General features: G+C 39.1%; 2 protein-coding genes across 2 annotated transcripts; one reads left to right on the forward strand and one right to left on the reverse strand.

Moving 5' to 3' along the window:
• Positions 1 to 18,519: 18,519 nt before the first annotated feature.
• On the forward strand, positions 18,520 to 32,658 carry hs3st3l (heparan sulfate (glucosamine) 3-O-sulfotransferase 3-like). The gene is made up of 2 exons (XM_084135235.1): positions 18,520 to 19,157; positions 29,939 to 32,658. The coding sequence occupies exons 1-2, from the start codon at positions 18,805 to 18,807 to the stop codon at positions 30,555 to 30,557; spliced, it is 972 nt and encodes a 323-aa protein (XP_083991361.1). The 5' UTR covers positions 18,520 to 18,804; the 3' UTR covers positions 30,558 to 32,658.
• A 4,431-nt stretch (positions 32,659 to 37,089) lies between these two features.
• On the reverse strand, positions 37,090 to 54,199 carry gsg1l2b (gsg1-like 2b). The gene is made up of 5 exons (XM_084135873.1): positions 53,834 to 54,199; positions 50,883 to 50,930; positions 49,191 to 49,343; positions 42,083 to 42,194; positions 37,090 to 37,473 (listed from the first exon to the last, which is right to left on the reverse strand). The coding sequence occupies exons 1-5, from the start codon at positions 54,132 to 54,134 to the stop codon at positions 37,170 to 37,172; spliced, it is 918 nt and encodes a 305-aa protein (XP_083991999.1). The 5' UTR covers positions 54,135 to 54,199; the 3' UTR covers positions 37,090 to 37,169.
• Positions 54,200 to 68,501: the final 14,302 nt, after the last annotated feature.

The following is a 68,501-nucleotide window of genomic DNA, read 5'->3' on the forward strand; positions in this document are numbered from 1 at the left end:
AACATGAACTAATAATGAACAATACTTCATCATTTATTAATCTAAGTCGATATTAATTTCAACATTTACTAATACATTATTAAAATCAAAGGTTGTATTTGTTAACATTAGTTAATGCACTGTGAACTAACATGAACACACAATGAACAGCTGGATTATTATTAACTAACATTAACAAAGATTAATAAACACTGTAACAAATGTATTGCTCATTGTTAGTAAACAATACATTAACCAATGTTAACTAATGAACCTTATTGTAAAGTGTTACTGATTAATTACATTTATGAAATTATAATAATTATTATTTTGTCTCAAGAAAACCAAACCCACACTTTTTGGCTAAATGACTGAAGCATTAGCTTGTACTAAATACTTGAAACGCATCCAGTGTTAGTTTTGTCCCAGAACACCACAAACATCAGTTTCTCCAGATGTGTGTGTGAGAGGACACAAACAGGCCTGTATCACATGACATCCGGAGATCCTCTGTAAATCCACCGAGAGTGTGTTAAGAGAGATTTGCTTTTGTGTTTCACTCCATTAATCCATCACTGCACTGGATCCGGCTGTGATTATGACAGACAGGTCAAGAGACGAGGCTGTGGAAACGGAGGGATTTTTGTTTTATGTTGTCTGACAGCGACTGAATGAACAGAATGATACCAGATTAAAATCTGCAGTGATGCACAAGGGAAAGCCAGTGTTTCGCAGTTTACCACATGCCATTGTGCTGTCTTTAAAGCCATAGTTCACCCAAAAAAAAAAAAAGATCATTCTGTCATTATTTACTCCGCAAAAGAAAATATTCTGAAAAATGTCCAGTGTTGTTTTGGACCCTATACTGACTTATGGACAAAAACTGTTGTAATATTGTATCTAAAATATCCTCTTTTACAGAAAAAAGGAGACGCTATTGAATAAAAACAAAACTTGGATGAGTGAATGATTCAATGACTCACTCTTAAAGGAATAGCTCTCTTATGTTTTAAACCTTATAAATAAATTTTTTGCTGAACATAAAGGAAGATATTTTAAGAATATCAGTAACTAGACAGTTCATGGACCCCATTGACTTCGATTGTAGTAAAAAAAAAAAATACTATACAAGTCAATTAGGTCCATCAGCTGTCTGGTTACTGACAGTCTTCATAATATCTTCTTTTGTGTTCAGCAAAAAATTCATTTATACAGGTTTAAAACATAAGAGAACTAACTATTCCTTTAAGAGTGAGTCACTGAATCTCACCCGACTTGTAGAAAGAAGAAAGAAACTCATACGGGTTTGAAACAACTTGAGGGAGAGTAAATGACAGATTTTTCATTTTTAAGTGAACTAATGCTTTAAAGACACTTGTCGCCACCTACTGGCATAACTATGTAAACATTAAAAATGTACTGTATAAAGCCCTTTATAAATAAATGTGTCTTGACTTTAAAGCACATTAGCGGTGGTGTCACATCAGTTTATGAAAATTGCAGTTTTATGAGGTATTCTGCATGAAAAGTGAGATTTCCTGTAAACACAAAGCTTTATAATAATGAAGAAATCCCAAATGACAGTCGTGTGGAGACTCCAGCCTCAGTTGTGTGTGTCCCGTTCAGGTGAGTGTTTGTCAGATGATCCTCATCGGCAGGACGTCACAGTAATATTGATCTCATGTCTAATTGGAGACGTTAATAAAGTCACAGTCTTCTCCTATCGACCGCTTCACTCCTCATCACTCAGGTCTGGGTCAGGCTGTCGTTCTCAAGTGACGGTGGATATTGAACGTTAGGGTTATTTTTTTTGTATCATATCATAAAGCATTTATTTCAGAACATGCACAAACTTAAAAATACAACAACAAAGACGAGCCATTATAGAAGTGTAAAGCCCTCATCGGCTCGTAGTTTATAGACCTGAACTCCGCCTGTGAGCGATTCTCAGCTTCTTGCGATTGGAATAAGATTAGAAAGCAACAATATTGACTCTTTGTAATTAGACGGGGTCATTAGGTCTGTGCCGTTTAGGGCCATAAAAACAGATTTGGCTGGAGGAATGTTGCGGCGCTGGCAGAGCTGAAATTAAACCGCGGCGGTAATGTGTGTGAAGGGACGAGCAGACCATAAAACACGGGCTCGCATGTGTGCCGAGAGATGCGAAGGTTTGATGGAATAATCAAGGGAAAACAGTGAATATAATCCAAAGCACAATGTTAAAAAAAATAATAAAAAAAAATTAAAAAAAATATATATATATACATACATATATATATATATATATATATATATATATATATATATATATATATACGGAACAATCAACAATGTAAGACACTTCCATTGAGACTAACACAAAGTTTGAATTTAAAAAGGGAAAAGAAAGAAAGAAAGAAAGAAAGAAAGAAAGAAAGGAAGAAAGAAAGAAAGAAAGAAAGAATTTAAATAGGGAAAAGAAAGAAAGAAAGAAAGAAAGAAAGAAAAGAAGAAAGAAAGAAAAGAAGAAAGAAAGAAAGAAAGAAAGAAAGAAAGAAAGAAAGAAAGAAAAGAAGAAAGAAAGAAAGAAAGAATGAAAAGAAGAAAGAAAGAAAGAAAGAAAGAAAGAAAGAAAGAAAGAAAGAAAGAAAGGAAGGAAGGAAGGAAGGAAGAAATGAAGAAAGAAAGAAAAGAAGAAAGAAAGAAAGAAAGAAAGAAAAAAAAAAAAAAATTGAAATAGGGAAAAGAAAGAAAGAAAGAAAGAAAGAAAAGAAGAAAGAAAGAAAGAAAGAATGAAAAGAAGAAAGAAAGAAAGAAAGAAAGAAAGAAAGGAAGGAAGGAAGGAAGGAAGAAATGAAGAAAGAAAGAAAAGAAGAAAGAAAGAAAGAAAGAAAGAAAGAAAGAAAGAAAGAAAAAAAAAAAAAATTGAAATAGGGAAAAGAAAGAAAGAAAAAGAAAGAAAGAAAGAAAGAAAGAAAGAAAAGAAGAAAAGGAAGAAAGAAAGAAAGAAAGAAAGAAGGAAAGAAAGGAAGAAAGAAATAATTTAAATAGGGAAAAGAAAGAAAGAAAAGAAGAAAAGGAAGAAAGAAAGAAAGAAAGAAAGAAGGAAAGAAAGAAAGAAAGAAAGAAAAGAAGAAAAGAAAGAAAGAAAGAAAGAAAGAAAGAGGAGCAAGGATGAAGACGAACAGGTAGCCGATACAGACATCAAAGAAAAATATAATAAAATAGTAAATATTTTTACTATATTTTTTACTATAGTAAAAAAGTAGTTTTACTATAATAGTAAATAGTATATAGTATATAGTAGTTTTACTATAATATATTTTTACTATTTTTACTATATTTTTATGAGAGAAACGTTTCAAAGTTTCAGACTTTCTATAATGTTTTTTTAAACATTTGAAATTCTGAAATATTTGAACAAACTCACATAGAAATATATTAAAGGAGGGCTTCGATTTTTTCCATTTACAAGTATGGATATGATATTTACCCATCAATAAACGTGTAAATATCATTTAAATTTGATATTTATTTAAAAATGTTGATGTTTTTTACAACCTCAGAGACGATGCACAGTTTTTGCTGTTGCTTTATGTTTGGTTATTGCATCCAGGAGCGATGACATCACTTCATCACACACTGGGTCGAAATACAATCTCCATGATAGTTTGATCATGCACTCCTCATATGATTTAGGGAATGATCGAGAGCTTTATTTCAGCGCCCGCGGGACACGGTGCGTGCTGGACGGTGTGATGGACTTCATAAAGAGTGATTGTGTGTGTGACCCCTGGATGACCCCTTCAGACCTGTGCATGTACTGAGCCAGAGCCAAAGACTGGGAAACCTCTTCATGACGCACAGGTCAAAGGTCACCGGATACTCATCCTACAGCTTCTTTAGTGAGAAAAAAGAACGGGTTATCGCTTCTTGAAGTGGTTACAAGACACACACCTTCTCTAATTTGATTGTTTTCCAGACACAAATGAAAAATGATAGCGTAGTGTTGATCTAATACATAAAGAAATCCTTTTATCAGAAAGTGTATTTCATGGCTTCCTCAGGGAGCCTTTGTTGGAAAACCAGATGTAAGACGCGTGTCGTCTACAATAAACCCCTGCGTGCTTTAAATTTGTGTGGCCACAACAAAACAACAAGTTACAATATTGCTATATATTATTATATAATATTATTATCTCTTTGTCTGTATTTGCTCTGCTCACAAAAATAACTCATTGTGAAAATAACTAATAATAACTAAATAATAAAAACAACCATTGTGTGTACGACAAAGACGGTGTACTCGTATTACCAGTACAATAAATGGGAGAAATGCAACGCGCAATATGGCGGAATAAGTCCCGCCTTCTAAATAAAATAGCCAATCGCTGATTGATAAAATCATTGCATGAATACACATGAATCTTTGAATGAATCGGTTGAGTAAATGATTCAATGACTCACTCTTAAAGTCACTTGTCGCCACCTATTGGCCTAACTATGTAAAAATGACTGTCTGGCTGTGTATTTATGTGAAAAAACAGACAAACATTTTAATAAAAACAGTGAAACGGTTCAGTGCTAAACATCAGCAATGCCGTTCAGCCAATCAAATTCAAGGAACAGAACTGCTGTGTTATCATAAATAAGTAAAGGCACTTCTTATTAACCAAAAAATATATTTCCTCTAGTTTTTCCATAAACTTCTTTTCTAGCTGTTTTAGTAATCATGAAATTTGGTATAATTTTTTTGACTCTAAATTGCTTTTATTTATATGACCTTTTATAAGCTTTAAATAATGATTAAATGCGAATGTACAGTATATGGCAAACTAGAATCATAACCCTAATGCCTTTTACTGACATTAAACATCCCGTCTTTCCCCTGAAGAGTCGTGATCCATATGGAGAGAGTCATTACAACCCCAGATTCCCCTGGTAAAGATAAAACGTGCCATTAAGCGATGGACCGAAGCAGTCACAGACCAGGCGATGAAGTCATCACATGTTTTCAAGCCCAAAACATTACATTTTAGAAGGAGAACTAGACATAAATCCTCAATATGGCTCTCTCTGACATCTAGATGATCAAAACACGTGATGGGATTTGGGACTATGTTCATATCAGCTGTTATATTGGCCCAGAAGCAGCAACTATGGGGTGCATATATGAAACTATATGGATAATCACGTTGTATAGTGTCTCCTAGGAGCAAACCTGGACAAGATGATCCAGAAATGGTTGCCATATATGAAACTTATCGAGTTTACCCATAACTCATAACAGATTCACTCAATATGCAACCAGGGTCTTAAACTCTGGTTCAGGTTTAAAAACACATACGAATCAGGAAACCACTTGAACACACTGCAAACAATGCTGTTCTTACTTAGTATTTTTGTCTTGTTTCCAGTCCAAATATCTAAACATTCTTAAATCAAGAAGTATTTACTAGATACGTATAATGACATAAGAAATTATACCTTTTTTTATTAAAAAATAAAAATAAAAATAAAAATTCTAAATGAAGTGAGTTTTTGCTTAAAACACCCAAAATGATCTGCAATGGGGTAAGAAAAATAATGTTGTTTTCCATTTGAATTAAGATTTTCTTTCCCCTTACCAAATTAACAGATCATTTTGCTTGTTTTAAGCAAAAAGTCACTTAATTTAGTTTTTCTTTTTTTCAGCAAACAAGATATAATTTATAAAATATATATGTAATTTTACTTATCCAGTAAATGGTTCTTGATTTAAGATTTTTTACATATTTGGGCTGGAAACAAGACAAAAATATTAACTAAGAACAGCATTTGTTGCAGTGTATCTCATGCCAACATCAGTAAAGTTTCAGACGTGTGTAAAAGAGAGTCTTCGGCTTGGATGCTTTTTAAACAGGACTGAAGAACTATGGCACTGGTGGTGAACATATCCATGAAGAGTGCTGAATTTAAGACTCCATATAAAAAGCCTCTATTTCTGTTGTTGGTTCACATCATGCGGACTGGAAAGAAAAATGTAAATTCCCACTTCACACCAGTCACCTTTGGGCAACAGTTCCCATTCAGTTCAGAGAACAAAACATTCATTCAGATGTTAAAATAAATTGTATAACAGTGCGTATCAAACAGCGCCTGCTCACAGTGCAAACATGTCCTGCGCTCTTTTCAGGATCACTGATCCGAGACCTGTTAGTGCTTTCTGCATAAAGAGGGAGATTTGAGCATAGGGAGAGAGAACAAAAACCCGTAGAATTGTGCCACGTCTTTTCCCAAAGGTTTGACTGAGGCACAAGCTGTCATCTCTCACACAGAAACACGGTGAATGGACTCTCACACTGAAAGACGTTAAAAGGTTTGCATGTTGTTTGCAGTTGATAATATAAAATCATATTTTGCATAAATAAAATGAAGCCTATTTTAAGAACATCATGATTTTTTTTTTGATTTTTTGTGTGCTTTCATAACAATTAAGCAACCATTATGCACACCTTGTATTACAGTATAAAAAAATACTAATAAAGGATAAAAAAAATAGCCTACTGTTCGCTGGGACTGTACAACAAATACTACTGTGGGGTAATGAGAATGTGGAGGTTAAATGTGCTTCACTTTCATGAAAAATGTCACAATGTAAAAAAACATTAATGGTTGTCTATTATCAAACCACAATATGAAGTTATCACCACTTGTTCTAAGTGCACCTGACCCTCTTTCAAAATTGAAATCTGAAAACACGTCTTAACCCAGGGTTAAAAATGGCCTTATTCCAGGGTTTACAGAGCTGACAACCCAGGGTTAAAAGTGGCCTTATTCCAGGGTTTACAGATACGATATCCCAGTGTCAAAAATGGCCTTCTACCAGGGTTTACAGAGGTGACAACCCAGGGTTAAAAGTGACCTTATTCCAGGGTGTACAATAACCCAGGGTTAAAAGTAGCATTATTCCAGGGTTAACAGAGATGATAACTCAGGGCTAAAAGTGGCATTATTCCAGCCTTTACAGATATAATAACCCAGGGTTAAATGTGGCCTTATTCCAGAGTTTACAGAGATGATAACCCAGGGTTAAAAGTGGCCTTCTTCCAGGGTTTACAGAGATGACAACCTAAGGTTAAAATGGCCTTATTCCAGGGTTTACAGATACGATTACCCAGGGTAAAAAGTGGCCTTATTGCAGGGTTTACAGATATGATAACCGAGGGTTAAAAGTGGCCTTATTCCAGGGTTTACAGAGGTGACAACCCAGGGTTAAAAGTGGCCTTCTTCCAGGGTTTACAGATACGATTACCCAGGGTAAAAAGTGGCCTTATTCCAGGGTTTACAAAGATGAAAAACCAGGTTTAAAATTGGCCTTATTCCAGGGTTTACAGAGGTGACACCCCAGGGTTAAAAGTGACCTTCCTCCAGGGTTTACAGAGATGACAACCCAGGGTTATAATTGGCCTTATTCCAGGGTTTACAGATATGATAACCCAGGGTTAAAATTGGCCTCAATCCAGGGTTTACAGAGGTGACAACCCAGGGTTAAAAGTGACCTTCCTCCAGGGTTTACAGAGATGACAACCCAGGGTTATAATTGGCCTTATTCCAGGGTTTACAGATATAATAACCCAAGGTTAAAAGTGGCCTTATTCCAGGGTTTACAGAGATGATAACCCAGGGTTAAAAATGGCCTTCTTCCAGGGTTTACAGAGATGACAACCCAGGGTTAAAATGGCCTTATTCCAGGACTTACAGAAATAATAACCCAGGGTTAAAAGTGGCCTTATTCAAGGGTTTACAGATATGATAACCCAGGGTTAAAATTGGCCTAATTTCAGGGTTTACAGAGGTGACAACCCAGGGTTAAAAGTGGCCTTCTTCCGGGGTTTACAGAGATGACAGCCCAGGGTTAAAATTGGCCTTATTCCAGGGTTTACAGATAGAATAACCCAAGGTTTAAAATAGCATTATTCCAGGGTTAACAGAGATGACAACCCAGGGTTAAAATTGGCCTTATTCCAGGGTTTACAGATATAATAACTCAGGGTTAAAAGTTGCATTATTCCAGCCTTTACAGATATAATAACCCAGGATTAAAAGTGGCCTTATTCCAGGGTTTACAGAGGTGACAACCCAGGGTTAAAAGTGGCCTTATTCCAGGGTTAACAGAGATGATAACTCAGGGCTAAAAGTTGCATTATTCCAGCCTTTACAGAGATGACAACTCAGGGTTAAGTGCATCGATGATAAGCTTGTGATCTCATTTAAAAATGACTTTATTGGTTAAAATCTTTGTTTCTCCGGCAATCAAAACACAGCCCACTGTGGGAGGATCAGATGACCGCTGGCCGTTCATCAATAGTGTTTGTGTAATGGGCAGTAATCTAATGTCCATTAGGGTTGTGGAGCATATGTGCGGGCTGTGATCTCACATCTGCTCTCCACAGGGACTCCGAGCACAATCATCTTCTTGGCTGTCTGTTGAACAATGTTTTGATTTCTAATTTATGTAAAAACACAGACGAGCAAAGAGTTTTTACCTACAGAAAGCGCTGAAAGAGTAACATGAGGGTAAAATCCCATTTGCTGAATTTGACTGTAGCGTGCCAAAAAATGTAGAGTGACATTATCACAAAAACAACTATTGATGTAGTAATGGCAGCGCTTTCAATATTACTGTAAACCAGCTCACAGTTACTGTAGCCTATAGCAGTGTAACATGGATAGACAATAGAAGTGAGCTGTTCATAGATTGATTTGGTTGGAGCCACAGTGACATATGGCGCAGTAATGCTTCAGTCTTTGCTCGAGGTCCTTTCTCAGTCTTGTTCCCCTCTTCCATTGCTTCCTCTCCTTTCTATCAAACAATGTGTAACTTTAAAAGTTTGGGGCTGGACTGCCTAGCTGAAAATGAGGGGATTTTGCTTAGAAAACACATTGTTTGGAAAAGGCATGAGTGTTTGAGATGGGTCTCAACTCAAAAACAAGTTCATAGGTTCATTGAGAGAGTGGGGGGGGGGGGGGGAGAGAGAGAGAGAGAGAGAGAGAGAGAGACAGAGACAGAGAGAGAGAGAGAGAGAGAGAGAGAGAGAGAGAGAGAGACAGAGAGAGAGAGAGAGAGAGAGAGAGAGATAGAGAGAGAGAGAGAAAGAGAGAGAGAGAGAGAGAGAGAGAGGGAGAGAGAGAGAGAGAGAGAGAGATTACTACCTGCTGAATGTCTGACCTGATTCCCTGTGATCCAGAACACATCTGGTATGGTTGTTTAATAAGTGTGTTGTAAATAGTGAGGATTACAGATCACTTTAGGGTGGGGCTGAAACATCATGACAACAGATCTGTTATCCCTCATTAATCTGCCGGTATTTGTCCTGAAAACTCTGTGGGATTAATGAGCACTGAGATGTGCGCTGGTAATCCGGCCCGTTGTTGGCGTCACCTTTCCGGATGTCTCTTAATTCCAGAGCGTTCGTGCGGAGACCCATTTGTGTTACTCTGGATTAACAATTTAAGTGTGTCACTTTCAGAAACATTGTTTTGTTTGATTGAAATGTTCTGCCCACGTTCAGTCACATCTGTTTCATTTAGAAAACCATCAAAAATAAAGTCAGACGTGGAATTTGAAGTCCAGAAGAACAACTACACTAGGGTTTTTGACTCGATTTTAAAGAACCCTTTATGCCAAAAAGCTTTTATATGAGGAGAAATGTCTTAAATGATGATTAATGGGGTATTTAGATTAAGTTTTTAGTGATATTGTATGTTTATGAGTTGTTTAATTAGAAAAATGTATACAATTTTAAAAATGAACGAATTAAAACTAAATCCATAAAATGATCCTGTGATGGGAAATGCATGACAGAAGGTTCAATATAGAATAGCTTTGAAAAGAAAATGAAAAATTTGTCAACATTTATGTTTTAATAAGAGTTGGCCATATTTACTTTAACCGTGCATTGATTAAAAAAATAGATCTGATGTCCTTCATTGTCATCCTGTTGGGCATCACTGGACATGATGTGTTATAATAATGAATAAATGATTTAATCTACAGCGATGTTTGGCTAAAGGCTGCAATCAAGGATTTGGTAATAAAGAGAATAAAATAAAATGACCAACAAAACATTAGAATCAAAAATAAAAAGTAGTATTATTCTCTGAGAAATATGCTTTCATTTATTTATGGACCAAGTCAAATTGAAACTTTGTCTGTGGATTAATAGGACATTTACTTTTACATTTATGCATTTGGCAGAGACTTGTTTTCTGAAGCAGCTTTTGTTGCATTCAAGATCTACATTTATTCAGTTCATCAAACCCGTGACCTTGGCGTTGCTAGTCTCATTCTCTTTTAAGCATTTCATTCTATTTTTCAATTAATGCATGATGTGTAAATTAAAATAGGCAGATAGTGGTATCCGGATCAGGCCTATTTTAAAGAGGGAAGATCAAACTCTCGAAGTGAACAGCGTTTCAGAAATAAGACTTCCTTTTATCAGGTATTGCATTTGGAGATATATTTAGACATGATCCAATACTACTTTCTGTCACAGTTTATAGAATTTATTTTTGTTGTTTAAAATGTTGTTGAATATTCATGATCCACGTATAGTTTAATAAGCAAACTCAAAACTTCACAAATACAGGGAACAGGAGCAAGGCTCAGGACAGAACAACCAAACACACACCGATAACTGACCCAGAACAACCAAACACACACCGATAACTGACCCAGAACAACCAAACACACACCGATAACTGACCCAGAACAACCAAACACACACCGATAACTGACCCAGAACAACCAAACACACACCGATAACTGACCCAGAACAAGACGAGACACACCTGAGCTGAACTAACAATGAAGGGGGCGGAGGAAGACTAAACTGAGACTAATTAACAGATTAACTAAACGAAGACAAGAAGAGAAAACGAACTGATAACAGTCTCCAATTGATCCTTAGATCTCGCTCTCTAAATTACTCTCACTCTATAAATTAAATGTGCTTTGAATTTAGTATCATGACAATATAAAAGACAATTATTTAATTTTGGAAACAAAATATTGTCTTTATATTATCACATTTCATTTCTTACACAGTTCTTTAAGCATGAAAATAAATAGATGCCTTTATTTATTTATTTTTCTTGCCAGATCATCATATTTGGGGGACTTTGGCATCAAGCGTTTGAAAACCTCACGTCTATGGCATCTACAACTAGTTTAATGATGACAATGATTTTATGAGAGATGTTAAGAAGCATTATCATTTAGAACTGTAAAAGATTATTGATATTAATGTTGTAGCTCGTCTATTAATGATCCAAATAATGACCATCATTGGAGATTTGATTTCCCCAAATATTTTTATTTTTATTTATTTTTCCTTCATTTCTGTGGGATAATATATCAAATTTAATTTACTTTCAATACGTGAAATTAGTGCACTTATTATGTACAATAAACCATAGAAGATTTTACATGCATGTCCTTCTGCTAACATACACCTGTTGAGAAACATATTTTCTCTTCTATTTTCGAGTCGAACTGCTTTGAGTTGTGGCGTATCTCTCAGAGTCTCAGAAACGATCAACAGAGCAATCACTGGCCCGGCTCACAGACTCGCAGAACTCCAGGTCATCACTCACTCGAGTGTTCGCTCCCCTGACCCGGGACAGTGTCTGAGACTGGTGACCCTCTTCATTCGGCCCGTCCCGCAGGACGTCCGGCTCATTGTTCTTAACAGGATCTGATCAACACGCAGATCACTCACCTCCAGCCTTTGAGCTCTTTTCCTTTTCTGAGAACACTGTAAAATAACAGCGTTTGCATCGGAAAATTTCAAGAAGACTTTTGTTCAAAGTGTTGTGCATTCACATGCTAAAGTACATTATGTGAATATGCACAGAAGTTTGAATTGGCCACTCACAAAAGAAAGCTAAATTGAATATATATATATATATATATATATATATATATTCAATTCAGCTTTCTTTAATGGTATATTTCAATTCAGTTTTCATATGTATGTGTATGAGAATGACAGTGTGTGTGTGTGTGTGTGTGTATAAGCACACATTTCTCTATATGGTATTTTAAGCATTGATTATAAATATCATATGTTTGATAATATGGTTATAGGTATTTCAAACTGCAAAATTATTATATTATCAAAACCGCCCTGACAACATGTATATTCATTTCTTAGAATTATATAATTATTTTTCTATAAAGGTTAAGTGTGTAGTTTCTCCATCAAACTGCAACAATAATCTCTGTTCTCTGCAAAGAAAAATATGTCCTAAGAAAATGTAGCCAACGTTCCCATTAAACTGTGCACATGTTTTTTCTGAATGTTCTCAAAACGTCCAGTTTTTCTAAATGTTTTTTCCTTGCCTGACAATAATTGGCTTCTAATGAGCGTTCAGCTTGCGACTGAAGTGATCATTCAATCTGTCAATCAATCAATTGTGCATAATAATTTTATTATGTTGTATTTTTAAGGCTGTCAGTTAATCGCAAAACTGTTCTGTAATTATGTTTATTGTGAAAGTGCTTTACACATAAATTTAAATACATCTAACATTAATAGTGTGTAGAAAAAAACATAACGCAAAGTCAGTATCTTGCAGATAATTATTTACATTCGCAACACAACAAATCAAATATTTAAATTTGCAGATATATTGTTTTTAGACTATTTCCAAAACAGGAATGAATGACCACAATTTAATTTAGTTTAGAAATAAAACACACACAATTATTTAGTTTAAATGACATTTTCAACATCACATAGATTTTTTTCATCCATAAAATAACTTCTTTTTATGCAATATTTTAGTTTGTTTGACTATTTCAAGTGCTTATATGACTTTGGTATGGAAGCTTGTTTCCACCACAGAATAAAAACGCAGTAATTGTGACTTTTTATCTCACAATTATAACTTTTTTCTTGCCACTGCAAGTTTATATCACATTTCTGACTTTTTTTTCAGATATAAACTCAAATTTGCGAGTTATAAAGTATTTTAATAATAGTAACTACTATTATTTAACACTTATTTGACAATGTCATTATTAAAACTAGAACAATCAGTGGCAGGTTAAATCGGTCCGGTGTGTAATATTGTTTTAATAAACGGTGAACGTGTGTTTGATAACTGAGTCTAAGGTCTGCGTGTCAGGAAAGGTGTTAATCTTCACGAACTAAAGCGTCTTCAGCTCTGAAGTAAAGTGTGCTAATCCTGCCTTCGTCTTAAGAGGGCTTTGAGCTTGAGGACGGATGAGATGTGATTAACTCGGACTCCAGGACAGGTGAAGCACAGAAGCCTGTCCAGCAACAGCACTGGGACTGATAAACCGGGTTAAACCGCTAAACCACAGTCTGTCCTCGAGACCAGTTCACCCAGTCCTCAGGAAGGGCAAGGCCAGGAATAAATACATGCAATAAAAGCATCATGTATATCATTCTTTTTCTGCCTGCTTGATTTCAGAACGCGAATGCATGCCAGACAGAAGATATTACTCAGTCTCAGCAGAGAAAAGAAGCATTCAGAGACTCACACACACACACACACACACACAAGCACTCGATCTGCACACACTCACACACACAAGCATTATAATCCGCCTCACACACCTCTCACACTCTCAGCAAAGGTATTCGCAACCTGGCATGTTCTTTAAACGGATAAATCACGAGAAAATGACATTTTATATTTACAAACACTATTTTTGTGGAACACAAAAGTAATTTTTTGAAGAATATCCTGGTTGAAACGCCACTTTGTCACTAAAGAACCGAATGTGAGAGATCATTAACGTTGTCTCAGACTGAAAGAGTAGTGTGGAAGCTTTATTCTTTATTCGCAACCTGGCATGTTCTTTAAACGGATAAATCATTTTTTGAAGAATATCCTGGTGTAATGCATATACAGTAGCCATTGAGCTTCAAGCACCTTTAATGTGAAAACGCTCTCGAATTTCAAGTATGTAACGAAAATGTAACAAGTTTTCGATGACTGTCACTTTGTCACTAAAGAACCGAATGTGAGAGATCATTAATGTTGTCTCAGACTGAAAGAGTCCAGTGTTCTTACTCTCGGAAGCTTGTGTGTTAGATGTGTGTTTGATGGGGTTGGGAGTTCACACAGATTCATCACGATCCGTCAGCAGAAACACACTGTAAGTGTGTGTAGACAGCGCTGGGGTTTCTGCAATCCGAAAGGCTTCTAAGCAGCAATCATGTGAATGAATACGGCCTTCAAACTTGGTAGCATTTATGTATTTGTTGTCATTTTGCTTCTATTGGTCAATTTTCTTTGTGTGAGCCTAAAAAATGTATGTTACTTTTCATCCGGTAAACTGTTCTGGGATTATTATTATTGTCACTGAATAAAATAAGCTTTGAGCGCCACATTTCCCTGAAGCTGCGGTGAGTGTATGAAGCGCCACACAAATAAATGCGACTTGACATTGCACGTCTTTTGACGTCTTTTGTGTTCCTCAAACTCATGCTTGCTTGGAATGACATGTTTTAGTTTGAAAACGAAGACAGAATTTAAATTTTTAAGCGAATTATGCCTTAAAGGTCTTTTCTTGCGGCAGCGAGGACAACAGAGCGAGGCGAGGGTGTTTTCAGTAATGTATGACATGAGAGCTTGACATCTGAAATATTAATATCAGAGCACAGGCTCATCATTAAACACACACAGGCTGTCGGCTTGGTTTTAGCTGCTTCTTCTCTATATTGCATGTTGCCCAGTTAGAGACGCCAATGCACTGGTTAATTCATGCAGCACTTGTCTTTACTGCAGAGATTCTCCCTCAAATGACTCCGAGAAAGTTTTGAAACGGCTTGTTTATTGTGAGCAATGTTTCATTTATGCGTGACTCACAAATATGCATCACTTTAAGTTTAAGTAACCATCTGTGACAACTACCAACCACCTAGTAACACCATAGCAACCACCCAGAATACCTTAGTAACGCCTAGCAACACCATAGCAACCACCCAGAACAGCCTAGCAATGCCCTAGCAACCACCCAGAATACCTTGGAAACCGCCCAGAACACCATAGCAACCCACTAGAAACACCCTAGCAACCGAGTGGCGAGTTTTGCCACTGCAAGCACCACTCACATTTTCTTCAGGAAATGTACGTTCTAGTTTATGTTAAAACTGTGTGATCCAAACAGATGAAAGTTTTATATGGAATACAAATACAAAAAATCTTAAGCCTAAATATTTTTTGAGTGCAGCCATTATATCTTTATCACATTACACTAATCTCAGCTTTAATCATCATGATGACATCCTCAAAACGTCTTCTCCTCATGCACGTCACACACAACATTAATCCATGATGAGTTATTGCAAACGGAGCGGTTTGAACGTAGAAAGGCGCTGTTATAATGATCTTTCAGTCTTCTGGCAGGCCGTTCATACTTCACCAGACTGAAAGGTTGAGTCTGAAACTTTATCTTATCGCCTCCTGACGTGAACAACAGCATCTCTCTCAGAAACTGAGTTTTGTTGGCGTACACACAGCAGAAAGTGAAAGTCTGCCAGCAAGCAAAGCCATTATTTGTTATTTGAAGATCTGGAGAATGCAGGTCCGACTCTTAATAAAGCTCGGAGACTCATTATACTTTCATGAAAGCAGAGTTTCTGCCCTGAAGGAAATAAATCAGTGTTTCTGCTCGCCGGCCCTGACCCGGGGTCAGTTTTAGAGATGGCCACTTCATCATCCAGCAATCTGTTCCTGGACTCGCTCGGACTGACGTGAGCGACCTTGTTCTCTGATCCTCGAAAACAAGTTCAATTGATAAAACTAACACTAATCCAGCAGATTTACAGCATGACACACACACGCAGGATAAGCCATGGTTAAAAAGTGCCACTTTCTTTTTGTATCAGGGCATTACTTTCTTATTTAATTTAATATGCATTTAATTTATTTGATAAGTAATATAACACATACATTTTTTTATTATATTAAATTTATGTATTATATTATATTTGATATATTTAATCACACACACACACACACACACACACACACACACACACACACACACACACACATATATATATATTAATAATATTTATTATAAATATATTTAGATATGATTGTAATTTTTTTAGCACACAGAATATTATATATATATATATATATATATATATTAATATTAAATACTTAAATAATATATATAAACATAATAATATAAAAATATTATCATATATATATATATATATATATATATATATATATATACAATCAATTGTATTAAAACTGTTGCAAAAATGAGTTATCATACAATCTTACTATTGTTTAAATATAACGATTTTTAATTTTTAATATAGTTTTTATTTTTTAGCTATTTAATTTTACACAAACGTGTGTTTGTGAGAGAGAAATTAAATATAGAATATAATATATAATATTAATATTTCTTCAAATGTATTATAAATAAATATGAAATATTTAAAATAATTATATCTATCTATCTATCTATCTATCTATCTATCTATCTATCTATCTATCTATCTATCTATCTATCTATCTATCAAAATATATAATTACTTTTATTAATACTGCCACATAAAATGTTTTGTTTTTATCATGCAAACTTATTATTGTTTAGATATGAATATGAGGACAAAAGAGTGGAAAACCATCTAAACACACGTGACTATTATAGTGTACTGTATTGCATTAATGTTATATTGTGTCATACATTAACATTATGCAGTATTGTATTAGTATAGATTTGAAAAAGGCAACAAATGTGGAGAATGACGAACTCTGTTAAAAACAGTTTGACCTTTTGACCCCGGTCACATCTGCACTCGGAAGATGAGAGGAATAAATCACAACATAAACCAGACGAATCACCACAGAATGGCCGTGTAATGCGTTTACCCTGACGCTCATGATGCAGGAGGATCATTAAGTATAATGCAATAAATATCAGAACTGTACACTCTCTGTGTTTATCTGGTATCGCATTACCGTTTGCAGGAAATAAAATCAGTGTGTCGGCCTTCTGATCTCTGGAATGAATGAAATAATGCTCAACAACGGCTCTGCGGATGAGAGCGTAAACTCTGTCCTCATGTACAGTAATGTGATCGCTCAGCTTTACCGCTGATCTGATAACTCCACAAACCACTTATGAGATCAAGAACACCTGCTCTACATCTCAGAGACGCTGGAGCTCACGCAGAAGATCCGAGGAGGAGAGACGCCATGCTTCAATCCCACTTGATCATCCAGAGATGAACATTTAGGCCTAATCTCATGTTGTTCCAGTCCTGAGGATTCCTCTCATCATCTGAGGAACATCACAGGGCGAGAAACACTATAACAGTGGAAGTGTGTGTGTCTTCTGAAGCCGTAGCTTAACTTTACACACGTCTCAAGGCTCAGAGTCAGAAACACACTAAAGTTTAAGAGGAACATTAACAAACACCTTATTCAGCATCTCCTATAATAATGAAATATACAATGACCTGAATGAGATTTGATGACTGCGCCAGATTTTTGAGTTCATTTAGTTTCATTTTTTAAACTTTTTTTAAACAAGGGAACAATTAAATGGTTAGTTCGCCCAAAAGCTGTTCACCCTCAAATTACCCAAAGCTCAAGCCAGGCGTATATGACTCTCTTTCAGCCGAACACAGTCAGAGTTATGTTAAATATCCTGGCTCTCCAAAGCTTTATAATGGGAGTGAATGGTACCTGAGATTTAAAGCCCAAAAAAGCACATCCATCCATCATAACAGTAATCCATACGACTCCAGGGGTTCATAAAGGCCTTCTGAAGAGAAGCGTTTTTGTAAGAGAGCAAAACCGTCTAGCGTAGGGGTCAGAGGTCATGCGTTCCGTTACCGGAAGCCAATGATTATAGTTTATAAAGTTATAAATATGGATATTAATCTTCTCTTCAGAAGGCCTTTATGAACCCCTGGAGTCGTATGGATTAAAATCTCTTAAAATCTTTGGGCTTTAAATCTCAGGTACCATTCACTCCCATTATAAAGCTTTGGAGAGGCAGGATATTTAACATAACTCTGATTGTGTTCGGCTGAAAAAAGAAAGTCTTAAGCCTTTAATTATTATTATTATTATTATTATTATTATAAGGAGAGCAAATTTGAATGCACATCACAGTGGCCAAATGATGAAAAAACAATGCATGAATTTATCTCCCCCCCAGGCCAACAGCTCCAGCTCATCTTATGTCTCAGTAGAGCAGCATTAAAGGGTTAGATCACCCCAAAAATGAAAATAATCCCATAATTTACTCATAACTCAAAGCTCATGCACTTTTATGATGGATAGATGCACTTTTATGGCGATTCACTCCCATTATAAAGCTTGGAAGAGCCAGGACATTTTAAATATAACTCTGATTGTGTTCGTCTGACAGAAGAATGTCATATACACCTAGGATGAGGGTGAGTAAATCATGGGCTAATGTTCATTTTTTGCGTGAACTCTCCCTTTAACCCCGCCTCCATCCGTCACCCTCCAATCAAACTCAGCTGAAGCTCCGCGCGCACTTTCATGAATGAACGCGAGCGGCTTCAGGACAGTCGCGTCAACGCGCTCCTGCACGGATATTACAGTCTCTAGTCTTCTCCTAAGCATGGACATAGTACGAGTGTCTCTGTGACTCAATGCAACTCTTCACTGCACATTTACTCACGGAATGAGAACCGGCACGCGCGATGATAATGATGATGATTATGTCTTCGCTACGGGACGCGCGCGTTGCTGTCATTCGTCAAATTCATGCCGTCAAAGTCACGCGAATAAAGTCCTGAGGAGAATGGCCGTGCACAGAGAGGGATGGCAACTTTCACCAACGCGCCGCTGGACCTGCGGAGACTCTTGCAGAAACTAGCCGTCATGTTCTCCCTCAGCGTCGCGTGCGTCTCGGTCCTGTATCTTCTGCTGGGATGCTGTTGCTTGGACTCGACGGAGAGTTCCCCGATGGGATGGGATGATAATAAGACCGTGTTAAGTGTGGGAGAAGAGCTCAGCTCGACCCGGAGACTCCCGCACGCGCTCATTATCGGCGTAAAGAAGGGAGGCACGCGCGCGCTCCTGGAGTTCCTGAGGCTCCATCCGGACGTGCGCGCGCTTGGATCGGAACCGCACTTCTTTGACCGGCACTACGCCCGCGGACTCACCTGGTACAGGTAATGATGACCTTTGACCTTGATACTATACAGTCAAACCAAAATTATTATTCAGACACCATATATATATATATATATATATATATATATATTTTTTTTTTTTACTAGTGTGTGCAGGACACTATAGTTAATTTATGTGAGTGAGGAGAGCAGAATAAAGTAAACTGTGACATATTATAGGCTACCCCAAAATTCTTCAAAAATGTATAAAAATTTGGGACCAAAAATGATTCAGACACTTTGACCTGATCATGTTTTGCTGAAGTGTGTTTTCTTTAATTGCTAATGCTCTTTTTACACACAGACTGAACAAAATGAAGCATTGCTTGGTGATTGGTTGAGCTATTCAACAATAATTCATGTGAAATGAAATATTCAACATAATTCATGTGTGAGACAGTCTAACAGAAGGACGGACAAAACCAGTCAAATATCAGCTGAGTTCTGCTCATATTTTATTACCATTTTCTAAACTATAGCGAATAAACTGTGATAATGTGAGAAATGTTGAAGATGTCTGAATACATGTTGGTTTGACTGTGATCATGCAATGAGTAAAGCTGTAATAATATAAAGCATCATAAGCATGTAATTCGGACTTCTGTATATTTAGAGCAGGTCAGGTCATTTTTCTGTGGAAAAAACAGCAATGTTGTGTTGCATTGTGGGATACCTTTTTTGTTGTTGTTGCTTTTATTTAGTTTTGATTAGCTAGAACACAATTGGTTGCACTGTGATTCATGGAGAAAAATGCAGAAAAATAAGCAAAGTTTGGCGACTCTTAAAGGGGCAGTGAACCCAAAAATGAACATTATGTCATCATTTACAGTTTGCACTCTTAAAAATAAAGGTTCTAAAATAGTTTTCACAGAGATTCCACAGAAGAACAGTTTTGGTTTCCCAGAGAACCTTTCAGTGATTAGTTCTTAAAAGAACCACTTTTTTCTTCTTTAATAATATAAAGAACCGTTTTCCACTTTAAAGAACCTTTTAAGCAATGGAAAGATTCCATGGATGTTAAAGGTTCTGTAAGTGAACCATTGATGGCAATAAAGAGCCTTTACCAGGACAACAATGGCAAGAGCAAAATAAAACAGCACATAGTCCAAAAAAATTCAACTGCATAATTAATTCATGCATTGCATGCTGGGAGCTTATCCCTCGGTTCGTGTGTCAGTCAATGACAATTAATTCTTTGTCATATTAAATGATTGTACTATGTTTTAGTTAAATAATATTTTTTATTTAATATTTGGTACTTTTAGTACTACTAAAGTAGTACTTTTACTTTTGGTACTAAATTATATTTATGCAGTATTTATAATCCATTTATTCACTTTTTGAGCAAAGACCTGAAAATGAAATTTCCAATTTAAATGGTCATAAATCTCGAATGCTTTGGATCACAGACTGAAGTTTGATTTCTTATAAAGAAGACGCTTGGCAGATTATTGCTGAAGTGGAAAATGTTTTAAAAAAACTGACCTTGGAAAAAATTATAAAATTTTACGTTTATTGTTATGAAAAATGCATTTCAATTTTTAAATTATATATTTTCCAAAACACTTTTTTACTCAAAAACTGTGAGAAAATCCAAGCCATAAATCTAAACAAGTTGTGTTCCAAATTTAAGCCTGATATCTGAAAAATGATCTTTCAGTGAGATGTTGTTCGGCTGCAGTACCAAACGCTTCCACTAGAGGAAACTCGTCTCATTCATTTCCAATGCGCTCGTTTCTGACCGCGAGGAGCTCAAGTGTGACTATAGTTTTCAGGACCATTTAACCTGTTCGAATCATGTCCATGATTTTTTGTGTGTGTTCAAATAGCAAGTGCCAAAACCTTTACCAAGTTTCGTACCATTACAATGAACAAAAAATAAAACGTACAATTTTTCGTTCATAAATGACAGACGAGCTCCAGAGGGTTCAGTTTCTTGGGCACTGCAAATCATAATATTGCAATTGCAACAGTAAAACTTACAATATAAGTAAGTACAGCAACTGTTGTAATACAGTCACAAATTTATTTACAGTGCACTTATACTTTCCTAATCAATGATGCGACTTTCATGCAGCATTTCTTTTCAGATAAATATCTTGTGTTGCAGAACATTCCTTTGTATAAATATTTACACTGTAAAGTGCCACTGGAATTCGCATGAACAGATTCTGTCCTAAAGTGTGAGTTTCATCACTGCGTGGCCTCGATGCAACACACTCCCACAAGTCTGTTTCTGATGAACATAAGTGTATTATTTGATGAGGCGTGGTATCAGTATAACACAATGTTCATAAAGGTTGGAGTGAGAGAAATAATGCCATCTGGCTATTGCAATCCTCTGAAGTGGGGCTGGTGTTAATCATCTCCGCAGCCGTCGCCAGATGTTGCGTTATATCGAGAACACTTGATAGTTTCAGTTTGAGCTGCTTTTGAAAAATATGTCTGAATTTTCTCCGAGGGATTGATGAATTTGGCAGATTGGGACTTTAGTCTGCAGAGGCCTTGTTCTCGCATGTCAATTATTCATACGTTTGTTTGTCTAGATAATAGAGTGACAGTTTGATCAACAAGAGATTTATCCTCAAAGTCTCACCGCTCAATTTTATGGTTTGTCACGCTTCTCAGAGAGTTGACAAAACTCAATTACTCCGCTTTAAACCGCTGATTGATTGTTTTGTCAATTCACAGTTGGCTCTCTTAGTGTCCACATTAATTAGCCTGAAAATGCTTTTGTGATGAACGCTTCTACGGAGATCATGCGAGGCGTTTGCCTGTGAGCGTATTGTGTTGATATTCCTTTGTGTTCGAGTATTGGCACACGAATCCCCCGAGCGGACAGACTGTCATCCCACCGAGACCAGATGGACTCGCAGCATGACGGGCCACTTGACATTATTGCGAGACCCTTCAATTGATCTTTAACCCGAGTCACATTTTCCACCACGCATAATGATCTCCAGGACTTCATACGGCCGAGGAGCGACAGAGAAGAGCCAAACACAGATCCTGGAGTCTGACGTGTGCAGGTCTGATGGAATGGACCGGTCATTAATCTTGTTATCAAGCGTAGATTAAATCTGTTGTGTGTGGGGGGTGGGGGGTGGGGGGGTGGGATGCATGCTTCACAATCTCAGATCTTACAGAAAACCACACTATTAAATTTACGAAAAAAAAAAAAAAAGTTGCCGGAAATTTACGAAAAAAAATACAGTAGCAAAATTTTAGGTTTTACAGACTTAACTTAAATTTACTGTAAAAAAACGTATTTCATTATCTGATATAATGCTAATTTACTGACCTATTAAAGTAGTTATATCTGTTTTATACTATTGTAATACACTGACAACCACCAATCACAGCGGAGATGAGAGTCACATGATCAATCAAAGCTCATCACAAACAGCTACTCCACAAGAAAGTTAATATGAAAATATAGAAGCTGCACAGTGTCATTCACACACACACACACACACACACACACACACACACACACACACACACACACACACACACACCATCATGGTAACACACATTACATTTAAAAAATGCAATAAACATTAATTTCACAACATTAAATGTCACATAAAAACTTTCTGTTAACCAATTATCATTTTTTTCACTGTAGCATTTTACAGTCTTTTACTGTTAAAATCATGATCATTTTTTACAGTGTAGATTAAATCTGTAGTTCGTGGGTTCTAGATCTCATTCCAGATCTTCCAGAACACAAAAGCACAGATGAGCTGTGGAGCAAGGCTGAGGTGAGAGATGAAGCTCGTCCTCACAGTGTTCCTGCGATTGATTGGCGCCGACGCTCGACCTTCACTTCATGCTGGCATCACAGCGGCTCGCTCGAGGTTCGGTTACAGTTAGCACAGGGTTTAATTCTGCTGAGGCTCCGAGTTCATGTTTCAGATGCTAATACTGTCACTTTGCTTTAAAGAAATCTATTTGGTGTGAGTCTCCCTCAATAGTGCACGAGATAGATCTGTCTGTCGATGAGGGGAATATCAGAGATCTCTGCGTGCTTTGAAACACACATTTGCAGTTTTGAGGTCTAAAAAAACATCAATATATTGATTCAGAAATCAGAACTAGTTTTTACGAGTTAACACTAACGTAAATCAAGCTAGTGTGCATAGGCCACAATAACACATTAGCGGACCGGAGGGAATAATATGGAATGTTTTCCAGAAAACTTCTTGCACAAAATAAATTCAAGCACTTTCAAGGGCCTGTGTCTGTGTGTGTGTGTGTGTGTGTGTTCACTCTCAACAACTTTCCAGGGACCCGTGGGAACGCTGCTTTATACAGCGCATCCGGACAGTATTCCCAGCGCTTCACTTTCCCACATTTTGTTATGTTACAGCCTTATTACAAAATGGATTAAATTCATTATTTTCCTCAAAATCTACAAACAATACCCCATAATGACAACGTGAAAGAAGTTTGTTTGAAATCTATTTTCAGTTTAAGTTTGTTTGAAATAAATATATTAAAAATAAATAAATAAATCACACGTATTCACAGCCTTCGCCATGACACTCAAAACTGAATCCGGTTTCCACGGATCATCCTTGTTTCTGCTCTGGATCGGAGTTCTCCTGGTAAACTCAGCTGATTGGACATGATCTGGAAAGGCACACCTGTCTATATCAGGGAATGAATTTAATCCATTTTGGAATAAGTCTGTAACATAACAAAATGTGGGAAAAGTGAAGCGCTGTGAATGCTGTCCGGAGTCTCCCTCAGGAGTGCACGGGATAGATCCGGGGAATATCAGAGATCTCTGCGTGCTTTGAAACACATTTGCAGTTTTTGAGGTCTAAAAAACCATCAATATATTGATTCAGAACTAGTGGAGGGACAGGCGAGCCGAACCTAAAATGGCGAGGTCGATTTCCTGGAGACATCCGGGAAAATAAGCAGTGTGTGTTTTCCCTTCAGGAAGGAACTTTGGGAATGATGTCGCGTCACTCGCTGTAATTCGGTTCGCTGATGTCATCACATTATGAGAACTCATTTGCAATTCAATGGCGATGTCATTAAAATGGGCATTTAAATTCAAAGCCGAACCTGGATTTTGGCGAGAGGGTTTGCTTTTTTAACATGCGTGTGTTTAAACGCCCAAACATAATTGCATTGGTGAGCATTCCTGTCTTTATAGAGCAGAACTGAGACATGCCTTTATAGCGATCCATGGGCTCGTCCCGAGAGGAGCCATTCATTATTAATGCTCTGTCAATATGAGTCCTGCATCTACTTCACAAGGGCACAGACTCATCAGAGCAGGACGATGATATTCATATAAGAGACTTTAAAGGAATTAATATTGTAAACATGCTTTTCAAACATACAAATCAACATGATTCATGCTCAGTTATTATATAGGTGACACTTTACATTAAGGTTCATTAGTTAACATGAACTAATAATGAAAAATACTTCAGCATTTATTAATCCAAGTTAATGTTAATTTCAACATTTACTGATACATTATTAAAATCAAAGGTTGTATTTGTGAACATTAGTTAATGCACTGTGAACTAACATGAACAAACAATGAACAGCTGGATTATTATTAACTAACATTAACAAAGATTAATAAATACTGTAAATTTATGATGTATTACATGTATTGCAAATGAGCATTTATTGCTCATTGTTAGTTCATACATTACCTAATGAACATTATTGTAAAGTGTTACCATTATATAATCTAGCGTGGAAATGACGGCCGATGGCAGAAGTATAGAAGCCTGGTGAGAAACTTGTTTGTGTGTGTGTGTGTGTGTGTGTTTACGCTGGCTGTTGTGTGTGTATTGGCATCAGTATCCAGTGTTCTCTGAGATCAGCATACGGCTCTGGTCCACTGCTGGTTCATTAGGGCCCTCGGGGAGTGTGTGTCGGGATCTGCCGTCTGCGGCCCCTGATGATGGATGTTTCTGGGAAGTGGACAGAGTCACAACTGACTGGCTCTTTAATGGCCTCTGTATGCAAAGAGACGGATGGTTGAGCCCAAACACACACACACACACACACACACACACACACACTGACCAAATTTTAGTTATTAAATATGTTTTTTTTATTATTATTTTTTTTTATTTAACAAATTATTGCTGTGTTAACAGTGATAAATGTGTTTAAGTACTTACACAAAAATTGACAGTCCATAAAATTCCATGCATTTCAATATTTCTGTAAATTTTTCAGTCTTGGTCAAATACCAACTTCAGGCATGTACAATTTTTTTTTATATATGTATATATATATATATATATATATATATATAGAGAGAGAGAGAGAGAGAGAGAGAGAGTCTTCAGTGTCACATGATCCTTCAGAAATCATTTTAATATGATTATTTGATGAATTTATGATTTTTATCAATCAAGCAGTCTTGCTGGCTCTTATTTTTGTGGTATATATATATATATATATACTGTGTATAGACACACACTAGCATGTCCTCGAGCGTCCAGGTGTGTGAGAGGTGTTTATTTGTAAGTCAGCGTTTATAAAAATGAAAAACGAAGGCTTTATCATCTCATTAAAGGCTTCACTGGAATGAGAAAACTCTCATCACATCATTGCTGTATCTGGACAGAAGACGCGTAATTGCCTCACATCTGTGTGTGTGTGTGTGGAGCGAGCCGCTGATGAGCCCATCTACACACTCCACCTGCCGCCCACACCAGCTGAGACACACACACACACACACACACACACACACACACACACACACACACACACACACACACACACACACACACACACACACACATTACCACCCCCATCACGATCAATACACACGGCAGCGCTGGTTTATTCAGCGAGTCTCCGGCCAAACGCTGCTCAATTAGAGGAGACCTGCGGTGCGCTTCAAAGCTCACACACAATCCATATCACTTACACTGATCTTTATATCCTCGGAACATTTACAAACAAAGACTTGCCTGTCCTGAATCTGCCTTTACGAGTTTTACGCTAATTCTCATAAGAAAACATGTATTGGCTGTTCAATGTAAACTGAAAAACAAGCCGATCTGAATTAAACTGCTTTGGATCCGCGTCTTTGTTCTTTCCTCTCAGTGAAAGCAGATTTAAAACTTATTTAAACGGCACTGTCTGTAGGGCAATGACATAAACACTAAAGTCCAACACTGTGTCCACAATAAAGAAACGTACAAATCTAGTAAAACATTTTCAGAAATAGAACCTTTTCTATTCATTTTGGTTTTTATGGTCTTAAAAAAATAAATGTTTCAAATGAATGTTGGTGTTGCTCCTTACATTTTTATTTTCAGAAATGTAAAGACAAGCTTATATTTAGATTATTTACACACACACACACACACACACACACACACACACACACACACACACACACACTTCTGTTTTGCATTACAGGATTTATAACATAAATATAATATTGCCTTCATTAAATTGTACTTTTAATTTAATGACCAAATTTTAGTTATTAAATATGTTTATTTATTTTTATTTAGCAAATTATTGCTGTGTTAACAATGATAAATGTGTTTAAGTACTTACACAAAAATCGACAGTCCATAAAATTCCATGCATTTAGATATTTCTGCCAACTTCAGCCATGTAAAAAATGTTTATATATATATATATATATATATATATATATATATATATAGAGAGAGAGAGAGAGAGAGAGAGAGAGAGAGAGTCTATAATATATATTTATATTATTTATTTATATTTATTTATATTATTAAATGTATATTAATTGATGCATTTATAGACAATGCATTTATAAACATATAAAAAAAAAATAAAAAAAAATGATCAATTTATAAATATCACTGTGTTTGACCAAATGTTGACATTTTACAACCTGAACTAACCTTGCCTTGCCATAAAATGTCATATTTTCAGAAATGTTAATACTTGACACATAATTTCCTGTGGACTAAATGTTTTTCAGATATTAAATTTGCAGTTTTAATGATTTATTTCCCCTCTATGAAATAATAATGAAAGGTGACTTTCAAAGCATTTTATTCTTTTAATGATTATTTTTCTGTCATTAGGATGTTGGATCACCCTGACATGTTTATATGAATTGCATTTGTACTCTTTCCCCACCAAATAAGTCAGTAGAATTAAAATGAGCCATATTCAGTGTTATTGAACACATTGCTCTGTATCCTGTAAAAGTTGAATAGAAATCTCTGCATTATCCGGAGGCCTAAACCTCAGCGGCTCATGCGAGTACGAACCGCTCACTTCACTTAAGCGATTAATAATTAACGGCGGCACTAATAGACTCGCGGGCCCCATGATAGGCCGAGGTAACGAGGAAGTCTTTAGACTAAGTGCTCTCTCAGATGAAGTCACTGACTGTGGGATTGGCATCGGCTGTTGAGTCGGTCTCCTCAAACACACTAGAGGAATCATGTGGCTTCTCCTCAGTGTGACTTCATCTGAACCGCATGACGGACAGCTCTCTGTTATCATGTGCTTTCGTCACCCATTGCTACTGTCACGGGTGGTTGCAGAAACTGAGAGAGTAGCAAACAAGAACAGTCTTTAATCATTCATCCAGACAATGAACACAGGGAGAAAGCTTTGCAGAACAACCTCATTCGAACTAGACGACACCGAACAATGAACAGAGGAAACTGAGGGCTTAAACACACAGAACATGATAATAAACAAAACGAGAAACAGGTGTGCAACTCAATCAGTAACCATGGAAACTAACAATGACCCGGAACACGGGCGATCCAAAAACAAACATCAAAATCAAAACAAAAATGTGTCACTGAGCACAAAACTAAGCATTGCAATGGCCATCCCAGTCCCAGACCTGAACCCTATAGAAGAGGAGTGGGCTGAACTGAAGAGAAGGCCTATCTTGTTTAGGCTAGTTTCACATCAGATGGTTATCTCACCTGGAATTAACCTACAGCTGTATTTGCATAAAGTCTAGACATTTCTGCTTCTGTTCACACAGAAAGCGGTTTTGCTTTGAAAAACGGAGAAGAGACGCGGGCAGTGGAATGGGGAAAAGCGCAAGGTCTCGATACGCGTCTTTTAAGTGTTGAACTTATTTTCACTTGAGTGCCGTGTTGTTAGAGCGTCGTGTCACGTGACGCTGCAGAAGACGCGACTCGAGCGCAACGGTCATACATTGAAAAATAAAGTAGCGCAGTGGAATGAAGAAAAGGGATTTTCCGGTACAGGATTAGAGCTTATTAATTACGAAAACGATTATTTATTTTTGCTAATTATTATTTTGTTTCAGTTCGTTTTTCAGCAACTGTTTCGTTTAGTTTTAGTTTTTCATTAATGTTGAAATTTCTATTTTATTTCAGTTTACGAAAATGTTTTTTGACCACCAATAGTTTTAGTCTTAGTTTCAGTTTTCGTTTCCGGAAATAACCTTGGTCTGGACGTGTCGTCTCTTAAACACACATTAGATGTGCTGGTGTTGTAAAGGCAGGGGTGCAGGTGCACCATTAAACCCGTGGGCCGACGAGCCACTTAAAACAAACGAGTCCCATCTGCCAACGCAAAGAAACACACGCATGCATGCCATTAGTTTCCCCGTGATTGATGCCGGCTGCACATCTGCAGGAGAATCAGCATTACTGATGCATTCTGGGAACCACTGCTCTTCTCATTTACAGCCAATCAGCTGTATGCCAATCTGCTCGAGGACAGAACGCATGTCTCCTCGTTAGCTCAGGTGTGATCAATACTTCAGCAGATCTGTGGAAACACCAGACTCGTGCTGGTGGGCAAAGAGAAGAGAGTCTACTTTACTCCATGACTTTCCTAACTCGTCGTCATTACAGTTCCTACATTTGTTTAATATAGGATGTATTCAGATGGGAAAAAATGAAACATATAGCAGTGAAACACTCACTAATAACGTGTTGTCCGGGTAGACAGAGGGCGCTGTTATGGCATAATTGAGGAACTTCCTCTTGGAAATTTTTATCATATATTTTAATATATAATAATATTATATTTCTATTCATGCATCTTACAGAAAACTGTTTTGACTTTTTGACTGCAGTTTTGACTACTTTGACAGATGAATCCAATAAATCCAATAAAATTATGACAATATATGATGATCACTGTTTATATTAGAAATAGCATTTTCCATTGTATACAGTGCCACAAATATTTTTTTTTCTCATTCTATAAGAATCCATGTTTGATCATAAAAAGCCATTTTATACATCTGTCGGATTTTAAAGTAGATTTGAGCAACAAATTATTGGTTTATTTTTGTCAAATTTATTGGTGAATTCTATGAAAAAATTTAAAATCATACATGATTTTATGATAGTAAGACATTTGATATCATTGTTATTTTAATATCATTGGGAAACTATTGTAGTTTTTTTTATGTTTTGAATTACTTTTTATATTTATATAGACATCAAATGTTTCATTTCTGGATGAATCAGCGTTTTTGAATGAATCTGTTGAATGAATGATTCAAAGACATACATTTTTAACAGTCACTTGTCGCCACCTACTGGTGTAATGATGTAACATGTAATTGATACAATCTTTATTTGAAGCAATCTTTGGTTGAAAAACACCCGTTTCATACCAATACATGACAACGGCTCACTGTTCAAATGTTCACTGCGATCGTACGTGTCAAAGCTTTAATAGACAGAGCCGAATCACAGTCATGTTTGAATCGAGATCGCAATCTTTTAACGATAAATCGTGCAGCTCTATAATCAGTTAACCCTGTTGTTCCTCTTGTGTTTCAGGAGCATGATGCCCAAAGCCCTCAACGGGCAAATCGTGATGGAGAAGACGCCGAGATACTTCGTCACCGCTGAGACGCCGGGCCGCATCCACGCCATGTCGCGCGACATCAAGCTAATCGTGGTGGTGCGAGACCCGATCACCCGCGCAATCTCCGACTACACCCAGATCATCTCAAAGACCCCAGACATTCCCAGCTTCGAGAGCCTGACGTTTAAGAACCGATCGGCGGGTCAGATCGACTCGCTCTGGAGCCCGTTGTACATCGGCCTGTACGCCACACACTTGGAGCGATGGCTAGCATACTTCCCGCTCGCGCAGATACACTTCGTCCACGGAGAGAGACTGATCAGCGACCCGGCGGGCGAGTTGGGTCGTGTGCAAGACTTCCTCGGCCTGCAGAGGATCATCACGGACAAACACTTCTACTTCAACAAGACCAAGGGCTTCCCTTGCCTCAAAAAGCCAGAAGGCAGTAGCAAACCTCACTGTCTGGGCAAAACCAAAGGCAGAACGCATCCTAAAATCCACCCGGAGGTCATTCAGAAACTGAGGGAATTCTACCAGCCACACAACCTGAGGTTCTACCAAATGGCAGGGATGGACTTCGGATGGCAATGAACTTTTGTGGTCAATGCTGAGCAAGATTAAACTGCAAGAAGTGCATTGAAACACGCTATCTTAGGTTTGTCGATGGCTCCATCAGTGCATCTGCCAGACACCGTAAACGCAGGCCTGAGCACTTCGGGTCAGAACACTGGCTCAGTCTGAGAGAGCTGATAGCATTGACCTTACATCATTGGTTTAAGTAGCACTTTTCAGCTCTTGCCATTTTGATGTTTATCAGGGCTTTCGCACCGGAAGAACCTTTTCATAGTTCCTTGAAGTATTGGCGGAAGGTCCCGGATTTTGGCACAGGAACTAGTTAACGATTTTAGTTCTAGGAACTCCTTTTGGAGGAGCTAATTTACTCCTACTTTAGAGTCGGTCTGAACCAGCTCTATAGGAACTATCCGTGACGTTAGTGTTCGCTGATTGGCCGAATGCACGCGAAACACCAGCACACGCCATTTTTTAAAAAGCTTTGTAGACACACAGATTATAGCCTATATATTTACTCCAGAAACTAACTCTACGAACATGGAGAACAGTGATAGATGAGCCTCTAATCTTTACGCTGAGGAGAAAATCCAACACAACTTTGAGGAGACCAAGAGAAATAAGATTATGTATTTCTGCTCAGCAACACTGGACATCGAACACACGCCATACGCTAATAACTCTTCATTACCGTCTACTTTCTATGTATAACAGTTCTCTGGGAATCACCCTGGTGGCTCGTTCCTAGAACTACCCGGTGCGAAAGCCCCTTTTTAATGTTGCCCAGTCAAACAACAGCTTCAATCATGTTTGATCGATCGTTCATAACCAGACAGCAACGTAGTGTCGGCCCAGATCCGGCACGCAGTGTGCCAGATGTGGCCCGGATCTGGGCCGTATCAAAAAGCTTAATCCGTAAAAAGTGCAATGCTCGAAACACGATATCTTAGGTTTGTCGATGGCTCCATCGCTGTTCAAATCAATGCGTCTGCCAGACCTGAGCACTTCGGGTCAGAACACTGGCTCAGTCTGAGAGAGCTGATAGCAATGACCTTACATCATTGGTTTAAGTGGCACTTTTCAGCTCTTGCCATTTTGATGTCTTTTTTTATGTTGCCCAGTCAAACAGCAGCTTCAATCATGTTTGATCGATCGTTTATACCCAGACAGCAACATAGTGTCGGCCCAGATCCGGCCCACATTTGGTACGTGTTCAGGGTTTGAAAGGTTTGTGGTGGGTAACGCTGTCAAATCACTGTTGCTTATTATATTTACTCACTTTGCTTGGGAAGTTCGTGTAAAAGCCAAATCTGTGCAGATTTAGCGTAAATACTCGTGAGTCATCATGATATATTAAATACAGTGTATTGTGCAGAATCTGCTCTTATCTGGCTTACTTGAACACACACGTCACTGTGCAACACATAACGGCGCGCTTGTTCATTTGCATAAACGCAATAGTGAAGATTAAAAAGCATTTGGTTTACAGAAAATACGTTATTTTCCAACATCAACATTGATCTAAAACACATTCTTGGTGTGACTGAAATGAATGAGGATGAAAGAGGAATGGAGGAGATGGCTGGATGACAGGATTTGTTTGAATAAGAAATTAATGTATGAAATCCAAATTTTATAATATATAGGCTATATTTAAATTAATATGTTAAATATTTAATCTGGCTCATTTCTCTTTTTTCCCCTTTTTTTGGCTAGTAGAAGTTCTGAATGGTAACTTAATTTAGTAGCCAAATTGGCTGGTGAGTGAAAAGTTTAATTTCAATTTTAATTTAATTTTGATTCCACATGTACCGGATGTGGCCCGTATCTGGGCCGACACTATGTTGCTGTCTGGGTATTAAAAAGAGTCTGAATTTAAGATAAACTGTAGCATTAGACATAATTTGTCACTGTATTTACACTGAACAGAGAGAGACATTGTAGCACACCTGTGTAAAGGCTGGTCTTTATCACACGGTTTCGACCGTCTGCTGTGATTGGTTCAAATGTAGACGATATGCAGATGAGGCCAGTCCTTTTGAGTTTTCCCTCTGCATGCATGAATTTGCACTAGTCTGAAATGCAGCCCACTAGACAGCAAATAAATTATTTTAAGATCCTGTGTAATTGTTTTTGTTCTGTTTAATCACATAAATTGGATTCGTTTTAAGATATGTTGATGCAAAAATTATATATTTCTTTAGCATCTGTCTATGATTCTTTGTTGATATACGGTATCTTAAATAAAATGACTCATTGTATCATGACAAGAAAATACCTTCATTGTGCTATTAGCTCAAATTTATTTCCAGAAGAGCAAAAGATACAGAACTGTTCAAAAGTTTGGAATAATTAAGATTTTTTTTACATAAGTCTCTTCTGCTCACCAAAGCTGCATTTATTTGATCAAAAAACAGTAAAATAGTGAAATATTATTCCAATGTAAATCATCTGTTTTCTATGTGAATATATAGTAAAGTGTAATTTATTCCTGTGATCAAAGCTGAATTTTCAGCATCATTACTCCAGTCTTCAGTGTCACATGATCCTTCAGAAATCACTCTAATATGATGATTTGATGCTCAAGAGACATTTATGATTATTATCAGTGTTGAAAACAGTTGTTCTGCTTTAGATTTGTGTGGAAACAGTTATACATTTTTAATCTTCACCTTATAGGCCTATAGGTGGACTGTACTTGACTTCATTTAACCAACTATGATATATTTCATCAACTATGTTTCATCAAACGGTAAACCAATGAGTTGGACATAAATAATAATAAATTCAACTCGGACTAACGTTTTACTCACCATTAATGCCATCCAATAATTCATATTATTCCAATAATTCCAATGAAATTTGAGCTTGCTGTGCCACATTATGATTGGTTAGCATACACAACAACTGATATACATTTTTTTTAATTTTTCTACAATAAGCAGAATAATTACAACAAAAAGAAAAGAAAAATAGTGCATATACGGTTAACAAGCTCCAGATAATATCAGATAACAGTAAGGAGGGGGATTTGAGTGATTCGTTACTGTACACGTTGCCAAATTAATTATAATTCAAACGCATTTTTGTAGGCTATTAATCACAGCATTATTGTTAATAGGGGTACATTTGATTAAGTAAATCAAATTTAGATGAAACTGCCTTTCATAAAACCCCCATTGTCCTCAATCAGTGCATTATAGTGTCAGTGTGTTCACAGCGTGTTGGTCTGCAGCGCCACCCTCTGGCAAAAACAATGAAGTGTTTCTATGCAGAAAATAAACGGATCATTTCAGGTTATAAATGTTATTTTTATTATTATGCATTGGTCATTGTAGTTATCACTCTATGCCTGGCAGCTTTTGTAAAAGACTTAATTCAATATACTGTACATTTCATCAACATAAAGTCAAAGAAAACCAATGAAGTAAAAATAACCAAGCAAACAAAGACAGCAATTATTTACCAAATATTAAACATAAACACTCTGACATGCGTTTAATTTAACACCATTAGTCTACAATACAGTACAGTATGCTGCTTGTGCATTACAGTAAAAAAGTGTGTGTGTCATTCATTATTGCACATTAAATGTAAACAGTGCGTTTTTGGCAGTGCAAAGACTCAGTTCATAAAGTGGTGCATTATTTATTCTAAAGGATTTAAATGAGGTTAAATGTACAGATTCAAGTAACGTGAGCACATGGATCATGTTTCCCAGAACAACACAAGTTTCCCACGGAAAACTCACTTCTTTCTACTTCTATCCCACACATCTGTGAGTTTATCTAGAATTCAACCAATTTCTTTTCTCTTCACAGTGACACACATTCGACTGAATGCAGAATGATTAATGCTTTGTCAGTAATTAAAAACAAAATAATTCTCTTGATTTTTCATTTAACAATATAAAGCTAAACGAAATGGTAATCCTTACATAATTTCATTTGCACTGAGATTATCATTATCTGTTGATGATCAAACTAGCTATATAAAATAAACATTTCCAGGACTTTAGCATGCTACGGTTAAAGAACAGGGATAATTTGCACAAACTAAGGCACTCAGCAATGTGATTTGTGTCTCCTTAGAACAGATACACACCCTCGGGATCGATTCGGTAATGACTTCTTAATACAGAGCAGAAAATCTACAGCAGCCGATGTGGCAGAAAACACTGCAAATAATGATGTTCTTCCTCAGTGTTTCTGTCTTGTTTTCCAGCACAAACATCTAAACATTCTTAAATCAAGGTACATTTACTGCAGAAGAAGCAACATTACTGAAGATATGAAGTCTTGTTTTATGGAAAAATAATTTGTTTGTGCTTAAAACAAGAACAAATATGACATGAGTCAGAAAAATCAACTTCATTCAAAGGGAAAACAAAACAATTTTGTGTTGTTTTAAGCATAAACTCAGTTTATTTTGACACAATTTTAAGTAAACAAAACGTAATATCTTCAGTCATTTTGCTTCTCCAGTAAATGTATCTTGATTTAAGAATGTTTAGATATTTGTGCTGGAAAACAAGACAAGTCACCTTTATTTATACAGCGCTTTTTACAATACAGATTGTTTCAAGGCAGCTTTACAGAGATAACAGGAAAATAACGCAACAAATACTGAAGAAGATTTTTTTTTGTGGAAAGTATGCATGTTTTTAACGCGATTTCAGTGGTTCGATTAAAACAATTGTCTTGTGTCACATTATATGCTCTAAGATTGAGGAAAATCCTTCATTTTTCCCAGTTCTGGTTCCGGGATATGTTTTACATATCAGCACATTAATAACAAACTAAAAGTCACAACATCAGCTTCAAACAACAGCACAACAGAGCACATCGAACGAGACGTCGTGACTCGGACCGGGTCACACTAGAGTTCTGCTACCCGGTTTCGGGTCGGGTTTGGGTTAATGTTTAATGAATAGCCTCGGGTTCAGGTTTGTAACTATGAAAAACTATATAGGCTATACATACATATAGTTTGCGTGCCGTGTGCTTGCTGTGTTGTGACCGAAATAGTGTGAGCGGGAGCACACGCGCAAAACAGTTTTGTAAAATGATATATGATATATATACATTTTTCTTTTATCATATATAAAAGTCCCGGGTCCCAGTCCTCAGCAGAACTCCTCTCCCTGTGGAGTCGTGACTCGGAACGGGTCCCAGTCCTCAGCAGAACTCCTCTCCCTGTGGAGTCGTGTCTTGGACCGGGTCCCAGTCCTCAGCAGAACTCCTCTCCCTGTGGAGTCGTGTCTCGGACCGGGTCCCAGTCCTCAGCAGAACTCCTCTCCCTGTGGAGTCGTGACTTGGACCGGGTCCCAGTCCTCGGCAGAACTCCTCTCCCTGTGGAGTCGTGTCTCGGACTGGGTCTCAGTCCTCAGCAGAACTCCTCTCCCTGTGGAGTCGTGTCTCGGACCGGGTCCCAGTCCTCAGCAGAACTCCTCTCCCTGTGGAGTCGTGACTCGGACCGGGTCTCAGTCCTCAGCAGAACTCCTCTCCCTGTGGAGTCGTGTCCCGGACCGTGTCCCAATCCTCAGCAGAACTCCTCTCCCTGTGGAGTCGTGACTTGGACCGGGTCTCAGTCCTCGGCAGAACTCCTCTCCCTGTGGAGTCGTGACTCGGAACGGGTCTCAGTCCTAGGCAGAACTCCTCTCCCTGTGGAGTCGTGACTCGGACCGGGTCTCAGTCCTCAGCAGAACTCCTCTCCCTGTGGAGTCGTGTCTCGGACCGGGTCCCAGTCCTCGGCAGAACTCCTCTCCCTGTGGAGTCGTGACTCGGACCGGGTCTCAGTCCTCGGCAGAACTCCTCTCCCTGTGGAGTCGTGACTCGGACCGGGTCTCAGTCCTCAGCAGAACTCCTCTCCCTGTGGAGTCGTGACTCGGACCGGGTCTCAGTCCTAGGCAGAACTCCTCTCCCTGTGGAGTCGTGACTCGGACCGGGTCTCAGTCCTCAGCAGAACTCCTCTCCCTGTGGAGTCGTGTCTCGGACCGGGTCCCAGTCCTCAGCAGAACTCCTCTCCCTGTGGAGTCGTGACTCGGACCGGGTCTCAGTCCTAGGCAGAACTCCTCTCCCTGTGGAGTCGTGACTCGGACCGGGTCTCAGTCCTCAGCAGAACTCCTCTCCCTGTGGAGTCGTGACTCGGACCGGGTCTCAGTCCTCAGCAGAACTCCTCTCCCTGTGGAGTCGTGACTCGGACCGGGTCCCAGTCCTCAGCAGAACTCCTCTCCCTGTGGAGTCGTGTCTCGGACCGGGTCCCAGTCCTCAGCAGAACTCCTCTCCCTGTGGAGTCGTGACTCGGACCGGGTCTCAGTCCTAGGCAGAACTCCTCTCCCTGTGGAGTCGTGACTCGGACCGGGTCTCAGTCCTCAGCAGAACTCCTCTCCCTGTGGAGTCGTGACTCGGACCGGGTCCCAGTCCTCAACAGAACTCCTCTCCCTGTGGAGTCGTGTCTCGGACCGGGTCCCAGTCCTCAGCAGAACTCCTCTCCCTGTGGAGTCGTGACTCGGACCGGGTCTCAGTCCTCAGCAGAACTCCTCTCCCTGTGGAGTCGTGTCTCGGACCGGGTCCCAGTCCTCAGCAGAACTCCTCTCCCTGTGGAGTCGTGTCTCGGACCGGGTCCCAGTCCTCAGCAGAACTCCTCTCCCTGTGGAGCCGGCAACTGGTTCAGGTCCAGGAACAGGGAGTTGTCGGAGAGCTTGCGTCCAGAGCCGGACAGGTCCAGAAACTCCTCGCCGGAGCTGCTGGGAACGGAGCTGATGTACATGTCCCACACCTGTTCTGGAGAGTCCAGGTCCAGCAGCTTCTGCTTGATCTTCAGGTTCTTCTCCATGTTCTTTCGCTTGTGTTTGAACTCCAGTATAGTTTTAGTATATCTGTTGATGGTGGTGACGGAGGAGGCCATGCAGGCGGTGAACGAGCTCCATGCCAGACTGAAGAAAACACCATCCACAGAAATTAGAATCAACATTTTAATTCAACTTAATGTCCCGTGACCCAAATACTGTGTGCATTTTTATTTATGTGAAATTTAAATAGTTTATAAAAATATAAATATATTATATATTATAAATATAAAAATATAAATATATTATAAATATAGTATATTGATTAAAAAGTTAATCAATATACTATATATATATATATATATATATATATATATATATATATATATATATATTAGGGCTGTGCAATGATTAATCACATACAAAATAAAAGTTTGTTTACACATAATATATGTGTGTACTGTGTCTAACTATTTTGTATATATAAATGCACACACATGCATGTATATATTTAAGGTTTTTTATTTATTTATATATAAAATATTTATATTTATATATAATATAAATTATGTATAAATATATATATACATTATATACATGCAAATATGTCTTATATACATGCATATGTGTGTATTTATATATACAAAATAATTATACACAGTACACACATATATTATATAAACACAAACTTTTATTTTGGATGTGATTAAATGCAATTAATCATTGGCCAGCACTAATATATATATATATATATATATATATATATACACTCACCTAAAGGATTATTAGGAACACCATACTAATACTGTGTTTGACCCCCTTTCACCTTCAGAACTGCCTTAATTCTACGTGGCATTGATTCAACAAGGTGCTGAAAGCATTCTTTAGAAATGTTGGCCCATATTGATAGGATAGCATCTTGCAGTTGATGGAGATTTGTGGGATGCACATCCAGGGCACGAAGCTCCCATTCCACCACATCCCAAAGATGCTCTATTGGGTTGAGATCTGGTGACTGTGGGGGCCATTTTAGTACAGTGAACTCATTGTCATGTTCAAGAAACCAATTTGAAATGATTCGAGCTTTGTGACATGGTGCATTATCGTGCTGGAAGTAGCCATCAGAGGAGGGGTACATGGTGGCCATAAAGGGATGGACATGGTCAGAAACAATGCTCAGGTAGGCCGTGGCATTTAAACGATGCCCAATTGGCACTAAGGGGCCTAAAGTGTGCCAAGAAAACATCCCCCACACCATTACACCACCACCACCAGCCTGCACAGTGGTAACAAGGCATGATGGATCCATGTTCTCATTCTGTTTACGCCAAATTCTGACTCTACCATCTGAATGTCTCAACAGAAATCGAGACTCATCAGACCAGGCAACATTTTTCCAGTCTTCAACTGTACAATTTTGGTGAGCTCGTGCAAATTGTAGCCTCTTTTTCCTATTTGTAGTGGAGATGAGTGGTACCCGGTGGGGTCTTCTGCTGTTGTAGCCCATCCGCCTCAAGGTTGTGCGTGTTGTGGCTTCACAAATGCTTTGCTGCATACCTCGGTTGTAACGAGTGGTTATTTCAGTCAAAGTTGCTCTTCTATCAGCTTGAATCAGTCGGCCCATTCTCCTCTGATCTCTAGCATCAACAAGGCATTTTCGCCCACAGGACTGCCGCATACTGGATGCTTTTCCCTTTTCACACCATTCTTTGTAAACCCTAGAAATGGTTGTGCGTGAAAATCCCAGTAACTGAGCAGATTCTGAAATACTCAGAACGGCCCGTCTGGCACCAACAACCATCCCATGCTCAAAATTGCTTAAATCACCTTTCTTTCCCATTCTGACATTCAGTTTGGAGTTCAGGATATTGTCTTGACCAGGACCACACCCCTAAATGCATTGAAGCAACTGCCATGTGATTGGTTGATTAGATAATTGCATTAATGAGAAATTGAACAGGTGTTCCTAATAATCCTTTAGGTGAGTGTATATATATATATATATATATATATATATATATATATATAAAATATATATAAAATGCAAGCAAAAAAGTATTATAATATTAGACAGCTTTATTCAGCTCACATTTAAGTGTCATATCAGTTCCCTTTCGAGGGAACTCGCACTGCGTCGATGACGACACTATGGGGAACGCCTCTTAGCGTAATGCGTCTGAAGCATGAATGAAACTAATCCAATCCTATTCACATTGCGTGATGACATAGCGTGTGACTGCATACACGGAAACTACAAAGGGACGCCGGCACACAACAGCGTTAGCTTTCGCTCTCTGTTGTGTGATCGTCTATTTGGTGTTGTCTGTGATATATATATAACATGCTCAGCATCGCGGCGGGGGATCTGGATGAGCTACGAGGAGCTCCTGGAGGTTGTGACGCATGCTGTGGCCAAACTTACCATCAGTTGTCCACAAGAGAGGCAGGAAGTGCAGGCTAGAAGCAAGCTTGATGAGTGCTTTCTGCAGCACCGATCACAGCCTTCATGCCGGGGTTTGCAGTTCTTTCCAGACTTACACAATGAGTTGAGAGAGAGATCAATGAGAGAGAGATCAAGTTCAAGGAATCAAGGAAATCCGTTCCACATGATAAGGGTTATGCGCAGATGCCTTCGTTCCCTATCAATGTGGAAGAAACCTTGGTTTCTGTCCCAAGGTCCTGTGCTGGGAGCGCCATGTCGCCGGAAAGCCGGTTCGACAGACGCATCCCTCACGTGCTGGGGCGCGGTCATGGACGGCTGCTTTACAAAAGGTCTATAGCAGGACCAGCATTCTTCTTGGCACATAAACTGTTGGCGCTCTTCCGGCTCTGAGGAGCTTCCTCCCAGACCTCAAAGGTCACCACGTTCTTGTGAGAACAGACAATACGTCAGTGGTGTCTTATTTAAACCACCAGGGGGGTCAGAGGTCGCGCCCTCTATCCAGACTGGTGCATCAGATCCTCCTGTGGTCCCAGGGGAAACTGTTGTCTCTCAGAGCAATGTATGTTCCAGGGGACCAGAATCAGGGAGCAGACATCCTGTCGAGGCAGGGGCTGAGGCCCGACGTGGTGGAGTCGATATGCAAGAGGATCACTCTGCTCCCGGGAATTCTGGAGAGAGTCTGTCATGACAGAGTCAGTTTACTCCTGGTAGCCCCGTTGTGGCCGGCCCGAGTATGGTTCTCAGACATGATATCACTCCTGGCAGGCCCCCCATGGGAGATTCTCATCAGGAGGGACCTGCTGTTGCAGGCAGACGGCTCAATATTCCACCCTCGGCCAGAGCTGTGGAAACTGTGGGTCTGGCCCCTGAGAGGGAACAGTACCTAGAGGCTGGCCTGTCAGCAGGAGTAGTCGAGACCATACTCAGCTCCAGAACTCCATCCACCAGGAAGCTGTACAGAATGTTTTCACCGTTTGGTGTAGATAGAGTGAGGTGGACCCAGTTAACTGCCCGAGCGTGAGGTGGACCCAGTTAACTGCCCAGTGGCTTCAGTGCTGGAGTTCCTCCAAGACCGCTTCTCGGCTGGTCTTACCCCGTCCACACTCAAAGTGTACGTGGCTGCCATTGCGGCTTTCCACGCTCCTCTGGCTGATGGGCCCCTGGGGAGACTTCAACTGGTTGTACGTTTCCTCCTTGGGGCTTAGAGGATGAGACCTGCGGCTCATACCAGAGTTCCCACATGGGACCTGGCAGTGGTTCTCGAAGGGCTGGTCAAGGCCCCCTTTGAACCTCTGGAGTCGGCTGAGGCCAAGAACCTGTCACTTAAGGTGGTCTTTCTCCTTGCCATTACCTCTCTTAAGAGGGTAGGCGATCTCCAGGCGCTCTCCATATCTCCGCAGTGCCTGGAATTTGCTCCTGGGAGAATTAAGGCCATCTTGCACCCCAGACCGGGCTATGTGCCTAAGGTGCCGTCCAATATGGCGAGGTCAGCGGTTCTGCAGGCATTTCATCCCCCACCTCATGTGATGGCGGAAGATGGAAGACTTAATTTGCTCTGCCCTGTCAGAGCACTTAACATCTATGTTCAGAAGTCTTCTCAGTGGAAGAAAAGCGGACCAGTTGCTGGTGTGTTTCGGGTCACCCAAGAAGGGGCTCCCCGTCTCCAAACAGACCATCAGCAACTGGATTGCTCAGGCTATTTCCCTGGCCTATCAGGTGCGCAGTTTGCCTTCTCCTTTGGCCGTGAGGGCTCAGGGCACTCCGCGCACATTCATGAGGTTTTATAGTCTAGACCTCCCCTCTACATCGGCGCACGAGTGCTCTCGTCCTAGTTGTGCCTGAGACAGCTTCACGCTGGGACAGGCAGGTTTCGTTGTGGCATAGTGGGTATTTCGTTCCCCACAGTGTCAACTTTGACGTAGTGCGAGTTCCCTCGAAAGGGAACGTCTCGGGTTACGACTGTAACCCTTGTTCCCTGAGAAGGGAATGAGACACTGTGTCCCTTTGCCACGCCTCCTCCTGCCTGGGAGCGACTTGCTTCATCGCGAAGCTAACGCTGTTGTGTGCCGGCGTCCCTTTGTAGCTTCCGTGTATTCCGCCACACGCTACGTCATTACGCAACGCCAATAGGATTGGATTAGTTTCATTCATGTTTCAGACGCGTTATGCTAAGAGGCGTTCCCCATAGTGTCGTCATCGACGCAGTGTCTCGTTCCCTTCTCAGGGAACAAGGGTTACAGTCGTAACCCGAGACGAGTCGTAAGACCTTTGTAAGGAAGCATGTATTGCTTCCCTAAACATGAGTGAACGTACATGTAAGACCAGCTGTAGTCCCAGTTCTGTGGTTTCCAGTCCTCAGGGCCGAGACTCACGGTCAGCTGGAACGCTGTGGTGAACATCATGTGAGCCACCATACCCAGAAGACCTGAAGATCAGAGAAACACTTACAGTTACAGACTCGCTCTCACACACACACACACATACACACACACACACACACACACACACACACACACACATTTTAACTATTTATTTAAGTCCACTTAAATGAAATGATTTACAGGGACATAAATACTATAGATGCAGTCAAATGCATGCACATAATCATGGACCAGTGGCATACAGCAGATCTTTACAATATTTAGCGTAACTCAGTTGTTATGGATACAAGTAGCACCGTCTCCGCCAGATATGACGGCTGCCTATAATAGCAGACAGAGCACAGTACTTTGCTAGCCGTTTAGCCCTCTTTTTGGGCATCCCTAGTTGTTAAAGCCCTCTTATAACCAGCCAGTGTGTGTGTCCTAAGCTGCCAAATATGAACACAAGTAGTCGGCTCTGATAACCTAATTCTGAGATGATGTTTAGGAGTGGTTGATATTTAATACACACACACACATACACACACACACACACACACTGAATGCTGTGGTGAACATCATGTGAGCCACCATGCCCAGAAGACCTGAAGATAACATAGGTTATTTATCCAATTCAATGCATATTGTACGCATTAAATTTCTTGTCAAATAAACAAAATCACTAGTTAAAAAAAACTGTAATATCGATATTTTTATTTGAGTATCGATACTTTCGACACTCGACATCAGTGTCGATATATCGATACACCCATCCCTAACACACACACACACACACGGCAAACTGGACATAATCGACACATTTTGTATTATTATCGACACAACAGGACAATCACAGTCCCCTCAGCAGAAACATGGAGGACGGAGGTTAAACTGTACATTATTTACAGCTCAGAGTCTCTGCTAATCTACTGAACATCAGAGAAATAACTGAAGGAGATCAGAGACGTTTGCAGTTCTCAGGCGATCTGTGGCTCTTATACTATCATCATGTCCATCTAAACACACACACGCACGCACACACACACACACACACACACACTTATAGTATCATCATGTCCATCTAAACACACACACGCACACACACACACAGACACACTTATAGTATCATCATGTCCATCAAAACACACTCACACACACACTTATAGTATAATCATGTCCATCTAAACACACACACACTCATAGTATCATCATGTCCATCTAAACCCCGTCACGCGTGTGAACGAGAGCATCTGACCCATAACCCTCATGTTTCCATGACAACCACAGTGAGCCGCCTGCATGCCCACATCATTACAAACACACAAGTGAATCATAATAATAATAATAATAATAATAATAAAGCGCTTGTTAACTGCATTATTTGATGAATCAGCAAAATCCCAGGACAGTAGAGCTGTCGTTCACTACAGTCCTGATCAGTTCTTCATCGTCTCGTGTTTCAGCACGAATGATCGGTTCCCTCAGCATGAATATATAATGAGCTAAAACACAGAAGAGGTTCTCAAGAGACTCTTAGTTGTCAAATCTCATCGGCTCTTCTGGATATTCAGACCTGCCACACTGCAGTTGTATACGAGGCACATGAAGACCAATCAGCTCAGTTTAAATTTCCTCATCCTAAACTATTATATTACTTTAGAAGACTTACAATAAAACTACGGGTAACACGTTCTATGAAGCCCATGATTATAATGAATTACAGCTCCATTTATACTTATTCATAAGTAAGTATTACTGTTTTACAAAATATATTTATAAAGGCTCATTAAGACCTATATTGCATTAAAAGAACAGTTATAGTTACATTTAAATTATTTTTATAATTACGTCATGCATTTGCTTTTTCAATGCACATGCTCATAAGTATATATTATACTTTTTAGTAATTCAGATTTATTTCTGTCAAATAAGTGAATATATAGTTATTAATAGCTGTGCTGTGTTCTTATAAATACTTATTGTGAGTGATAATACAGTTACTAACCTCTTTAAATGCATCATTGATGGCTTTAAGTAAAGTGAAAATAATAGGATGCATTTTTCCTAAAGCAAATGTTAAGAAATCATGAAGATGAGCTCATTATTCATTTTTAAGTTGTTTACTTGTAAATGTAATTAATGAACAATAATTCATGTAATAAAATAATGAAAAGAAAAACATAAATCATTAATACAGTTTTTTTAAAGTTACATACTAGCAAAAAACTGCAACAATATTTTTAAAATATAATTTCAAACTCTTATAAGCAATACCATGCATATGGCTGATCATGATCAACAAATCATAATTACCATTCATGACATTCATAATGCGAACATTAGCCATTAAAGACATCATTGATAACTAATTGGTGTAGCAAGTGTCTCTGGTACTATTTTATATTTGATCATTTATAAATCAGTGTATAATGGATTATGAGCATGTGCATTGAAATGCATGACTTATAAGTGATTATAAAAATAATATAAATGTGACTTTAACTGTTCTAATAATGCAGTATAGGTCTTAATGAGTCTATATAAATATGTTTATAGAATAGTAATACATATAAATAAGTATAAATGGGGCTATAATTCATTATAAGCATGGGCTTCATATAAAGTGTTACAAAACTACTTTTACGGTGCTTTTTTCCTTCTTTTTGAGAACATCTGTTCCTCATGAGAGAGAAAGTCATGCCGGCCATTTTTGGGTGAACTATTTCTTTAACTTTAGGAATGTATTGTGTATTAAAAGCACTTAAGAGTTTTGTGGATGTGTTATTAGATTCACAACACATAATTAGCTGTGACTAAGCTCATTAAAATGGAAAGTTTTCAGTACACATCATGCTTGAATGCATCTCTTCTGCTGATGATGTCAGATGAAGACAGGAGCTAATTGAGGTTGTAGCTCCCCCTTCCCATGATGCACTGCTTCCATGATCCCGCTCTCTCGAAGACATCAAGCTCAACAGAGATGCGACAGTAAGTCATAAGTTCATCCCTCATTATGCAATATTAAAACTCTAGCATGAGCACACGAGGTCTCTCTGCAAACTCACTCGCTGATGGAGCGTTTGACACACATTCGGGATGATCCAAGCCTCGTTTAAACACAGAAGTGTGTGTTTCATTTATTATATGGCAGATGTTCATTTTAATGTTTGGTGTAAATCTGAAGTGTGCAAAAGGTAAGATATGACATTAATTATAATAATATTACATATTTTCACTTTTATATTATTATCACTTTGACTATATAATATAATATGTCAAAATGATAAAATCTTTCCTCTATTATTACTATTATTAGTTGTAGTAGTTGTTGTTGTATTAATAATACTACTAATATTTAAAGTTGAGATTTTACCAGTTTGACTATTCATATGGATTCCTCATAACATAATATAATATAATATAATATAATAGTGTGAAATGATAATATCTAACCTTTATTATTAGTATTATTAGTATTATTATTAGTGGTGGTATTAATAATAATAATATTTAAAGGTGAGATATTTTGATATTTAGTTTGACTATTCATATAGATTCTTCATAATATAATATAATATAATATAATATAATATAATATAATATAATATAATATAATATAATATAATATAATATAATATAATATAATAGTTGAAATGATAATATCTAACCTTTATTATTATTATTATTAGTGCTGGTATTAATAATAATAATATTTAAAGGTGAGATATTTAGATATTTAGTTTGACTATTCATATAGATTCTTCATAATATAATATAATATAATATAATATAATATAATATAATATAATATAATATAATATAATACAATATAATACAATATTATTTATAATATAATATAATATAATATAATGCAATAAAATTATAATATCTTACCTTTATTATTATCATTATGTGTCACCTTTTTATATTGTATTATTATATTATATTGTAAAATTGTATTATATTAATAACATAAATATTGATTGTACAGTGCAACTCCCTCTCAATACAATGGGCTTGCATCATCAGTGCTACACTGAAATATATATATTTATAAATAAGTAGGACAGGATTTAAGCAGATTGAATTTCGACACATATGTCGTCATAAGCCCTTAAATTGTGAAACTGTCAAAAATATCCTGGACGACATTCAGGAGTTCTGGCTTCCCAGTACTGTGCGGCTTATATGGGATTTTGAGCCTGATGGTTTATATGTATCTGGGGAAAGGCAGGGCTCTGAGATAACACATAAATGCAAAGGCATTCACTACAAAAGACAAGCAGAGGGTAAATCCACCAGTAATTGCATCTCTATGGCTGTTTCCATCCATTTTGGGATATCGCGTTAAAAAACATTGGATGTAAAAAGCAAAATGAGCATAAAAACATGCACTCAATTGAGGTGGATAAGTGTTTTATCCGATTAGAAGACATGCACATAAACTATGATGGAAACACGTTTACTGAATGAATCCCTCGATGTGAAACGTAACCCTTAGTGTCAGCTGTGATTGGATAACTGGAGTAAGCAGTGGACCAATGGCGTCGCAGCATCTCTAATGTTGGTTTGGTGTTTCTGAAACGCCGGAGTCGAAGTGTGTGATCAGAATGATTTGGTTTAATTCCCTCCAGAAGCGTCTCACACGAGTGTGTTCCTGAACACCAGCATCCGAACGCCAGAGAACACGACAGCGTTTACTGTGTTTCGTCTGACGCTCGAGACACACTCGTTTATGATGGAGGGAAAACAACCAGAAACATACAGTTTATTACTGATATTTTGTGACGGTTTTTGTTCTCTTGAACACATGAGATGTAAACACTGCTTTATTTATAAATGTTTTATCCCATATTCCAATTTAAATTCACAACTTTGGATGGAAACAGCCAGTGAATGGTTTTTAAATGGCAATTTGCCTGACCTGTTTTTTAAAATTGGTGACTGTAACACAACGTGGCTTGAATGCGGGATCTAATAGATCTGAATCTCAATGAGTCAGGTGACCTTTGAAGGATAAAGCCGTGGATAATCATCAGAGAACAGAAACAAGCACATGCAGATTATATAAAGTCAAACAAAAACATTATTCAGACACCAGATATCATTTTTTATATTTTTTCACTAGTGTGTGCAGGACACTATAGTTCATTTATGGGAGAGCAAAATAAAGTAAACTGTGACATATTATACCCAAAAACTCTTCATACAGTGACTACCAGTAAAATCTATACAAATTTGGGACCAAAAATGAAGACTGAACAAAATGAAGCATTGCTTGGTGATTGGTTAAGCTAAACTGGTATTATCTAATTGTGTAGTTAAATTGTGCGTTCTGACTCCAGCTGGGGCGGACTGGTGCGTTCTGACTCCAGCTGGGGCGGACTGGTGCGTTCTGACTCCAGCTGGGGCGGACTGGTGCGTTCTGACTCCAGCTGGGGCGGACTGGTGCGTTCTGACTCCAGCTGGGGCGGACTGGTGCGTTCTGGAGCTGGGGCGGACTGGTGCGTTCTGACTCCAGCTGGGGCGGACTGGTGCGTTCTGGAGCTGGGGCGGACTGGTGCGTTCTGACTCCAGCTGGGGCGGACTGGTGCGTTCTGACTCCAGCTGGGGCGGACTGGTGCGTTCTGACTCCAGCTGGGGCGGACTGGTGCGTTCTGGAGCTGGGGCGGACTGGTGCGTTCTGACTCCAGCTGGGGCGGACTGGTGCGTTCTGACTCCAGCTGGGGCGGACTGGTGCGTTCTGACTCGAGCTGGGGCAGACTGGTGCGTTCTGACTCGAGCTGGGGCAGACTGGTGCGTTCTGACTCGAGCTGGGGCGGACTGGTGCGTTCTGGAGCTGGGGCGGACTGGTGCGTTCTGACTCGAGCTGGGGCGGACTGGTGCGTTCTGACTCCAGCTGGGGCGGACTGGTGCGTTCTGGGGCTGGGGCGGACTGGTGCGTTCTGACTCCAGCTGGGGCGGACTGGTGCGTTCTGACTCCAGCCTGGGGCGGACTGGTGCGTTCTGACTCCAGCTGGGGCGGACTGGTGCGTTCTGGGTCTGGGGCGGACTGGTGCGTTCTGACTCGAGCTGGGGCGGACTGGTGCGTTCTGAATCGAGCTGGGGCGGACTGGTGCGTTCTGGAGCTGGGGCGGACTGGTGCGTTCTGACTCCAGCTGGGGCGGACTGGTGCGTTCTGACTCCAGCTGGGGCGGACTGGTGCGTTCTGACTCGAGCTGGGGCAGACTGGTGCGTTCTGACTCGAGCTGGGGCGGACTGGTGCGTTCTGACTCCAGCTGGGGCGGACTGGTGCGTTCTGGGTCTGGGGCGGACTGGTGCGTTCTGACTCCAGCTGGGGCGGACTGGTGCGTTCTGACTCCAGCTGGGGCGGACTGGTGCGTTCTGACTCCAGCTGGGGCGGACTGGTGCGTTCTGACTCCAGCTGGGGCGGACTGGTGCGTTCTGACTCCAGCTGGGGCGGACTGGTGCGTTCTGACTCCAGCTGGGGCGGACTGGTGCGTTCTGAATCGAGCTGGGGCGGACTGGTGCGTTCTGACTCCAGCTGGGGCGGACTGGTGCGTTCTGACTCCAGCTGGGGCGGACTGGTGCGTTCTGAATCGAGCTGGGGCGGACTGGTGCGTTCTGACTCCAGCTGGGGCGGACTGGTGCGTTCTGACTCCAGCTGGGGCGGACTGGTGCATTCTTGAGCTGGGGCAGACTGGTGCGTTCTTGAGCTGGGGCGGAATGGTGCGTTCTGACTCGAGCTGGGGCGGACTGGTGCGTTCTGACTCCAGCTGGGAGTGGCTTGCGGAGCTGTGCAATGTGGTGCATTGTGGGAGTTGTTGTCTTCCATACAAATGCGCACTAAAGTTACTTTCTGTCTTTCCTCAGTCAAGAAGGCACCAAATTCGAAATTTATGTAACATTTCGACTACACATATGACCCACTTTCAATGAAGATTAATGTTCCCACGGGTGAAATGCTCCTTTAATGCATTAACTAATGATAACAAATGAGACCTTATTGTGATGCATCACCAAAATAATAAGCACATGCTGATCATACAGAACAGGTTTACCTGACAAGACTGTGAATATTGCGGCAAAGGCATTCAGTTTCAGTCCATCAATGACGTTCCCGAAATGGCAGACCTCTATAGACATGAGGATTCCTCCAGTGGCCAGGAGTAAAATATAGAGACACTCGGCCGCGATGCAGAGCCACAACACACCTGAGGATTCGGGAGAGAAGCGAGGGGGTCAAAGAGGGAATAATGGATGGTTTTATCAGGAAGCGGATGGAGCCGCTGATTACGACCGACACTTCACAGACAAACACAACCTCGTTCAGACGGGCCTCCTATCCTGCTCACGGGGAGCGTATGAAATATTGAAATATTCATATACGAGGAAACTTGACACTGAGATTTAAAAGCAGAATTCAGCTTTGAAAGCATGCGGATACATATGCATATTTCATATGCTTCACTGAAACGTTTCATGCTGCCACATGTATGGAAGTAAAAGAATGCCAAATGTTTTTGAGACAAAAAAGCTTGTTGAATTTCACTAACTGAAAAAAATATGCATTGCATTAACAGTGCTTGCATTTTAAAGCATTGCATTTTTAGGGCTTGCATTTTATTAATGAAAATGCGTGTGAAATGTTTTGAATTTGAAATATTCACATAATACAATGCATTAAAAAGCAAGCATGGTTAATGCAATGCATATCTTTTTCAATTAGTGCAATTCAACAAGCTTTTTGGTTTCAAAAACATTTGGCATTCGTTTACTTTCATACACATGCACTTTAGGTGATATGATGATGTTGATGATGATTAATATTCACACAAAAGTATGGAATATGTCTGTGTCCAGTTTTCTAGTTTCAGACAAGCCTGTGAGGGACAGAAGTGCAGACTACTCAATATAATGAAATATATAAAGAAACATTCATGGTTATTATCAGCGTTAATATTTTTGTGGAAACCATGATGCATTTAATTTTTCAGGATTCTTTGATGAATAGAAAGTTTTTATTTGAGATATTATTTTTGATAATTTAATGCATCCTTCCTGAATTAAAGTGATACTTTCTTAAAAACGAAACTGCTTCCAATATGCAGAAAAAAACCATAATGAAATCAGATACTGGCGTTAAAACGGCATCAATGTTTTTAAACCCACATAAGAACCAAAATCAAATAATATCTTCTCTTTCTTTTATCATGGACACTGCTCTTTGTCACTGACCCATATATGAGCCGACTGAACATGTTTCCCACACAGTGACTAAAGCATACTGCATAAGCACAGACTTACTCATCAATAACACTGAGACTATAATCTAGGAGAATATGATTATATGGTTACTACATGCATTTCATTTCCAGGGATGTAAAACGTAAAGATGATTATTTATATCTCTATCTCTGCGTTCAGTGCAGAATGTTGAATTACAGTGTGAAGTTGGGCTGTCACGATTAACTATCATTACAGCTGACGGATCTTTTGCTTGGATCATGTATCTGTCAATTATCCTGGAAACAGTTGTGCTAAAGATGCTGGCGCTGCCCGCTGAGCGAACGAAACCTTATTGACACGCTCATATATCTAGATGAATGAGAACGAGGCAGGTGTGCAGGCTTGATTAAAATGGACTGGACCTCCAGACATGAGCGAAATATCTCATACAGGAGAACCGCTCTCATTAATATTCACAACATCATGCAGAATCTCAGATGGTAATTGAGAATGACAGAACGTACCTCTCTCGTGGGGAGGAGCGACGTTTATGAAGCTTCTGCATTTCTCACCTGCATTTAGGAAAGAAGAGTGTGAATACATTGGCGTTTTGATTCAAAGCATTTGATTCATTTTCAATGTTGTAAAAAAAATATTAGAAAGAATGTAAATGCTAGTGTAAAACCTGTTGGTTAGATTGAAGTTACTACTATGGTCACACTACTATGGTTACTAAAATCGGTCACACTTCAGATTAGGGTCCAATTCTCACTATTAACTATGATTTTTGCCTCAATAAACTCCTAATTACTGCTTATTAATAGTAAGTAATGCAGTCGTTAAGTTTAGGTATTGTAGGATTTAGGGATTTAGAATAAGGTCATGCAGAATAAGGCATTAATTTGTGCTGTATAAGTACTAATAAACAGCCAATATCCTAGTAATATGCATGATAATACGCAACTAGTTAATAGTGAGAATTGGACCCTAAACTAAAGTGTTACCAAAAAATCATACTGTAGTATAAAAAATATATTCTTTTGTGCATTGGAGTGTTTAAAGTTTTTTTTTGTGTTAAATTCATATTCCTCAATCTTGAATCAGAATAAGTTCCTCTTGCAGCATCTCTTCTCTTCTCTGATGATGTGGGCGGGGCTATAACCTGTCACTCACATGAGATCAGCCAATAGCAAACCACAACCATCCAATCATCCAATCAATTCCCCACAGACAATTAAAATTACAATTAAATGTTTTGCAATAAGACTAAATGTGAATGATATCTAGGTTTATAAGGTAACCTTATTGGAATCGAAATTAGGAATTGATAAGAATTGAAATCAGAATCGCTAAAATTAAAACGATATCCAACACTAGTTACGACTGAGGTCTGCAGAAGAGCATCTGAGCACACAACATGTCCAACCTTGAAGCAGACGAGCTCCAGCAGCAGACACACACCGGTGACACACACACACACACACACACACACACACACACACACAGCGCAACACAGCAGAACACACACCGGTGACACACACACACACACACACACACACACACACACACACACAGCAGAACACACACCGGTGACACACACACACACACACACACACACACAGCAGAACACACACCGGTGACACACACACACAGCAGAACACATACCGGTGACACACACACACAGCAGAACACACACACACACACACACACACACACACACACACACACACACACACAGCAGAACACACACCGGTGACACACACACACACACACAGCAGAACACACACCGGTGACATACACACACACACACACACACACACACACACACAGCAGAACACACACCGGTGACACACACACAGCAGAACACACACCGGTGACACACACACAGCAGAACACACACCGGTGACACACACACACAAACACACACAGCAGAACACACACCGGTGACACACATACACACACAGCAGAACACACACCGGTGACACACACACACACACAGCAGAACACACACCGGTGACACACACACACACACACACACACACACAGCAGAACACACACCGGTGACACTCCTGTCAGATGAGAACAGCAAACTGAGGCTCCGATTCACACGGATTCACCAAAACTGGACTATAGAAGATTGGAAAAGCATCGTCTGATGAGTCTGGATTTCTGCTGTGACGTTCAGATGCAAGGGGCAGAATTTGGTGTAAACAAAATGAAAGCATGGATCCATCCTTTCTTGTATCAGCGGTTCAGGTGGAGTGATCGTGTTGAGGACATTTCCTTGGCACTCTTTGGGCCTTTGAGCATCGTTTAACGCCACAGCTGACCGGAGTACTGATGCGGACCATAACCACAGATCTCCTGATGCATACTTCCAGCAGGAGAACACACACGTCACAAAGCTCAAATCATCTTACACTGAGACAACTGAGGAATCGGATACTTGTTATGAAATATACTTGTTATCGATTCCTTTGTGAGCATTTCATTATGACTTTAAACCATTAAAGCGCGAGAGACTCTGTTTTCTGTGTTCATGTGTATCAGTGTATGGATCCGTGCAGCTCTTAAAGTGACAGCAGCTTAATATTCCTATTCTATATTAAGCACATGTAATTAATATTACTAAGTACTTATTTGAGTACTATGTCACCTTAAAATCAAGTGTAACCAATTATAATAAAAGAAATACGCACTTTTCAAACAACAAAATTTATATTCCTAATCTGTATTTGACTGAATGAACACAGATCCGCCAAAAACACAGATCACCTGCCAATTATACTGCATCACAATATACGAAACGAAACGAGAGTTTTTGGATGGATAGAATGGATAATGGATAGAACAAGTCAGAAACAAAAATGTTAAAAAGCAACCAGACTCATCCTGTCGGTAAACAAGGTGTGCGCGCTTGAAAACACGTAGTTAATTAATATCACTATTTGAGTACTACGTCATCTTATAATAAAGTGTAGCCTAACCAATTATAATAAAATAAATACGCACTATTCAAAGAACTACTCAAAATTTCGATTCCTAATCTGTATTTGACTGAATGATGAAGTGCACAGAAACAGGCAGTGCGTCCAGTAACTGTGAAATCCAGTTAACGCCAAAAACACAGATCAGGTGCCAATTATACTTCATAATCACAATATACGAAACGAAACGAGAATTTTTGTGTGGACAGAATGGATAATTGATCGAACAAGTCAGAAACATAAATGTTAGACAGCCTGTCGGTAAAAACAAGGTTTGCGCGCTTGAAAAACAGGAAAATGATTGATGGAAAGAAACGAAAGCCATATCTATACCGACCATTTTTGGATTTTTGGATGGATAGAATTGATAATGGATAAAATACGGCAGAAACAGAAATGTTAAAAAGCAACCAGACTCATCCTGTCGGTAAAAAACAGGTTTGCGTGCTTGAAAACACGTAATTGTTTGATGGGAAGAACATCCTTACCGACCAGGTCGACGTTCTGCTCGCAGGAGAACCAGATTCCAGTGTGGAACTTCCTCAGAACAAACTTATCCTCTCCGGTCTCCCACATGTACTGGACCCTCCGGCTGTCGGTGAGGTTCGAGCTGTTGTATCGGATGCAGTGTGTGTGTTTGCCGGTCACCGGTTCGGTACACAAGGGCTTGACAACTTTCCGGGTTCCCTCGCACCAGTAGCTGGTGGTGAGCGCGCATATCGCGAGCATCAGCGCGAGGAAGTTCAGGGTGAGCGCGAGCGAGCCTCTCCTGCGCCGGTCCATGCCCATGATGAGAACACTGAACACTGATCCAGAATCAGCTGGTGCTGAGAGAGAGTGAGTCCGAGCCTTAAACCTGGATCGTCATGTAGAGTCAGTCCTTCAGTGCTGCGTGCTCGCGCGCGCGCGCTCCCCAGGCCATAGCACACTGCGCTCGTGCGCTGCTGTCGCGCGCTTTACTTCTCATGTGATGTCAGTCAGAATCAATGAACGCCGCGAGTCATGGATCTCTCTCCTTAAAGGGTTAGGGTATATTAAAAAATAGCGCATCATTTACTCACCTTCAAGCCATCCTTGCCTATGTGTATATGACTTTGTTCTTGCAGCCGAACACAATCAGAGTTATATTAAAAATATCCTGGCTCTTCCAATCTTCATAATGCCAGTGAATTTACCTGAGATTTTGAAGCCCAAAAAAGCGTATCTCGGGGAGTAACTTGCTTTACTTATTTGAAAAAGTAACTCTATTATGTTGTAATTATTAAAATTAATGTTACTTTACTAGTCACTTGAAAAAAAGTAATATGATTACATTACTTGTAATGCGTCACGCGCAACGCTTCTCATAGCAGGTGATGAATTATGAGAAGCATCTGGATTAATCTATATGAATTATTGAGTTATGCACGGAGGACAAGGAGTAAAAATGTCATAAGTTCAAGAAGATTGCAATGGAATCATGTATTTTTGTGAGGAACATTCTAGCTTATCATACGTGATTCATTTCAAAGTGCAAATGTTGCTGTTTTCCAAACTCATAAGGTTGTGGCAGAGTGTTTTATCACATGTTACACGAAGGACGCTGTGGAAAACAAACTGCTTCATCGACCTAATTTATTAGTGTGTGTTGGATATGAGGCCAGCGGATCAATATCAGTGACAGAGCGCTAACCGGCAGGGCTCTGGAGGATGAAGTCCTCGCCTGGACACGTTGACACCCAAGCGTGAGAGATGCATCAGTTTATCAGTGTCGATACAGGACTGAAGGCTTGCGATGAACGCCATCAGTTCCTTCCGGAATCGACTATATTTTTTGAGTACAGGTTTGAGTAAAGCCATGGCTGGTGTTTGGTGAATGTATAAACTGATGTGGAATTGCTCGCCATACAGAATGTAGCCTACAGCTGTTACTGGAAACAGAACTGAGTTTTAGAATTGCCATCCAGGGTTATCATTGTCAACTGAAACTAGAACACCACAAGGGCTGGGTAAATATAGGACAGAACACATTGGGTTCGTTTTACCCAGCAAATTGGGTTGTTTATTTAACCCAGCACAATGGGTTGTTTCATTTTTTCTATAGTACTAGGTTTTTTTTTTTTACTTTCTTTTTTTTACATACATGAATTCATGTTTTCGGTTTAAAACTTTAAAAAAATATTCCACACAACCACTGGTTTGCATAATTCCTTTATTTTCTGTCATATTTTACAGTATAGCATATTTTATACAGTTTTGAATACATATTGCCAACATTTAAGCTCGTAAAAATTAAACATTTATAAGTAACTCTAGTGTAATCAACCAGTCTCTGCTGTCCCGTTTTCACCGTAACAGCGCTGGATCTCATTCCGGAGCTTGGTGAGGTGACTCACATCGCACCCCTGTATGTTGCTTTGCTTAAATTAAACGATATTCAGCACAAAAATGAATTAATAGAGCAAATAAAATAAAATAAAAAGTATTTTACCGAAGACATGCAACAATTTGACGGAGCTACCATCACAAAAACTATCAAAAACTACACAAACACTGGGTTGTTACGTCTGATCTAGGTTACACAAAAACTACCCAAAGATTGGGTTGTTACTTCTGACCCAGAATCTAGGTTACACAAAAACTACTCAAACATTGTTACGTCTGACCCAGGATCTGGGTTACACAAAAACTATGCAAACACTGGGTTGTTACGTCTGACCCAGGATCTGGGTTACACAAAAACTACCCAAACACTGGGTTGATACGTCTGATCCAGGATCTGGGTAACACAAAAACTACGCAAACATTGGGTTGTTACGTCTGATCCAGGATCTAGGTTACACAAAAACTACTCAAACACTGGGTTGTTACGTCTGACCCAGGATCTGGGTTACACAAAAACTACCCAAACACTGGGTTGATACGTCTGATCCAGGATCTGGGTTACACAAAAACTACTCAAACACTGGGTTGTTACGTCTGACCCAGGATCTGGGTTACACAAAAACTACCCAAACACTGGGTTGTTACGTCTGACCCAGGATCTGGGTAACACAAAAACTACTCAAACACTGGGTTGTTACGTCTGATCCAGGATCTGGGTTACACAAAAACTACCCAAACACTGGGTTGTTACGTCTGACCCAGGATCTGGGTTACACAAAAACTACTCAAACACTGGGTTGTTACGTCTGACCCAGGATCTGGGTAACACAAAAACTACGCAAACACTGGGTTGTTACTTCTGACCCAGAATCTGGGTTACACAAAAACTACTCAAACACTGGGTTGTTACGTCTGACCCAGGATCTGGGTAACACAAAAACTACTCAAACACTGGGTTGTTACGTCTGACCCAGGATCTGGGTAACACAAAAACTACTCAAACATTGGGTTGTTACGCCTGACCCAGGATCTGGGTAACACAAAAACTACGCAAACACTGGGTTGTTACTTCTGACCCAGAATCTGGGTTACACAAAAACTACGCAAACACTGGGTTGTTACGTCTGACCCAGAATCTGGGTTACACAAAAACTACTCAAACACTGGGTTGTTACGTCTGACCCAGGATCTGGGTAACACAAAAACTACTCAAACATTGGGTTGTTACGCCTGACCCAGGATCTGGGTAACACAAAAACTACGCAAACACTGGGTTGTTACTTCTGACCCAGAATCTGGGTTACACAAAAACTACGCAAACACTGGGTTGTTACGTCTGACCCAGGAGCTGGGTAACACAAAAACTATCCAAACACTGAAAAAAATAACCCCAAAAAATGACCCAAAAGGTTCAACCCAGGATTTGGATAGAAAAAAATAATCCAAGACTTTTTAGAGTGTGAAAGCATTATTCAAGACATTTCTCCTCATATAGAATCTTTTTGGTAGAATGGTTCCTTAAAACTCAAGAATCCTATAGTTCTATATTGAACCCCATTGAACCTTTTATTCTGAGAGTATAGTATCTGAATGATGAAGTAACTCTGTTGTTCATCATTCGGTTGATGTACCTGTGGCCTAGAGAGCAAAAGGCCAGGAAAGAGTGTCCAGAACGGCACAAACTCTATCAGCGAGAAGAATGTCCCAGTTAGATCACGCTTTACCTGACCCTCGGGAAATCACACGCACACATCATGAGGAGACATGGCTTGGACAAAGCTTGGAAGGTTTATACACATACAGATATGCAGGGTTGTTTTAACCCAAATTTGAGTCAAATATTGACAAATCCAACCGTTGGGTTAAATAATGTAATTTGGAAATGTAACCCAACGGCTGGGGTTGTCCCTATTTGACCCAAATTTGGGTTAAAACAACCCAGCATTTTTTTTTGTGAAAATAAATTGTTTTTGAAGAAAACAGACCTCTGCCAGTGATAAAACAAAACTGACCATTTATGAATGGTAAACCTTGAATATTTTAAGATCTTTGGGACAGGTAATTGGTTAATTAGGTGCAGCTTAGCCATATATACTTAATATTGACAGCTTTCTATTCTTCAGTATGTGTGTGTAGTATAGCATGGGTATTAGTCTTAGTATCACTATCACCCATAGTAGTAGGTACTTAGGCTTATGAATAGATACGATTGCTTTATTAACAGATTTAATCTAGACAGATTGATGACAGAATTTTCATTTTTGGGTGAACAACCCCTTTAAGTAAAGTTGAATTAGGAATGCATGCAAATCTTCACATTTTTTATACTAATAATTATTGCACTAGATCCAGTTCTCATATTCGGCTAAAAGTCTCAAGAGCATTGTCAGATTTTGGTAAATGTGCTATTTCTTTCTTCTTGGGCTTGGAATGAATTGCAAAATGTACTTAATCTATGAGCATTTTTAAATGCATTTAAGTTTTAAAGGACTCTTGTAAATGTTTTCTTGATTTTATTTATTCATTTTGAATGAGTAATTTGTGGCATTGTTATTTCGTGACTCTCTCTGTGTGAAAGTCTATGACCAGGTCTCTCTGGAAGAAGAGATAATAATATCTCAATATGATTTCCTGGCTAAATAAAGTAGTGTTTGTTTCCACCGTCTCCACTGGGTTTGTTTTGCTGTATTTGAGTTTTCACAGCAAGTAAACATCTCTGAGGAATGAGAAAGCTGGATGACAGAATTCTGTGAAATAACAGAACCTACTTTTCCATAAATCTTCACAAACAAATCTTTGAGGCCTTTTGTGTGTGCTTGAATGCAGACGGAGCACAACAGCATTTGCAGAAACTTTACTGCATGTCTTTAATTGTCTTTTTCCCACTGGTTATGAGTGTTTGCTGTGTCACACACACGTTCTCCCGTCCAGAGAGACGAGTTGGAGGTCAGAAAGACCACAGTGTCCTTCATGCTCACGTCCAGATAATGAGACGATGCTGTCGCTTCATAATGCGCTAAAACGTCCTTCCAAGGTCACAACAAGAGCGGAGAGAATATATCATAACAGAATAATACAGATTCTCACATCACTGGTCGGGAAGTGAATTCCCATCAGAAAATCTGTATTGTGTAATTGCATTTCTGCACTGAAGCTCTGATTAACTGAGTCCCCTAAAGGCACAAGTGCATTATTTACTCGTTAACTTTGACATTTCCAGCTCATATTTGTGTCTCCTTCACAGCAAGCTCATTATTACTTCCCACTATCATAGAAGCTCATTACAATAAGTATGTCTATTATCAATCTTAGGAATGGCGAGTTACAATTACAAGATGGCCTCGGAGAATGTGGAGAAACTGCATTTAAGCTTGGATTTTATTCCATCGCAGATGCCTAATGGCTTAAGGTTACTAATCTGAATATGATTTATGAATCACAGTGAAACCGTGAGGATGTGTTTCTGTTTTTAAAGCAAAGTTTGAATGTATGAAGCTCAGCTCAAAGCTTCCAGTGGGCCTCAGGTGGCCGAACACACTTCCCAATCACTTCACGGATATCATCCCAGTGGGAAGGACTTTGCTATATATATCAAGGTAGGAATGTAATAAAAAATCACAGGGATGCTCAGGAAATGCAATGATACATCAGAACAATAGAAAGAGGATTTTAAATATTATATACATGTACACTAACAATGTCTGTATAATTGTTTTTGGCTTAAAATAAATACTCATCAAGCACACATTAAATTGATCAAAAGTGACAGAAAAAGTAATTTATAATGTTACAAAAGATTCTATTTCAGATAAATGCTGTTCCTTTGAACTTTATATTCATCAAAGTATCCTGAAAAATAAAATGTATCATGGTTTCCACATTGATAATAATCATAAATGTTTCTTGAGCATCAAATCATCATATTAATTTCTGAAGGATCATGTGACACTGAAGACTGGAGTAATGATGCTGAAAATTCAGCTTTGATCACAGGAATAAATTACAGTTTCACATTTTTCATTAAAAAAACGTTTGAACAATGTCTCTAATATTGTTCTTACGCTAAAGATATAAAAAAATGTATGCTGACTATTGATATTGTACATGTTTTTGTCAAATGTATACACTAGTTATAATAATGTGACTGCTATTGATCACTTTGGCTCTGATTTGCTGAACCTAAGCTCATTTCTGAAAGAAAACATATTTGGTTGCTAACGTAACCTCGGTTCCCTGAGAGTAAGGGAACGAGTATTGCGTAGCTATACGCTTTGGGAACCCATTTTAAAGCGCCGTGCTATCAGCTCAACACTTCGCCCTTAGCTATCACCTAGGGCTCGAAGCCCGAGGTTAATAGTAGAGCTATGGTCAAATCCAATGGGGGCCGTACCATGTCTGGCCCCACAGAGGGGTGATAAAAGGCTTGGGGTCCCCAGAGGCCAAGGCCTTTATACAGAAAGAACTTGAGCATGCAGAGCAGGAACCTCTAAGTTATAAAATCTTACAAATGTGGACGGCGAGGACCAGCCGGCCGCCACACAGATGTCTTCAATTGGTAAACCACTGGACCAGGCCCAAGATGAGGCCATGCCTCTTGTGGAATGAGCTCTAACGCCAATGGGGCAAGGAAGGCCCATAGAAGCATAGGCTAAAGCGATAGCGTCTACTATCCATCGTGATAGTCTCTGCTTGGTGAGCGGAAGCCCTTTGGTGCGGCCACCGAAGCATATGAAGAGCTGTTCTGACTGCCTGAATGGGGCAGAGCGCTCTAAATAGACTCTAAGGGCCCTAACAGGGCAGAGTAAAGACACATCTCTATCTTCTTCCGAAGGGGGAAGAGCTGATAGAGAAATTACCTGAGCTCTGAACGGAGTTCTGCCTCCTGATCCCTTTGAGGAAATGCACAACGAGGTTGTTCCTTCCCAGTGACTGGCCGGCCACAGGAGCGTGGAAGGCTGCTATGGCCGCCACATATACTTTGAGCGTGGAGGGGGTTCGACCCACGTCCAGCAGCTCTTGGAGAACCAACCAGTGGTACTTCACTTGAATAAGGGTCAAGGTCCCGGGCTGCGCACCAGTTGGTGAACACTGACCATTTCAGGGCATAGAGGCGTCTAGTTGACGGTGCTCTAGCCTCAGTGATGGTGTTTAAGACCTTTTCCGGGAGGCTCCCGGGTACCCATCGAGGGGCCATACGTGGAGGGCCCACAAGTTAGGACGGGGATGCCAGATTGTCCCGTTCGCCTGCAAGAGGAGGTCCCTCCTCAGCGGTATAGGCCGAGGAGCTGTTTCCAGCAGCTGCGCCAACTCGGGGAACCAGACCTGGGGCTATTAGGAGGACAGCACTCGTGCTTTTCCTGATCCGTTCGATGAACTGAGGGAGCATCGAGACCGGAGGGAATGCATAAAGAGGGCAGCTGGGCCCGTCGTGGGCCAGCGCGTCCCTGTCTTTGGAAAAGAAGATCGGGCATTGAGAGTTGCCTTCTGAGGCGAAAAGGTCGACCTCTGCCTCGCCGAAAACACTCCAGATCAGCTGAACCGTCAGGGGGTGAAGAGACCATTCCCCCGGGGGAACGTTGTCTCTGGATAGCATATCCGCACCCTGGTTCAGAATGCCTGGCACACACACCGCTCTCAGTGAGCGCAGGTTGGCGTGTGCCCTTAAAAATTTACCTTAAACCTTGTAAACATTTTAAACATTTAAAAAAATTCAGTGTTCATCAGAGGGGTCCAGGTCCACAAGACTTTTGTCACACTTGAACCATGAATACACACACACAAAACATGATTCGAGGAGTTTTGTGGTTGAAATTTAAAAAAGTAACAAATCTTTCCCTCGCGGGTCAATATGAACCCCTTAGGAATGAATGGAATGCGAGGAATGTTTCAGTTCACATAGAAAAACCTAAAAATGCTTAAAATTCAAACTAAAAATGCAAAAAATGTCAAAAAATTATTTTATAATGTCTACATGTGTATCTGAATACACACTGAAATAAAACAAGCTTTTTGGACAAAAAGTATAATTTTAGGGCTTCGGGTCATTTTGACCCACGTGGGAAATGTTACAAAGTGCGAGGAAAGGATGAGGGTTAAAGTGTTTTGTCTGGTCATTGTTTGTCGATCAGTCTTCATGTGTCTCTGATCGTCTGATCCTCTTCTCCGTCACTGATAACATGCATTATTTATCATCTCTTCCCAGTCCTTAATCCAGGACAATTTACATGGAGTGTGTGTTTGCCAAGGGCTTTTAACCCTGTTATTCATGAGTGCAGTTGTCATGACTCACTTCACTGCACAGAATAATAATTTCATTGTGTGTATAAACATTCGGTCAGTACAAAACAGAAAGAAAGAAAGCAAACACAAAAACGTTCATAGCTTGAGCCATAAAGAGGTGGATCAGCATCTGATGCTTTATGCTTTCACAGCCTTTACAATTAGGTAGCCTATTGTATTTGTTGTGTTAGAAAAATGTATTTTGTTACACTTTAGAGTATTAGTAGACTGTTAGGTTAGGGTTTGGGTTAGAATAATAAGTTGTAAAGTTACTAATAGAAAATTCTGAAGTGGACCATAGAAATAATGAGTTACTAGAGCAATAAGCCCCTTGAAGCCGTGATTTACAGTGAGTTTAGAACAGCTGTTAGACTCAACGCGGAGACCTAAAACCACCTCAGCTGTTCTAACTTCACTGTAAAACACGGCTTCAAGGGGCTTATTGCTTTTATAAAACGGTTACTCCATAAAAATATACATTTTAATATTTATTTCATACATAAAATAAACACCAGCAACAAAAAATATAGCGTTACCACACATTTATTCCTCCGCCAAGCAATGTAGTTCCAAAGAGGAACACATGCAGCAACAAAGCATCACAAACGGCAGTTGCGGAGTAACACTAATGTAATGCGGTCACAGGTGTGTGTGTGTGTGTGTGTGTGTGTTTGTCGAGTCATTTACAACGGCTTTGAACGCGGCTCAACCAATCAGAATCAAAGACTGCGTTTTATATCATTCATTTGAACCCTATAGGCTTATTTGATGAAGGACTTTATGTTCAGTACAACATTTATTGATGTTTAATGAAGCCTCTATTCCCTCATTTAAATTTTATTTGTTTTAATCAGAGACTTAGACGGTGCTTCTAAGAAAACTGTTCTCATGGGGAAAATGCATTTGCAATTCCAACATGCCTCGTTTTCATCTGTCTTGAAACTTCAGGAAGAGTGTGGCTGAAGCAAAAGCATTAAAGGAGTCGTTCACTTCAGAATTAAAATCTCCTGATAGTTTACTCTCCCTCACGTCATCCAAGATGTTCATGTCTTTCTTTCTTCAGTTGAAAAGAAATTAAGGTTTTTGAGGAAAACATTCCAGGATGTTTCTCCATATAGTGTCTTCAATGGGGTCCAACAGGTCGAAGGTCCAGATGTGAGTTTCAGTGCAGCTTCAAAGTCTCGACACGATCCAGCCGAGGAATAATAGTCTCATCTAGACAAACCAGCGGACATTTATAACAAAATAAACATTTATATACTTTTAACCACAAATACTCGTCTTGCACTAGCTGTGATGCGACACACATTACGCAATCAGGGTGAAGACACTATATGGAGAAAAATCCTTGTTTTCCTCAAAAACCTTCATTTCTTTTCGACTGAAGAAAGAAAGACATGAACATCTTGGATGACGGCGAGGAGAGTAAATTATCAGGACATTTTAATTCTGCAGTAAACTCATCCTAAGTTTGCATAACCTGGTGTAAAACAATAAGGTTTCATCGGTTAACATTAGTTAACTCCATCAATGAACAATGCTTCTACAGCATTTAATATTCTTTTTTTTTAATGCAAAAGTCCACAGACAGTCGGGTTATTCTCTCAGAGATCTTATGGCTGTTTCTCACCAGCAGTTTGAATGGACTGTCAAAGAACACTGAATATTTACTCAATCAAACCTCAGCCTGAATATGTCAGTCGGACACACAGTCTTGAAAAGGTCTCTTTTGAAGAGGAGTTCCTGACAGGATTGAACTGAGCCGTTTCTGAGGTCCTGCTGTTAAAACAAGACGACACACACTCCAACATGCACAGCTCAAACACACTGAGAGGTGCTGTGGAAGAAAAACATTTCTGTAATTAAATTCATTCTATTTTTTGAAAACAAATGTGGTTCAGCATCATGCAAATTTTTTTTTTTTTAAACAAAATTAAAAAACTTTTTTTTTTTTTTTTTACAGAAGTCTCTTCTGCTTAAGGCTGCACTTATTTTGAAATATTATTATAATGTAAATCATCTGTTTTCTATGTGAATATATAGTAAAGTGTAATTTATTCCTGTGATCAAAGCTGAATTTTCAGCATCATTACTCCAGTCTTCAGTGTCACATGATCCTTCAGAAATCACTCTAATATGATGATTTGATGCTCAAGAAACATTTATGATTATATTTATGATCAGTGTTGAAAACACTTCAGGTTTTTGTGGAAATCGTGATACATTTTATTTTTCAGGATTCTTTGATGAATAGAAAGCTCAAAAGAACAGCATTTATTAGAAATAGAATCTTTTGTAACATTATACATGTCTTCACTGTCACTTTTGATCAATTTGCTGCGTCATTGCTGAAGTATTAATTTCTTTCTTTTTTCAGACCCCAAACTTTTGCACATTGTTTATGTTTTGTAAATCCTCTCAGAAGTGTCTGGAACTGAATGAACGTGTGAGATGCACTGCTGTGTGAGGAAGAAAAGGCTGGCTTCTGCACTGACATTTGGACACTAATTGCTTTTTGAATAAATGAACTTACAGAAATCTCTCCGTCCTGAACCAAAGCACAAGCTCCATTCATCAGCGTAATGGAAAACCCAAAAACAAAACCATATCAGCAACTTTAACCTCACAAAAACAACAACAACAGAGCCTTCTTTTTCATCTGGCTCAAAAAGCATTTAATTTCAGCATTTATTCTCCCCATCCAGTCCTATGCAAAGTCTGCTGAGAACTAGAAATATTATCTTTTTTTTCCAGTTAATGCAGACAAAAATAATGCAAACATTATGTAAGTTGGCAAAATTTGGGAGAACTGTGTTGCATTTTAATTTCAAAAATATTTTAACCCTCTGGTGTTCTTCGCATGTCGTTCAAAAATGACAGAAATTTATTTATTTTTAATTCAATTAAATTAATGTACTGTATTTTAGTTTTAGACCTGAAAAGTAAATCTCCAACTTAAACTGTGGTAAATCTTGAATGCTTTAGAGCGACAGACTGAAGTTTGATCTCTTTTTAAATACGACGCTTGGCAGATTATTGCTGAAGTGAGAAAAGTTTTAAAAAGTGAACTTAAAAAAAGTTATGGAATTTTACGTTTATTGTTATGAAAATTTTTGTATGAAATATATATTTTCAAAAACATGTTTTACTTTAAAAATGTGAAAAAAAAAAAAAAACAGAGCCATAAATCTAAACAAGTTGTGTTCAAAATTTGAGGTTGATATCTCAAAAAATGATCTTTCAGTGAGATGTTGTTCGGCTGCAGTACCAAACGCTTCCACTAGAGGAAACTCGTCTCATTCATTTCCAATGCGCTCGTTTCTGACCGCGAGGAGCTCAAGTGTGACTATAGTTTTCAGGACCATTTGAATCATGTCCATGATTTTCTTTGTGTTCACACAGCAGCCAAAACCTTTACCAAGTTTCGTACCATTACAATGAAGTAAAAAATTCTTTAAAATTTTTTTTTAAAATTTTTCATTTCAAAAATGGCTGAAGAGCACCAGAGGTGCTTGACCTTTGAATATTAATGAGGTTACGTTGCTGTAAATCTCATAACTATTGTCTAAATCCTACTGAATCCAGAAGAATATACTGTATACACATTCCTTCATTTCTTAGGTTCAGTTCACTCTTTAAATTGGCTGGTGCCAAAGCCGCTGATCTGAAGCTTGTGTCAAAGGGGATTTTATGTGGGATTTTAAGAGTGAACGCTCGAGGGCTTCAATGAGGGAAAGATAAGGCAGAAACAGAGACGTCGCAGACATTAATCTTACAGGAACTGGCCACTGATGGACAGAGTCTCTCAAGAGTCAAATCAGTCAAACCTGCTTCAATAGCTGACAGAAAGGAGGTCGAACCCTGAAAACCAGCGTCATCCGCGTGTGGAGAAACACTGATGGACTGAGACCTTTAATTTGCCGCTTTCCGGATTTCAGCCGATCCGCAGGGATTCACCGCGAAAAATCCCATACCACACCTCATCGTGCATTTGATTATGATTCATAATCCATAGCGGTAATTACTAAATTACTGTGCTAAACTCTGCTTTACTGAATCACTGCGAGTTGTAGGCCTACATCAAAGACCAGCGATTTAATGAGTTTAACACCAGACTTCATTAAACATCACCTGAAGTCGAAAGCCATGACCCAGATACTGAGTCATGGGACGCGACAAAATAAATCACAGACGCTCCATCTCAACTTCATCTGAGGGATCTGTGCCGTGCCGGAAGAAAGAAAGACAAACTCCTGAGCCAAAACTGCTCATTATTTCTAAGTCAAGGACTAACTTGAGGGCTTTTGTGTTTCTTCTGGAACTCGGGTTTGAGAGAGAATCATGGGAAGTCATCAAATTCATATCAGGTTTACATTACGTGCCCCACAGGAAGATGTGCACCGATTCATCATCTCTTTTGTCAGTCAGTACACTTTAAAAAATAAAATAAAATAAAAAACGGTAAAAAATAACCGGCAGCTGTGGTTACCAGATATTTACTGTAAAAAATATTTTGGGTTTATAAAAAAATGTATTTCACTATCTGATATAATGTTAATTTACAGTTCTATTGAAGTACGAATATCTGTTTTGTACCATTTTAATACACCGACAACCACCAATCACAGCGGAGATGAGAGTCACATGATCAATCAAAGCTCATCACAAGCAGCTTTTCCACAAGAGAGTTAATATTAATATATTGAAGCTGCACAGTGTCATTCACACACACACACACACACACACACACACACACACACTAAACACCATCATGCTGACACACATACCATTAAAAAAAATGCAATAAACATTTATTTAACAACTTTAAAACCTAATTTACATAACGGATTAGAAAAAAATAAGAAAAACTATGAAGAAACAGTAATTTCAACAAAAATACATCAAATGTGAAGTGTCACGCAGGGGATTGTGGGAATGTCAATTTGTGTTTTTTTATCACTGTAAATTATTCAGTGACTTGTTCTTTTTTACTTCTGTAAATTTAACGGTATTTTACTGTGATATCACATTAAAAATACGGTTAGATCTATCACAGTTATTCACCGTATAGTATGGAAACTTGTTAAACAATTAACAGTTTTTCTCCGTAGCATTTTTACAGTCTTTTACTGTTAATATCACGATTATTTTTTACAGTGGGTGTTTATATAATATTTATATATTTTCTATTCTGACAATTATCTCATATGTCAGGCTTTACAGGGATAGCATATAATTATGCACAATTTATAGTAATTACTACAGTAACTACATGTAACGTGTAAGAAGGACTGTAAAATAAAGTGTTTCCTAAGGCATGCTGTGTTATGTTAGTGTATTCAGGACTGGCGCTGGGCGTAAAGGGATTTGTTCTTGTTCTCTCATCGACTGCTTATATGTAAATCAGCAAAGCAAACTTTAAGCCCTTTATTGTGGATCTGAGTCTCAAACGAAGCCAGATCATAGAGACACAGCTTGTGTTTATCCATGCCAAATATACACACAATCAGACATGACGAATTCGTCAACACATGCATGAAGAATATGAAAGTGTGGCGATGGGGCGAGAATAGGAGATATGAGTCAGAGAAATACTGATCTTAAAAATGGAAAGTGTTTTGTATAAGATGCATTCAAGAAAGATGTTTTATACATACATAGACATTTTTCTAACGGTCATATATAATTTGTTAACAAACAAATGTTCATTACTTCAATGAGCTCAATGTTTCTGCCTTTAATTATTACATTGTTTAATTTAATACATTTTTAGCTAGCTGTGATTTTGCATATGTAAATTTCTGAAAAGCATAACTACACGTAACACACAACAGATCACTCTAAATTGTAATGTGGATTGTAAAGCTGCTTTGAAACGATGTGTATTGTGAAAAGCGCTATACAAAATAAACGTGAATTGAATTGAACAGTATATACTTTGCATATAAATTTTGGTTGCACTTTCCACTTGCAGATTGCGTATTATCCTCATGTTATTCCTGTTTTTATCATTGCATTTCTTGGTTTGCTTTTGCTTTTTCCTTTGTTTTCTGTAACCAACGCTTTATCTCAGTGTACAGCTGAGCTTTATGAAATTAAAACCAATCAATGGCTCAAACGCATCTGCAGTTTTTACAGTCTAACTCAAAGCACTTACACATCTGCACCTTTACAACATCTTACGTAAGACAATAACGATATTACACCAGAGGAAGAATGATTAATAACTATTCATATGCCTTCATTATACTGTTACACAATAGACTGTTTATAGGCTAATATCACTGAGAATAAACTGATGCTATGAGAAGAAATCCATCTCTGAAACATTGTTCCAGGACAGAGGAATGTATGACTGTCAGGATTCAGCATAAAAGTAATGAAAGTTACTGGCGTCGCGTATATCCGGATAAATGATCTCAGGATTCAATTAATATAGAAGTATCAAAACTGTCATATTGAGGGATTTCCAGGACAGGGTTATCAGAATCTGTTAGATGTGGAGCTGTGAAT

This window comes from Abramis brama (genome assembly GCF_963993115.1).
Source record: "Abramis brama genome assembly, chromosome: 14".
Lineage (NCBI taxonomy): Eukaryota > Metazoa > Chordata > Actinopteri > Cypriniformes > Leuciscidae > Abramis > Abramis brama.

What these genes read in the sequence shown, in the direction of transcription:
- hs3st3l (XM_084135235.1), top strand. Translation starts at nt 18,805, where the DNA reads ATGGCAACTTTCACCAACGCGCCGCTGGACCTGCGGAGACTCTTGCAG. An exon ending in CGCGGACTCACCTGGTACAG is followed by an intron (nt 19,158 to 29,938) that starts GTAATGATGACC and finishes CTTGTGTTTCAG; the next exon opens with GAGCATGATGCCCAAAGCCC.
- gsg1l2b (XM_084135873.1), bottom strand. Translation starts at nt 54,134, where the DNA reads ATGGGCATGGACCGGCGCAGGAGAGGCTCGCTCGCGCTCACCCTGAAC. An exon ending in CGCTCCTCCCCACGAGAGAG is followed by an intron (nt 49,344 to 50,882) that starts GTACGTTCTGTC and finishes CCGAATCCTCAG; the next exon opens with GTGTGTTGTGGCTCTGCATC. An exon ending in GACTACAGCTGGTCTTACAT is followed by an intron (nt 37,474 to 42,082) that starts GTACGTTCACTC and finishes TGTTTTCTTCAG; the next exon opens with TCTGGCATGGAGCTCGTTCA.